Genomic DNA, 72,089 nt, shown 5'->3' with positions numbered 1-72,089 from the left:
GTCGATGGTTTATGTTTTAATAAATGGGTTAAAAAGCTCATTTGTATGACCCAATTGAAAGCTATGGGAAGTACTCAAGAAACACGACACCGTTGTGTATATGTGTGGGCTTAAGGTTATGAAAAAGGGTATTCATGACATTATGGTTTCATTGATTGCTGAAGATGTAAATTACAAAAATACCCACATATATTCGATATGTTTTCTTTGAATCTTCGAATAACCTTGCATTTTAAAAGCATGTCAAATGTTGTCAATAACATTTTCTTGGGGGTAATTTGAAAAGGTTTTTTAAGGTTATCTATTGATTACTACAGAACTATGAAGTTGTGAATTTCTTCTGCTTTGTTTGTTTTATTTAATTTTCCTTATCCAATGTATTGCAACATCATTTGTTTAGTGTGTGTACAATTCAGGAATCTTCTTTCTTCTTTTTAGCTTCAACATGACTCTAAAACTGAAGAATTTGGTCTTAATGTGTTGGTGATTTTAGTGTCACTATGTCATTTTAAGTAACTTGAACTAACATGTGAGCTAAAGGGATTCATAATTTGTACTCTAATATATGTACGGGATTGTGCGGAGTGCACGCATGTATAAGATCGAATTAGAAGCCGGTTTGACGACTAGTCGGGGGTCCGGGGGCAGCGGCCCAGGGTCCGGGGTTTCGAAAGGGGTAGCGCCCCTTTGGCGGGGTCCAGGGGCAGCGCCCCTAGCGGGGTCCAAGGGGCAGAGCCCCTGGGGAAAACATCACCGGATTTTACATATGGGAACATAGTGGAAAATTCAATTTCTTGAGGGTGGTTATGGTAAAACTAACGAAACTCGTTAGTTTTGGTAACCCTAAATCCTCATTAAATCCGGATTAACATTACTTGCTTCCAAAGCAACTAATGACGACCCAACCCTAATAAAACCCTAATATTGTTTATTATATAAATGACTTTTATTTTCAGAAGAGGGTTACGATCTTAAGCTCTCGTTTCATCATACTTTCACAGAATCCTCTAGCATATTAGCTTACGATTTCTCTGCCTAGAATCGTAAGTGTCCACTTGGATTATCCTAGGCTGAATTTATTGTAATCCAGGCATAAGGTAGAAATATCAGTTCGGAAAGTGATATCACGATCCATGTTGGTATCCAGATCTCCACCACAAACCCTAAATTTCCCTACATAATGTACGTCGTCTTCAACTTTTCTTTTTCAGCTTATTGGGAGATAGATCTTTAGCTGAACAGCTAGGTTATGGAACTTAGTAAGAAGTTCTTCATTTCAGAAATAACATAATACTTTGGTTTAAAACATTGAATGGCTGATTAAAGATTATTTAAGTAATTAAGACTGATTGAGCGTAATGTTTGTGTAGTATGCTCATAGAAACTGCATTTAACATTGGTGAAACTAAATTAAGTCATAATTCTTGAATTTTTTCAGCGGATATGATGTTACTGCACTTATAGTGTATATTGGCGGTGCAAGGTGCACAAATGTGGTCATCGCCCATGAGAAGGATTGTCACGAATGATGATAAGGATGTTATGACGATTTTACGCTTCTAATAAATATTCAATCTGTCTAAGCTCCACAATAGTCTGTGTCTACTCCGCCTCCTGGTATATTCCACCACTCACATCTGCTCCTTCAACCACCGCTAAAGATCCATTTCTGTATTGATAAATGATGATAATGATTGTCATCCGAAATTATGGGATACTAAAGCTAAAACTAACAAATCTAAAGCTGCTAAACAATTGCAAAGAGGAGAACAATTTAAGGAGATATCATTTCGCAGTTTATTTTCAAAACACGTGCCACGTGCCTACTAATGCTAATACCATAATTCTGTTAATATTATTTTAAATAATAAAATATATTTCTTAAGTACATTTTAAAACCTACAAGTTATATTGATCATTAAGTTATGATACCCGTCTTGTTTTAAAAATACTTCCTTTGTCTGAATGCTCAATATATAAATATGTGTGAATATAAATGTTATCAGGCTTGGTTTATGTCATTTTTTTACACTTACGTCTTCTAAAAGAAAATTTGTAAACATAAGATCACTAGGAATGGGCAACGCCCTTTGGCGTTATGATGAGTTGGCCATCAAAAAACGTCGGTATAACGGCTGGAACACCGCCCCCCTAAGCCGTTATACCGCGTTACGTTACGACGCATTGTGGTGATAACGTGTGCAAACGGGCATTTTTTCGATCCAAAATTAATTTTCAACGGCCACATCTTTGATTTTGAACTGTTGTAAAACGGTCAAAAACATAAAAAAAAAAGTTAATTTTTTCATTCTTTTTACCTCTTTTACACCTATATATATACATATACATCTAGCTTTGTTTTTTTATCTACAATTTTATATCAAACCTTTTAATTTCAAATTTTCAAAAAATTTCTCTTTTCATTACTATGGATCAAAACCCCAACACTCCTCCTCCAAACACAAATACACCACCGCCTCTCGGTTTTGCACAATACGAATTGTACGCGAACATCCTCAAAACTCAAGGCAACTTTTTCAATCCCGCCTCACCCCACCACAATTGCCTACAACCATTCCACAAAACGTTTTTCAACCCATTTGTTACAATGCAACAAAATACCACACAACCACCACCCACCCAACAAACGGTACCCGAGATGTAAGCGGGGGGAGTGAAAAAAAAAACAGCCCAAAAAGGGAGATCACGAAGGAAAGGGAAAGTGGTTGCGGTCGAGCAATCGGAAGACGAACCTCCAACATGGCGGACCGCAGATGAGGAATACGTGTTGGCGGTGGCTTGGAGCGGGACATCAAAAATCCAACTCAAGGAAACGATATGAGAAAAGTTGATTTTGGGGAAGCCGTGATCGGGAAATTTCGTACCATTTTGAAGAAGGATGAAAAGTACCGCTATCATGACATGTTGAGTAGCAAATGGACTCAAATAAGCAAGAAGTGCACAAAGTTCAATTCCGTATACAACAAAGTTTCCTTGCACAAGCAAAGTAATGCGACTGATTTTGACGTTTATAGAGTGGTGAGGGACCAATATCATGTCGAGATCGGTCACGTTTTTTAGCACGAAACGATTTGAGGGATTGTCAAGGAAGACCGAAAGTGGAATAAAACGGACACATTTATAGAACAACAATCGAAGAGGTCGCCCGGCTCTGGTTCGGTCGATGTTTCGGACGCATGCACGAACATCGACCTCAATGCAGACACGGATGAGATACCGGACAACTTTAACGAACTTGAAGAGATCTTCCCACCTCGACGAGCGATAGGCCGCAACAAAGCGAGGCGTGTTCAACGACACGCGGAGGAAGGCGAAAGTAGACGTCGAGAGCAGGCCGAAATGAAACAAAATTTTGACGATCACAACGAAATCGCTTGAAAAAGATATGAGTTGCAATAGGATCATTTCGAGTTCCTTCGTTGTGAAGCCGAGGAAGTTCACATTAAGAAAGATTTGACAATTCTTCAAACTAACGAGGAGAATTTGCCACCGAGACGGTTGGAGGTGCTTCGAAAAATGAAGGCGAAGATCGAGGAGAAATATTTAGATGAACATTAATGTTTTTTTTTGGTCAATTTTTTTCGGTCAATGGGTTTTTTCGTTGTAATGTCGTTTTTATTTTTTTTCTTTGTAATGTCCTTTTTTTCGTTATAATGTAGTTTTTAATTAGTATTTATTTTAATTATGTGTTATTTAATTTATATGTTTTTAAAAATTATTATGACATAAATTAAAATAATAAAACAAAATAGAAAAATGTAAATTAAAAACATCAAAAAATAAAAAAAAATTAAATAGAAAATGATAGGTGTTATTAAATGTTATTTGGTGTTGCCTATTTCCACCTTAGGTGTTATAACACAAAAAAAATGACTAGTATGATGAGATGGACACTTTAAATATGATAACATATAATAAAATGGTAGCCACACCCAAACAGCCTAAAAGAATGAAATAATTATATTTTGGTAACCTTTTTAAGTTTATCGGCACCCAAATATAGCCAATATACCCTACGGTACAAAACCAAATTTAAAATGGATAACATAAACATTTTCTATATCCAACCCAACATCAATAAAAGATTTATCAACAAAGCCCAAACCCAATAACGGCTGTTGACCAAAAAAAAAAAATAACAAAACAAAAATAACAAAAACAAAAATAACAAAAATTATCCCGTGTTTCACGAGGGTTTCACCTCCTAGTTATCAATATAATATATTTGTTTTGCTATATTAAATAAAGTATTAGATTTAAAACATAAACCAAAATATTAAATAAACCATAAAATCGATCAAATATTTCTTTGTCTATAGTTAAAATGTTTGAACATGTTAAATATAAACTTGAATCGTATTGTCAAATTAATTAAAATAATATTCAAAAATTATTTTTTTTAAAGTATATTTTTTAAAGTTATTTTACAAATTAATTAACAATCATAGCTAAAGAGTAACATAACATTATTTATATTTATATCTATCATCAAAATTAAAAGATAGTCACATATGTAAATTTTTAAATTAGTCGATCATAACATTTATTAAAAAATAACACTAAACTGAGGATCATATACAGATTTATTTGGATACAAATAGTGGGTAAATGCTATTGAATAATAGTTTTCAAAATATTTGAGATTATATATATATATATATATATATATATATATATATATGTATATATAAAATGTAAAAATTATTATGTTAATTTTAATATAAATAACATAATCATTTTAAAAAACATATATATTTTAATGTTATTTTTAACTTTCACAACAGACGGGCTTTCAGTTTATATATATATATATATATATATATATATATATATATATATATATATATATATATATATATATATATATATATATATAGAGGTAAGTTCAATTGAGAAAAAATAATAGGTTGAGAATGGGGGAATCATTCTCAGCCAATCATTTTTATATATGTAAAACACATTTAGATTAAGTCATTAAAGACACGCTGTTTTTCTGAATCGTTCATTCGTTCTTCATCAACATCATTTGTTATTCATTCATCTGGATCGTTCCTCTATTATTCATCAACATCATATCTTCTCCATCAACATCATCTGTTCTTCATCAATGTCATCTGTTCTTCATCAAAAAAACATCAACGTCACCTGTTCGTCATCAAAAAACATCGACATTTTATAAAACATCAATTCTTCATAAAAAATCTTCGTTATTTCATCAAAATGTTGTGATTCATCATTAAAAACATTTATTCATACTATTAAGTGTAACTCGTGATTCAATCTTGTCCAGTTTCGTTGATGTCAAGCAAAATCGATAAACATAATCCATATTTATCGATGTCACATCATTTTGCGATCACCAGTCATCGAAACTTCATCAATCGAACCTTCACTAATATCAAAAAACAGATAGCAATCGAAAGTGCATGAACATAACCATATATTTGAAGAATTTTTTTAATATCGCTTTTCAGGCTTGAAAAACTTCATTTTTCATAAAAAATTTCACAATTTTTGATCTAAACGTACTGATTATTGATCAATTTTGAGAGGATTTGATTTGTGTTGTAATTATTGGCTTCAATTGTTAATTTTTTACCATAATTATATAAGTTAATTTATTTGCACGCAAACTGTTCGATGAAATGCATAAACTAAATATATCACGTAATATTCACAAGTGAATATGCCTTTACACGAGAATCAATGTATGTCTTTTAAAAATACAGAGCAACTATGTAATTCATATGTGAATAGCATATAAAAATTATTTTCATATGCGAATACATGTAATATTCATAAATGATAATGTATTTTTTTTCGAAAAAAAATCATTGTTTTGAGGTCCTAAGCAAGTTTGTAATTCATATGTGAATAACGTATAAGAATTATATCCGCATGTGAACATATGTAATATTCACAAATGAATATATATGTAATAATAAAATGTGAATTTATATGTATTATTCACAAATGAATAAAACTGTCAATAAAACCGAGGACTACAAAATATATAAAATTAAAGATAAAAAAAGTATTTGATAAGAATATATATTTATTCACATACAACTAATCTTTTTAGGTTAATAAAATAATTATGTGAATAAATGATAACTTTTTTTTCGGAAAATTATAAAAATAGAAAAACGTCATTTTGAGGCCCTAAAAGTCCCGAATGGCCGAAAAACACCATACGTCACGGCGAAGCTGTGAGTTTTGTAAATCACACCATTTTACATCAAATATGCGAATTTCGTCCAATTCCGAGACTAAACTTCATTGCGGCAAATTGTTTTGATGATGTCACTAAATTTTCATTCCTACTAGTGATGACATCATCATCACATGCTATTTATTCATATATGAATAAAGTTTAGAAAATCATTACGACATATTTACTGATGATGTTACTAACTTCAATCCCACTAGTAAAAACATCATTGTAATCTGTTATTTTTATTTATGTGAATAAACTATACATGTTGATTTATTTATTTTGTGAATACAACCTTTATATATAAAAATAAATAATACACTATAAGAATTGGTTTGTGAATAGTTTTTTTGTATATTGTAACAATATTATTTTACATGTAAAATCAACATTATACTAAGACAAACAACATTATATTGGTTAATGAATATCATTTGCATTTGAATTTAACACGATCAAAATGAAGAATATATTAAATTGTATAACATTTACACGTGAATATAAAAACATATTGTCTTCGTCAATGATATCTTCTCAGTTACGTCAACCAATTGTCAACCACCGGGATATGAACCAACCATTGATTGAAATGTTATTCTTTTATTGAGTTATAACGATACCTGAAAAACATGTGAATACACATAAAAAATGTTAAAAATATACTTTTAGTTCATAATAATAGCGATTTATCACATTCTAATTATCACATTGGTATATTCACACATGAATGTATAATCATATGTGAATATTATATGATATATGTTGTTTATATTGTATATTTACATGTGATATTACATGGTATATTCACAAATGAATATTACATAGTATATTCAGAAATGAATATTATATGGTAGATTCACATGTGAATATTATATGGTATATTTACTTGTGAATATTACACATTCTAGTCATATCTAAATATTACAAGGTATATTCATTCATGAATATTACACAGTATATTCACATATGAATAATATATAGTATATACACTTGTGAATATGATACAGTATATTCATATTTAAATATTAAATGATGCATTCACTTGTGAATATTACATTTTATTTTCACTTGTAAGTATTAGATGATATATTCACTTATGAATATTAGATGGTATATTCATATGTGAATATTACGCAGTTTATTCACATATGAATATTACACAGGATATTAACATATGAATACTACAAGGTATATTCACATATATATATAATTTATATTTGTTATTCACATATGAATAACATATAAAATTGTATATTTGTTTTGTGTTTTAATAATCATATACTGATTAAGGTGCGAAAACATATTCATATGTGAATATAACGTGGTAATTTAGTTTATGCATTTCATCAAACAGTTGGAGTGCATACAAGTAAGCTTTTTTAAAAATGCTAAAAACATGATACTTTGACTATTTAAAACTTACAAAATAGTAGATTGATAGAGAATTACATGAAATTTTTCAAAAAAAAATGATTTGATGTTTTTGTAACCTTAATTTTGAAGTTTTGTTTGATGATCGATGTTGAATGAATGATATGAAGTGAAACTGTTGTTGATTATCGATGATGTTGATCTAATGACACTGGGAGTATAATTAATCGTAGATGTTGAAGATATGCTCGTATTGAAGCATAATTGAAGGTTGGATTGAAAGAACCAAAAACAATTTTTTTTTGTCTACTATTGAATGATGTTGATGAACGTGTTTTTGACGAAGATGGATGATTGATTAACACTGGATGATGTTGATTGAGATTTAATTGAAGAAATATGGATGATCGTTGAAGGTTGGAGAAGAAATTTAGATGATGAACGATCGAGTAGTAATGAATTTGAATTGTTATCAAATTCTCCACAGTTACGTATCTGTGATTGAAGGATATCATATCATATTTATAAGTTTGACACCGTGTATTTTATGTTAAGATGCTAATTAAATGATTGGCTGTGAATGATTCCCCCATTCTCAACCCTTTTTTTTTCTCAATTGAACCCTCCTCTCTCTCTCTCTGTATATATATATATATATATATATATATATATATATATATATATATATATATATATATATATATATATATCATACTATACTTATAAAGGAAACATTTTTCCTTTCACCACATCAATTTGAAACTCTCAACTTTTCATATTTCTCTATAATATACTTTGTAACTTAAATATGTTATTAACTATTAATATTATCATAAATGGAAGACTTCTTGAATTATCAATAACTTCAATATAGTGTTAAATGCATAGCCTAAATTAATATATCATACAAACTTAAAAATATAGTGTAAAAATTAAAACTTAAAGTAAAATATCAAAGAAAGTTTTTAAAAAAACTAAATGTATATTTTTTATAAGAGTTAAATGGAAAATATTAAATACAGTAAACATAAAATAACATAAATCTATAAGTAAAATTAACTAAAAGATCTCCAAAAACTATTTTTTATAATAACTGAAATTCAGTTAAGTTTTTTTAAAGTTAATTTATAATAATACTACGATAATAGTTAAAATAACATAAAGTTATAAATTAAATTATGTTACATCACAAACAATGATTGATAATTTAAATAATCATCATCATGAAATTAAAATGTCATCAATTTTTCTTTAAAGTTAATAAATCATTACATTAGTTAATTAAAATAGATAAGAAATATAACTAATTTTATACACACGTAAAGTGTGAGTAGATACCATTAAATGATTCGATTTTGGTAAGCATTATATTATCTATGGTTCAAATTAACTAAATGTCTAAATATAATAATAATTATTTTTTAGTTAATATAAATGACAAATATATTTTCAATGACATATGATTACTAAAAGGATAACTATATAATTTTATTACGCGCAACGCGTAGATATTCGCCTACTATATATATATATATATATATATATATATATATATATATATATAGAGAGAGAGAGAGAGAGAGAGAGAGAGAGAGAGAGAGAGAGAGAGAGAGAGAGAGAGATTTATTTTTGGTTTCGCTTGAAAATTAGGCAATAAAAAAGTAGTTTTTTTAGGACCATCAGACTTTATACTAGGATTCCCCTTTACTCCCACTTTATCTCCATATTTATGTACACATCCCCATAACTCCCAAACAACCTGCACACCGTAAAAAATGTATTCTCTAGCTCCCCCTTCGCTCTCATCCTCGGCAATCAGAACTCTGGATCAGGATAACCCCTATCATATTCAAGACTTTCAAGACCACTATGTTCAATCACTTTCCGACATTCGATCCATTTCTAATTCGCTTACAGGCAACCAGACTCATGACGTCGCTGCTCAACCTCCGTCGTTTCAAGCTTTCGCCCGTCACCAAGAAAACACACATAAACAGATCAACACTGCCACTTATGAATACAACCCCTATGACCAACCATTGTCTATTGGCTCAATAGAGAACTGGCGCAATACTTCCCAACCCACCGCTGACAGAGTTTATGAGGGTTATGGTTTGCCACCTTCAAAACCTCATATACGTCCGGCGTTGTTAACCGGGACTACCACCACTCATCAAAACGTTGCTCCACGACCGTATGGTCAAATGAGTGTGACCAGTAAAGGTATGAAAAATATTGTGCCGCCTGATTACTATATGCAACAAATGTACAAGTGACTATTGTAAACGTGCATGATAAAATAAATGTTATATATGGAGTGGTTTTGTTAATACGTATCCATCGTATATGTAGTTTATATGTATGAAAAAGTTATTTATGTTTGTGTATTTGTAACTATCTCAATAGTTATTTGTGTTATTATGTACTACCTAATAAACCTTCAGTTTTAATTATTATAAGTGAACTTTGTACCGTGATTAATTTAAAAAATAAATAAATAAATAAATAAATAAATAAAAAATTCCTATCATAGCTATACAAAGAAAACCAAAAAAGAGCCCTAGCAAGAAGTTAAGCTAAAATAATTACAAAAAGTTTAATGGGTTCTATAAGCAATTAATCCATGAGAAAGTATATTTACTATATCTATTCAAAAACCGCAAAAACAAGAAATATTGAATGGAATCAACGATATCACTTTGCCAAAGTTTTCCCGTATCAGATACTTGGTTTTTCACGAATCTTCAAATGAACCAAAAAGTAGTACATCCAATCGCATTAACTAAATTTTGTTTTCCCAAATTTAAAGATAATTATCTATTGAAAACTTTCATAAAAATTATGTATTTTTATTAAACTTTGGACTCATATAAATATATATTATATATATTTTTAATCCTTCGTGAGTTATGTTCTTCTCCGTAAGGGGTTCGAAACAATATATGTTGTGTCCAAAATGGAAAATGTATGAATGGGATAACGATGCTCGAAGATGAGTATTTGAAATTAAAGATAGCAAATAAAGTGAGTGAGAATGTGTCCCATATAGGAAAATAGAAAATGAGCAAGCTCTTAATGGTTTTATAAGCATAGACGTATAATAGGTTTACAAGTTTCTATGCATGTTTTTACTCTAACACCTATGCACGTGTAGGACGGTGCGAATCACGAATTTTGTATACAAATTACTACCACAAAAATGCTAAAAGGACCCGGTTAAATACTATAAAGAACCCGGTTTGCAACCGGGTCTTTTATGGGGCGAGTCCTATAAGTAAAATTGAATAGAGCCCGTTTTTAAAATCGGGACTTATTAAGCTAATACAACCCGGTTCCTTTATATAAAATCGGGTTCTTAGTCTGGAAAGACAATGTGTTCTATATGGCTATATAGCCCGGTTCACATGCATACAACCGGGTTCTATCATGCAAGTCACAGATAAATCTTGTTTGATCATATAGCCAAGTTTTTATTTATGCAACCGGGTCTGTTCAATGATTGTTTTATATTTTTTTTGTTAAATCTACAAACCCAATACCAAGACAGTTACTTTTACAATTGTTACATTTCAATTTTTGCACTTAATATACCTAAATAACGAAATCCTTTAATTAATTTTCAATGGATTTTTATATATTTACATCCACTAACACTAGGATCCAACCTTAACAAGATGTTCACGTATTGAAGGATTTTGACACCAATCTCATTGCCACACCCCACTTCCGACAATCATGGATTTGTTCATGTTGCACACTTGAATCACCCCAATATATACAAGCCGATCAAACTAGATGCGCACCTAAAGACTCATAGGCTTCTTGTTGATAAATGTCCATCAAGCTTATCGACACCTACCAAGAGAAAACAGAGCATATTTAAGCAAACTGTGAATGAAAATGGGCTTTTACACAAACAAAAAAATATTAAAAATACATACAATATTGCAACCCTTAGTCTCGTAGTCTTCGAACATGATCATCTTGGGCACATGTACATCACTCCCCAACTATTTATCATATTCAACATAATATCAGTAATCACTAAAGCAAAAGGACCAAACAGATTATTACAATTTTTCGACAATCATAATCAATGTTAGCAACCTCAATCTCCCACAACAAAAATAGGCACCATGAGGTGTATAATACTCCATGTCTACATCCACTTATGCAGCAAAAAATAGAAGTAGGATGTTATATCAATAGAAATGAAAACGAATGGAGAAAAAATGAAAACCAAAACAAACATTGGACATTACTTTCTACTGCATAGAAATTGGGAGAAGGATGCTATATTGAACAAATAAGCCAACAGATTAATCAAAAAAAAAAAAAACTAAACCAATATTGGACAGAAAATATAAGTAGGGTGCTAATAAGTAAACTGAAAAATAAAAGTTAAACCAAAAATACATTAAAAAGTAAGCCACAATAAATGGAAGTAGGAACCTACATTGGACATTCCTAGAAATGGAAGCCTGATAAAAGCCATACCAATATATCAATCTAATTCTTTCCTGAAAGGACCGATAAACAACCTTGTCAAATGATTGTATGCAAGAAACAATAGATATAGCCTATTTACTATGAACATTGTCCAAAAAACACTAATATTGTAAAGCGTAATAGAAAACATACCACAAAAAGTGGAAGTGGAATGCTACACTGGTCGGCGTTCTTTCACCATATGCTGGGAAAATATTGTCATGAGCTTGTTAAGATGGAAAATAAAAGTATGCAATCATGAGTAAAACAAAGTGTTTAATTAATCGTCTTCTAATATTGATACTTTTTCCTCCAAGACCATAGATGATGTTTCTCACAACGTTATTTCCATCAGACTCGGGACTCCTATGAATTAAAAAAGAAACAATTAATCAAAAATACATATAGGTTTTTCTTATAAGTTTTCAGTTGTTGAGATGTATTGTTCGTTCAACCATTTGACAACATTTTAGTTCATATCCACATCAAGAGACACCAATTCACAAGGGGTAGGCACCTGTAAACATGTAAACATATAGCATTTTCTATTTTTTTTTGTAATCCTTAATTATCGTTGCATTAATTAGGAAAACAAATCAAACTCAAATAAAGTATATTAAAGCAATTTGTATAAATGTAAGAATAAAAAACGAAACAAAATACCACTTCAGAAAAAAAAAAAAAAAAAGTGTTAAACTTAAGCCAGAAGGAGTGTGATAGAGGACAATCGGCAGTGGTTTTTCACTTTTTCTCCGGTGATGATCGTAAGGAAGAGAGAAGAAGGTGACTATGGCTTACTCGTTGTTTTTTCTGTAGGAGATCGAGAAATCAGTGGCGGACACATACTGTTTTAATAGGGGTGTCCCTTGTACTTCAAACGGGTGCACCTAATAGAAAAAACCAAAAAAAAAAAATTTACATTGCGTGCCGGAAATTGAGCAGTGGCCTGGGACCCCAAATGCCCCACTAAGTTCCGCCACTGCGAGAAATTAAGGTGTAAAAAGGGCAATGAGGAAAGGGCGCTATATTTCAATATATTTCACGAACATTGAGCGGGCTGTGGATTTGATGATGTCTCCTAATTGGTGCTTGAATTAATGTATTATTTTTTTCCTATAATCGAAATTCAGTTAATAAAAATATAACTTTTATGAATTGGTGCTTGAATTCTTTTCCTATAATCGAAATTCAATTAATAAACAGATAACTTTTATGAATCGGTGCTTGAATTAATTTAGTAGTTGTTTTTTTAGTATTAAGAAAAGAGAAAAGACTAAAAATGCTCCATGTTGTTTCTGAATTTTTTTTTATTCGTTAAAAAAAATCAATCATTTGGTCTAAAAAAGAATTTTTGTTTTGGTTTTGATTTATGTCAAACTCCAAAATGTTATTATACCTAACTAATTTATTATTTTTACTATGTTATAATCCATGTGAACTACAGTTACAAAATAAAATGAATTTTGATAATTAAAAATCATAATTATTAATCAGTTATTTTCAAAAAATTATTAAGCAACAGAGTTACGTGATTGACGATGATAACCAAAACAACCAGTGGCGGATCCCTTTGGGGCCAGGCATGGCCCCCTGTTTTTTTATCTGCTAATACTTGCTTAGTAATCTACAAATCTAAATTACCCATTAAATTATTCAAAAAAGAAAGGTTCCATACAAAATTGAATAGAAAAGAATACTTAAATAAAATAGTCTTAGGTAACGAATATGATAGATTTTATTGATGTGGTTAAACCTTTAAGCAAGAGGTTTTGTTAATTTGTTTAAAGCTCCATATCAAACATTCATCTTCCTTCTTGTTTCATATTATTATATTGTGATAATGTAACGTCAAATTTTCACAATCAAATATTTTAATTTTTATTTAGGTAAAACCCCACATTATAAAATATGTATTAGGAAAATTGTTTATTCCAAATCACATTTGTTGAAAATCAAAGTAATATAGTAACACAGAATCTTCATTGTTGTTGATGAATATGTACAACCACATCTTCTCTTTCCCATGATAACTGATGATACCTGAAAACAATAACAGTTAGGTAAGCACAAAGCTTAGTGAGTTCCCCCAAAATACCCCACGAAACGAACAAACAAGCATGCATATCGGATCCTCAGTCATCGGATTGGAATACCATCGGCCCATAGTCTCACGGCTAGAATGATTCATATGCCACCATATGTCGACATAAAAACAATCAAGGATCAAGTAGGCACATAATACATACAATTATCAATCATACAGCTAACTACTGCCTACTACACCCCTCACATCATACTGCTCCACTACCAACTAATCTCCATGGAATGCATAACCATAAGTAACTAGATGTGAGATAACCACCCAAACAAATGATCATACTCTAAAGCCACAACCAAACAAGGAATGAGCAAGAAATGTAACACCCCGAATCCTGGATGAGAAATTTAAGAGTTATAATGCACTTTGGAGAACCTACTCGACGAGTTGGTTGGTCCTGACTCGTCGTGTAGGGGTTGAGTTGGCCACGCGGGTTATGAAGCCTACTCGTCGATTCGAAGGGTTGGACTCGACGAGTTGAGTCTGTATTGAGAAAACCCTAATTTTAGGGATTGCACCCTATTTAAAGGCCCTTAAGCCCTCATTTTCGCCTCCCTGGCCATTTAGACACACTGAGAGAAACCCTAGACGAGTTGTAGTCGTTGTGTGTGTCACACCACCGAACCAGACGGCGGAAACGTCTGAGGGCTCGTGTGACTTAAATTGAAATATCATCACAATAAATATACATGAAACATAACATAAACATCACCATGCATTAATACATTACAACTGACCTTGTTCACATCAAGTACATGGTTTACATGACATATTCCAAAACATAAATTGTCTGATGATTAATATTTCACACAAAAGAAATTTCCTGAGACACACTTGGAGGTTCTTCAGTCTAACGATTTCCTGAGAATACAAGTTATTTTGAAAACGGTCAACATATATAATGTTGGTGAGTTCATAAGCATGTTTGATATAGAACTAGTTTGTATTGTTTGTAAAACCTAGAAAATTCGATATTTTCTGTAACAAAAACTATTTGCGAAAAAGATGTGATGATCCCATAAGTGCATATGTATGTGATTTCAAAACATGTAAAAGTGAATGTTCTTCATAATTGTTCATTGTATTATAGTTGTTGTATGTAGAAGTGAATAATGTTGTTTCCCCGGAAAACCCGATGTTTTCCAATTTAAATGGTATGATAGTTTTGTATTATTGTATGAATCACTTTGCATCGTCACCGTGAATGAATATGATTTCCCATGAATACTGAAATGGTAATGGATCTCTATGTGAGTCATTATAACCATGCATAATTATGACTAATTCGCCTGTCTTGGCATTTTTCCAAACGCCGGTTTTGATCAAGATTTTGTCACCCTAGACTGGCCGAGTCTAACTGTAGCGAACAGCTTAGGTGTGGGGGAGTCACCCCCGTATATATCTATACACAAACTCTCGCTCTCCCTCCAGGAGACTTTGATTATAACTACAGACTACGATCGACACTTATTGGTGTCATCCGTTATTTCTCACTAAATCCAAAGAAATTGAATAATATTGTTTTACAACCCGATTTATGTTTACTTGAATAAAGGTAAGCCTAACAGATGAAGAGAAGAGGACTACGGAGGCCCACTAACTTTGTATGTTATTACAGGCTGTCGAGTATGCTACGGACACGTTATAGCCCTTTAAGCATATTATAAAGGTTTAGGGTCTTATTAGCAATGCAAATGGACCATTAATGCCCAATAGCATATTAAAGCTGATAAATGCCCACTAGGTATGTAATTGGGTCACCGGAAGCCCAATAAACATGTTTGAATATATTGGGCCCAATAATCATGCTATTGGGCCACAAAGGCCCAATAGCACGAATAGAAGATATTTGAGCCCAACCATTGAATCATTTATAATTTATTGATCTTAAGTTCGTAATGTAGGTATTTGTTGTAAGTTCGATGTTTATTCGAAGTGTTAAAATACTTTGACGTTTGATCTATAACGAAGCTTTGGTTATACGTATATCTATATATTTTTAAAACCATGCGTTATAAACTTAATGTTTTTAACCCAATAATTTAGTATTTGTCTAGTTGGCCCAACAACATTTAGTTTGACCATTTCAGCCCCTTTATCTACAAAAATGGCACTTTTAGTGTCCTTTTATGAAAATTGACATTTTTGGTCCTTAAACCGTTTTTCTTGACATTTTAGACCCAAACTTTATTTAAATAATAATTTCAGCCCAAAACTATTGTATTTATCATTTCCAGCCTTTAGTTGTAAAAAGTTTACTCTTTTGGCTCACATTCCGTAAGTTTTACAATTTTTACCCCAAAATCAAAAACTTTGCCTTTTTAGTCCAATTTTTGCATTAAAGTCATTTTCAGCCCTTAAAATAGTTTTATTCACGTTTTAAACTCATAGTTTGTTAACTTTTCCATTTCAGCCCCTCAAATACTTTATTTTTTCGCAACTTTGGGCCCAAAACTCGTGAGGCCCAAATTTAAAGCCCATTAAGCTAAAATTTATGTTTTTGACCCCTAGACAAGTGTTATTTTCATAAAAGTTAGATTTCTATGTAAATAATACTATTTTGTCCTTATAAAACCGAAAATACCATATTTTACCCAAACTTTGATTATTTTTTCAAAAATGACACTTATAAGGATTTTGACTTTGTTTTCACTTCTTTAGCCTAAAGATCCTTAGATCTTTGAAGTAAGTTGTTTATTGTGTACATTGTTTATGTATTCTTCACACCTTAGCCATAGATTTCAAGATTTAGCAAATAATATCATATTTTCACAACATAAACCTAAGAAATCACATATAACAAGCATACACACATAGATCAACACATAGTACTTGTATTCTCCCCCAAAAACAAGTAAAAACAAAAACAAGGGGGTATGAACTCACCTTTGCTTGTTGTTCTCGGTTTTGAAGAAGAATAGAAGAAGATGAGGTAGTTCTCGGCCCTAGATGGTTCTAAGGAAGTATGATCATGAATTGAAGCCATATAAGAGAGTATTATTATCTTAAGAATAAAAATCAAGGCTTATGTATGATAACAACTTACGAAGGATGGTGATACTTGATGAAGAACTCATGGGATCACACACCATGATCACGAAAATAACAAAGAAAGAAGAGAGTTTTCTTTGATCTTGAAGGAGATTATGAGTGAGTTTGAAAATGAATTATTGGTGTGTGTTTGTGGAGCTCTCGGCCGAGAGTGATAAGAAGAGAGGGAGAAAGAGAGAAATGCATGGATACATGAGATTGTGTATGGTTATTTGTTGGGTAATTCCCTAATTAACCCATAAGAAAAAATGATGTGTCATAACTCTATCTTATTCATTCATTTCTCCTTTTTTTTAGCTAGGGCCGAGAATGGCCAAATGGGATGAAGGAAAATGATTTTTGGGCTCAAATCTTGGCTTTGATCGAATTTCCATAGGCCCAATATTATTTTTCGGCCCATTGGGCCTTTAGGGTAGCTCACGGCCCAATTTTTGTATAATAGAATGGATTTATGGCCCATTAGGGCTAATTAGATTTGATATGGCCCAACAAGGCCCATTAAAGGTAAACTAATTCATTTTAGGCCCATTATAGCCCAAAATGTTAAGTTTCATGCAAGTGGGTCTAATTAGAGCCCATTTAAGGGTCCTAAGCCTAAAATAGTTAAATTGGAGGCTTATTGGTCCATTAGGCCCAATAAGAAAATGCTAGTCCATAATAGACTTAAACCGGGATTTTTAGGGTTTCCAATCTGTAGTTGACTATTTGAAGTGTTTGTATAGAGTGTTTGATGGAATTTTGGTGTCATTGAATGAACATCATGCATGTTTTAAAATTTTTGGTTACAAATGTTATCATCATTATTGTTACAGAAGCATAGAATTCCTAGTTGTGACAGTGTGTGTGTGTGTGTGTGAGAGAGAGAGAGAGAGAGAGAGAGAAAGGCTAAATATCTTGTGTTCAAGTGGATTTTTAGAAGAGGGTTGAAGAGCAAGAAGGTTTGGAACGAGAAGAAACTTTGGATCCAGTGTTCTTTTGGTGCTAGCTTTGAATTGGAGGTAAAAAGCTATCTCCTTGATCATTCCTTTTGTTAGATCTCTTTATAGAGAGTTTTAGGGCTTTATCCCATCCATCTTTTGGTTTGGAGTAGTTGAGCTGGTCATGGAAGTTGAGACCACAGATCTGAGCTATATAAGTACCTATAAGCCCAAAGATTCGAGCTTTATCAAGATTTGGGCAAGTCTTCAAGCACCAAGACCTTTATGGAGCTTGTTTTGGCATCTTGAGCCCTACATGCCATGCATGAACGTAAAGGTTGCAGATTTACGTGATGATTCATCCTTAGGAGGCTAAATCCAGAGTATGAGACCTTATTTATGTCCAAAATTATCTGAATGAGGAAATGGACTGAATAGACTAGACGAGTTGGTGAGCCGACTCGACGAGTCGGTTAGGGTTTACGCGATGGTCTGGACGCCCGACAGACTCGACGAGTTGATGAGACAACTCGACGAGTTGAGAGGGTTTTGCCCGTCTTTGGATTCAGAGTGGACTCGACGTGTTGATGAGACAACTCGACGAATAGGTAGGGTTTTCCTGATCTTTTGGACGCTGCATGGAATCGACGAGTTGGCTGGCAACTCGGCGAGTACAGTCGGGTTTTTGTGATTTACTGAGTTCTGAGGGACTCGATGAGTTCATGAGCTGTACTCGGAGAGTTGAGTCAACATGGACTGTTGACTTGGGTGTGGTCTTCCATTGACTTTAGGGTTTTGGTCAACTGTGGATTTTGGAGGCCATGGAGGGGCGGAGATATGACCAACAACTCAAGTATGGGATGCATTGCTTTACTCTGCGAGGTGAGTCTTCTCACTCTACTTACCTTGAGTGGTAATTTTGTGTGACCGAAGGGTATTATGTGTTTATATTGAGTATTGTGATATATTGCATTATGTATTCGTGATTTATGTGGTATGTTGTTCTATGCTTCTATTGAGTTAGGATCGGAGGGTCCAACCCGAGTTGTGAGACCGGAGGGTCCTCACTGAGATCCCAGGACTAGAGGGTCCGACCCATGCTGTGGGACCGGAGGGTTTTCAGTGAGACACATGACCAGAGGGTCCTTATCGAGACATAGCCATGAGAGGCTAACTATTTGTGTGTGTGTGGTATTTTGGGGAACTCATTGAGTGACATGCTTACCGTGTTGTGTAATATGTGTTTCAGATACTTCTATAGATTTTGGGAAGGCGAATGCTCGATTGTACACACCTATTCGAGATTATGAATGAGGATTCTAGAATATTATCAGTTATTTCATTGAGTTGTGTTTTGATAAATGATACATTGTGGTTTTTGAGAAAATGTGATATTGAGTTTTAGGTGATTTAAAAATGAAAATTTTGTTTGAAAATTTACGGTGTTAAAAGAAAGCCTATATCAAGAATTCCCGTGCTATCCTACATGACTACATACAACCCCTAGGCACTCCACTAGACGATAATCAACCTACTGGTACTCTAACCAGCATACCACTATTGTTGCTGTTAGGGTGCAGAGTTCTCATTGGATGTGGCTTACCCTATTTGGATGTGTAATGAGTTTAGCCTTTCTTATAAATAGGAAGTGAGTGGCTCCCATTTTATATAAGAACCCATTTTGAGAGATTAGTCTAGTGAGAGAATTATTACATAACCCACTTTCTAATAGCTTACTAGATTAATGAGAGCTTAAATAAATTATTTACTCTTTGTGTTCTTCGTCGTTGATTGATTCACTTAATCTTTACATTTCCGCATTCTTCATCAGGACCGGGTCACACCATAGCCGATCTTACACCCACCCCGTCAATTTTTCCTTTAACCTCTAATTAGACATTTTTGTCACATGAAACTCTAATGTCCACTCTCCATTTAATCCGTCACATTTTCGTAAAAAAAATTTAACATCACAAAAATCACAACAAATTTAAACTTTTTAAAACAACCCAAAATCATAAAATGTTTACAAATCATTGTTTCCAAATTTTTTATCAATACCAAAGTATCCTAAAATCAATAATCCATAAATAGAGGATGTGTTCGGTCACGCCTTCGCCTTCCCACGATCATTAGAAGTACCCGAAACAATAAACTAAAACTGTAAGCCAAAGCTTAGTAAGTTTCCCCAAAGTACTACCACGTAAACATAACAAACAACAACATGCATAAGCGAGCCTTCAGCCTAACTAGACCGCCTCGTAAGCCTATAGCCTATGTGGACCGCTACTGAGCCTTCGGCATGACTGGACCGCCTTGTAGGGCCTACAACCTATCCGGACCGCTCGTCGGGCCTTCGGCTTGACTGGACTGTCTCGTAGGGCCTACAACCTATTTGGACACCCCTGGGTATCTTGGCCTTCAAAACAAAACATGACTGCCTCAACCTAACCACACATAACATGTCGACATATACGTAACAGATAAACATATAACCAAACAAACAGACAAATCTACAAATCACTACCGCATTCTACCATCCTATATACCAGGATACCGATCTCACAGATAATAACATACTACCATATAACAGGATATCTAATCCAATGGGTCGCCCTTGGTGCCTTCGACCAATGAGTACAATGAGGAAGACGCACCTCCCATTGGATATCCAATCCAATCAGCCACCATGATCATTGCCATATGTTGCCTCCGATTTCCCAACCAACTAAACTTCGACCTTTGCAACCTAGCAATCAAATTAAACTTGTCGACAACGAGACAATATGATGGAATCGATGTCATCACAAATTCCATGATTGGAGAACCCTAAATTGTGTAACGTCCTTTGTGATACAGATATGGGATTTTTAATAATTTTAAAATATTTTAAAGGATCACAGAATAGATGTTAAAACTAAAGATTTTGATAAATTTGATATTTTAAAAGCTTATGGACAATGCTTCAAAAACAGCTTTTTAGTTGAACTGGTCTAATGAGAGGGTTTTCGGTACGACTGTCGGTTCAACCGTTTAAACCACCGATCTACATCAGTGGTGTGCGTTGGTCTCTGAGTTGGGTATACTACGGATAACCTGATTGATTGAGCTATTCAATTTTATTTGGGCCAAATGAAATTTAATTATCCAAGTTCAATAAACCCGTTCAAACAATTTTTACTAGTTATATCGTATCGATTCAACATAGTTTTTACAGAAATCGTTCGGTTCAATCCGGTCTAGAACTTAGTATAAAACCAGTTGTTTTTGAACCGCTATCGTCTCATGTTCCCGGTCCAACCAGTTCAACCAACTAGTTTTAATCGGTTTTTAAAACACTACTTATGAAAGATAAACATGATATCTCGATTTTAAACTAGAAAAATATAATATTAAAATGTTTAAAAAGATATATACAAATTTTTTTATTTTATACAAAATGCTTAATTAATAAAAAAAATGAGAAAAAACAAAATTTAAAACAAAATCTAGAGACCTAAAACAAGAGTAATTTATTTTCTTTCCTTCTCAAATTTCCCTCCATTTTCTTTGTATATTCGTTCCCCCCACAAATCTCCCTCCAATTTCATGGCGTATTGATTCCCCATATAAATTAAAACGTATACAATCTTTCTATGTTTTTTTCTTTGCTTCCTGATATCACTTGACTGCCACTGCTGCCTTCACCCCCTCCTACTACCATTGGAGCATCGTGTAACGCCCGTAGATCCGGGCTAGTCAATTTAGAGACGATAAGCATCAAAAATGACTTTTTGATGGAAGATTATTTATAAGGATTAATCTTAACTAAGTTTTAGTATATGTTACAAGGATTCTGTACATATAAAGAACGTCGAAATCCGAGTTATAACGAAGAAGTTATGACCTGTCGAAGTTTCGCGACAAAACCAGTACGACACAGCGCGACGTAAATCGTGAATTTACGATAGAGCGATATTTGGATTTAGTGATCTAAACGAAAGTCGTAGAATACGTTAAACCGAGAGCGTACATGAAAAGAACGCCTAAATCTGACTTCGTATGAGGAAGTTATGATTTTTCGAAGTTTCAGCTTAGCAGTATGCAGCCTAGACCTGGCAATTTGATACACGACACGATTAACACGACACGAACACGATACGACTTTTTCGTGTATGTGTTTTAGAAATTTGTGTTTCGTGTTTATTCGTGTCTAACACGTATTTTAAATTTGTGTTTCGTGTCTTATACGTGTCAAACACGAATTTACTTGTTTAGACACGTATAAGACACGATACAAATTCGTGTTGACACGTGACACGTACAAACACGTATAAACATGTATATACACATATATACTTTAGGGTTAAATTTTATATTTATAATATATTAGGGACCAATCTCGTAAAAGTCAATAATTAGTTTATAGCCCTAGCTTAAAAAAAGCCATTAAAAACGTGTCTATTTGTGTTTTCGTGTAACACGACTGAAAAACATGTCTATTCGTGTCGTGTCACGTGTCACACGAATTTTTTACGTGTCATGTTCGTGTTTGATATCCCAAACACGTTTTATAATTCGTGTCGTGTTCGTGTTTAACAAATTCGTGTCGTGTAAATTCGTGTCTGACACGAATACACGACACGCAGACACGGATTGCCAGGTCTAATGCAGCCCGAAGTTCGATTTTTAGATCGAGTGATTTCTAGGCGATTTAATCTAAACGAGAATCGAAGATCTCGTCGATAGTAGTCCAACGGTAAAAAGACAGACAAAAACGGACTTCAGATGAAGGAGTTATGAATTTATAACAGAGTTTTCCTGTCCCGGCCTACTAAAAATAATATAATAATAATATAATAAAAATAAAATCAAAATTAGCCAACGGAGTCTAAACGAGAGTTGTAGAGCATAGTCTCACCTACGCGTCGATATAAAGAACGTCGAAAACGGAGCTCGTATGCGAAAGTTATGAATTTCTGAAGTTCGGGGCGCGAACCTCGATACTGTGTCAGAGTTCACGACGTGAACTCAGTGATTTGACCTTTCAGAGCCTGTCGGACGCAACCTGTGATGACGCACGCAGTGACAACTAAAGCTCACGATGTGACAACTTAAAACTCACGACGTGAGAGCTGAAAAATGACCCTATAAATAGAAATCGAGGGTCAGCCGATTTTGGTTGCTCTATCTCTTCTCTCTCACTCCCGATACTCTCTCTAGCCTTCTTGAAGTACCCCCGAAGCCCCGGTATCATCCCGAGACCCTAAGCGAGTCCCCAAGCTCCGAAGATCCAGAGAAGAAAAGAGTTTCCGAGCCGAAGCTCTGCCCGCGAGAGGCCCGGTGTGTGAAGATCTTCCAGTTTCACCGAAGAATACTACATTTAGAGCCGTAGTGCTGTCCGATCATCTTCTAATCAAGTGAGTGCATAGTTACTTTCATCTTACACATAGATATGAAGTATTTTATATACATTACGTGTTATGTGCGCAAATCTACTTGAGATCCGTGCTAGATGAAAGATTTAAACTTCATGTTTTTAAGATCTAAGTTGTATATATATTTTATACTTTGAGATCTATGTTGGATGAAAAATCTAACTTATTTCTTTACAGATCTGGACCTTTTTCTTCAGATCTAGGCTGTAGATGTATTTTGTTCACAGATCTGAACCTTTTTCTTCAGATCTAGGCTGTAGATGTATTTTGTTCACAGGTCTGAACCTTTTTCTTCAGATCTAGGCTGTGGATGTACTTTGTTTACAGATCCGAACCTTTTTCTTCAAATCTAGGTTGAAGATGTACTTTGTTCACAGGTCTGAACCTTTTTCTTCAGATCTAGGTTGTGGATGTACTTTGTTTACAGATCTGAACCTTTTTCTTCAGATCTAGGCTGTAGATGTATTTTGTTCACAGATCTGAACCTTTTTCTTCAGATCTAGGCTGTGGATGTACTTTGTTTACAGATTTGAACCTTTTTCTTCAGATCTAGGTTGTGGATGTACTTTGTTTACAGATCTTAACCTTTTTCTTCAGATCTAGGCGGTAGATGTATTTTGTTTTCAGATCTGAACCTTTTCTTCAAATCTAAAGCTATAGAGATATTTTATAGCTACAAAAATATTGGGTAGAACATGGGTAGATAAATGATGAGGTATAAAAGATGATATAGGTGAATATTGGTAGCTGCATCATAACATGTAGATGATTTTGAAACGCAATGTACTCTAAACATCCTAGCAGATGCGCCTATAGGATAATATCGGCAACGGCGCCTAATAGAGAATGTCACAATCCCGGCAGCTGCGCCTAGATGATAATATTGGCAGCCGCGCCTAAAAGATAACATTGACAGTTGCGCCTAACAGATGATATTGGCAGCTGCGCCTAGTCGAGAACAACACAATCCTGGCAGTTGCGCCTAAAGGATTATATTGGCAGCTTTGCCTAATAGATGACATTAGCAGTAATGGACTTCGCGCGTATTCCCCAGGATAAAACCTTAGGAGTGAATGAATGAAGGATAACTGATTCTTAGGGTAATCCTTAAGAATAAAGAAGATAATGGGGATGGGTAATCAGGTTGATTGCTTGATAATTAAACATAATAATTACATTATTGTGGGTTGAAAACCCTATGTACTCACCAGGTTTCCCAACCTGACTCACTCAGTTTATTTGTATCACAGGTGTCGATATAAAGTTGCACTACACTGAGAGATTAAAGAGATGTAGACCACTAGTGATAATGAATGTAAGTTCTATTTATGCTTATGTTTCTGTATTGACGATGACATCCCAAATGTTTAAAAATGAATGAAAATACATTTCTTCGGAAATGCTTTGATAACGTACTTATCATGTTTTTCTGGGAACAAATTCCGCAACATTTTATTAAAATAGGTACTCTGATTTTTATAAAGCATAAACAAAATCGGTCTTTTCTGGCCGTGAAAATGGGGATGTCACACATCGCCTTCAATGGAAACCTAGATCACTGCAAGGCAACGATGCACATCTGCTCTTCAATTAATCCGCCCCCTCGATAGGGTAGTTGTTTTCAGAGTCCATCATTCTATTCAAACATCGGCGCTATTTTTTAACTCCATCACCGTTGATTATAGGTACACAAATTCCCGTGTGGCCTATTAGTGGCTTGCTATAGGAATCCAAAGTTCCTAAGACATATAATCGTTTTTGATTGTTCATAATCTAGGATTCATGACTTTCTCTTCTGTTTATTTTGGAAATATAGTGTTCTCACACCTTTAAAGGGTTTTTTTATTTGATGACATCCCTTTATTCTCTGCAAGGTTATGCAAAATAACTTATTATTTCCGAGGTTTATTTTTATACAAGGCAAATATCCTCATGAAGAGAAGCGTGGCTTTAAAGATGGAGCTTCTAGTTGTTGGTGTATTAAGGTATGCTCAATCTTTTTAAGTTCAAAAGTAATTTCTGAGTTTATTTATACCTGTTTGGAGTGGAGGAGTATAACCTGAGTAAATAAATGTGGAAAAGTGCTAATCAATCATGCTTGTCCAACTGTTTTGCGTATTTTCCTCTGCCGCCAGCAATCAGGTCTACCTCACCCTCCGCCTTATGTCGTGTTGTTTGTTTTTTCTTCATCTTCTATTTACAGGTATCAATATGCGTTTTCTATATATCTTGATAGTATGTCAAAGCTTTGATTTACTTCTGGTTCTTATAAGCAACATATATAATCAATCTCAAAACCCTGAGTTATAAACTACCAATATATTGATGCTTCCATACACGACTAGAGTTTTTGAAGTTTGGATAATTGAAGCTGAGAAGAACATGAATTAGTTGGAAAATGAGGTGTTTTGTTTTAGATGGTTGAAGCATACTTGAACATGTGTTTTGGCAAAAGAAGTATGTATCCATATTGATTGTATATGGTCTCTGTTTGAGTCAAATTAAAGAATTACGTAGCTATATAATTTGTTTTAAATATGGCAGCAACGTTATCTATTCTTCTTTTCCTTTTTATGCTTTTCATCAGTATGCCATCAATAAAAGTCTTATTAGATACAAAATTTGTAAATTGATAAAGTTTATTTTACTTTCTAGTAAGTATTATCCAGTGAATATAATTGCTAAAAACTAAAAAAACAATCAAGCAGCACTAAACTCAATGTTGATGTTTAATTATAGCATCTTACTTTCTTTTATATAAAGGCACACTTTCCTTGTCAAATAAGAGATGTGGATTACATATATTTGCATGTTCTTCCCTTATTATTCTTTTATTCAAGAGTCAAGATACTCATTCTCACAATCACCACATGGTACCGTTGATGATTCCTTTTCTATGCTCCCATATCGTCTCTTAAGTCTTAACTATAAAATCTGTTGTCATATTTTGATTATTTTTTTATATAAATAATTTGGTTCCTTGATTAAATTTGTGGCTAACATACTAACATTGTCACATCCTATGGTAGTCTTATTAAAATTTGTGTACTTAATTTAATATGTATAAAGGATACAAAATGGTGTAAACATTTGAAAATATGGACAAATGACTTTTCCGAAAGAAAAGTTTGGCTCGAACCATGTCTAAATATGCAAACAAACTGTTAATATTGTAGTCCTGCCCCTAGCCGTCAAGATTGCAACTGAGAACTTGAATTGTTGTTGGAAGCATACATGGCTATGAAAACATTTGGTTTGGACCTTCTAATTTTTGTTGCTTACCAGCTTATGGGAGCTAACAATAGGTGGTGTTGGAACTTGGAAACAACTTTGTTGTGTTGGAAACTGTTAATGGTTTAGGTTAAATGGCAGTGTATTATTGTGTATTTTAAATGGGTTTATAGTTAGTTGCTTTATTGCAAATAATATATTTCAGAAGTTTTGGATATCCTGAATACTATTTGCACAAAACAATAATTAAAGAGTTTGTTGAAAAAATGAGAATGCGAGTTTCAATTTGTAATTACATAGAGATTATTAAATATGGCGGCATGTCACTACTACTATGATTTGGAAATAAACATGTTGAAAAATAGGTGTTGGAAGGAATAGAGTGTGGTTTTTGAAAAATTGGATCATTTAATCATCTTAGATATCGCTCCTTGTAACTCACATAACACATGTGTATTAGAAAAAAATGGGTTATATAGCTTTATAGCTAAAAGAACCGGTTATGTCAATATAATTCGGGTTTTTTAAATCTAGCATAAAGCCCGTTTGTTCACTTTAAACCGAGTTCACAGTTTTGGTCCTTATTATAACTTTTGTAATTGAAGCATTTAATGTTAGTATAATGAATAATTAATTTTGAATTAATGATTACAGTTACAAACATTAGTATGTAAAGAGACCTTTGCATCTCATTCTAAGACACGTGAAACATTCTCTCTTCTCCTTCTTCTCTGCATACAATTTTTTGGCGATTTTTTCCAGCAAGTGGTCAAGTCCGGTAGTAAAAACTACTTCGGTTGTTATACCTTGGGATCAGACGGCGAATCATGTCAAATACGAGCATAAGTTAGTCGACATGATTAATTACTAATTATTTATTTTGCAGATTTATTAAAGTAGAACCAACAATCTCAAAAAGATTTTTTTTTGTTAAATTGTTTCAATCTAGTTTGTTTTGTTTAAATCAGTTTTTCTTATTTTTTTTCATTTTTATTTCTATTATATCTTTTTTATGTAAGCAAATTATTATTTGTTTAAACAGTTTCGTTTATGGTTCTAATTATTCGTTTGAATAATCTTTTCAAAATGGTGGATGGTTCCTCAAACCATAATACTAACCCAGTTGCGAACCAACTATTGATTAATTCACATTCAACCCTTCTATTAATTAAACTGTTAATTAATTCCCAAATTGTTTTCCAATTAGTTTCTAATTAATTATTAAACAATAATAATTAATAAAGTAATCACTCCTATTATTTATTCTACTCAACTTTGAGTCTTGAGGGCAACCCAAGAGGACCCTGCTATTATTAGAAATATCACCAACTAGTTAATGACCTTGGACACACTTCCAACAGTCTCTCACTTGGACAAGTCATCAACTATATATGGTCTTATATCCATCTAACAATCAGCAGAGAGAATGCCATCCAATGCATCTGCCGAACTCTAATCTAATCAGTTTCAGCCCTCAGATAAGTGATCAACTATTCCTTCATCCTCATGATATCTGTATGAATTCGAGACATGTATAATGGTCAATATCAGAATTCAAAATTATGTTTCCCGATATAGATTTGTGACGACTACATTTGACTACTAAATCGAACACATCAATTCTAGTCAGCACCCGACCAGGTATTTTAGATGTCAGCACCAAATCATTGAGGGGCCCATAGATATCGCTTCTCCTATTAAGGCATAAGGGACGAATAAACTTTGACTACATAGTCTTTGTCTATTTCATCATGTCACACATGAATATACCAATTATAGCTACCAGTTACGGATAGCATTGGAGTATACCCATGCATAACAGAATCTTAGAGCAAAGCCCCACATGTATCTCGGTTTGAAGAACAGAAAATATTATCATCTTAGAATTACTCGTGACTTAATCCATGAAGTAATCTCTAAGTGCGGGTTGATCCAATACTTATATCACTATTAAGTACTCATAAGTGTTGACACAATCACTATGTCATGCTCAATCAAAATGGTCAATCCACCAACACTCATGACAGTCTTGAATCACTACTTACTTCCAAGAGTATGACCGACTGTGGAGATTTGAGTACTTAGTACTCGGGAAGTGGGTTCTAAACATACAAAAGTGAAACACAGTAATTAATAAATAGAAATGATAGCAATCCAGCACTTTATTAAGTCTCCACAAAATAAACATCAATTCTATTACAAATTCATACTGTAAAATGTTTCAAGGATTATCAAACTAAACAAATAAACAACTACACCATATCTTCAGCAAATCTAATGCCTATAGATCTAGTATGACCATCATGCTTGATCCTTGATAGTGGTTTAGTGAACGGATCGGCTGGATTCTCCTCTGACAATACTCTGCTCATACCAATATCTCCATCCTCGACTCGATGTCTTACATAGTGGAAATTTCTAAGTATATGTCTTGAGTTACCATGGTCTTTGGGTTCTTTAGTCAAAGCGACTGCACCCTCATTATCACAGAAGATTTCCAAGGGATCCTTGATGCTCGGAACGACACCAAGATCATCAATGAAATTCTTCAGCCATGTAGCTTCTTTTGCAGCTTCACTAGCTGCTATATAGTCTGACTCGCACGTAGAGTTCGCCACTGTCGACTGCTTGGAGCTCTTCCAAGTGACCTCTCCTCCATTGAGCAAGAATACCCATCCTGACTGCGAACATGAGTTGTCCCTATCAGTGTGGAAACTGGCATCTGTATAACCTGTAACTTTCAACTCATCTTTACCCCCATATACCAAGAACATATCCTTTGTTCTTCTTAGGTATTTCAGAATGTTCTTTACTGCCGTCCAATGACTTTCGCTTGGGTTGTCCTGAAAACGACTCACCATACTCAGAGAAAATGAGACGTCAGGACGAGTACATGTCATGGCATACATGATCGATCATATAGCAGAAGCATATGGGACTCGAATCATTCTTTCATGTTCATCACTAGAACTAGGACATTGATTCTTACTCAATTTCGTGCCATGTTGCATAGGTAGATATCCTTTCTTGGAGTCCTGCATCTTGAATTTCTTCAAGATCTTATCCAAGTATGTACTCTGGCTCATTCCTATTAGACGTTTTGATCTATCTCTATAGATTCTTATACCAAGTATGTATGCAGCTTCTCCTAGATCTTTCATAGCGAAACAACTCCCAAGCCACGTCTTAACACCTTGCAATGTCGGGATATCGTTTCCTATAAGGAGTATGTCATCCACATACAACACTAGGAAGACTACATTACTCCCACTAGCTTTGATATATACGCAGGACTCTCCTTCACTTCTTGAAAAACCAAACTCCTTGATCTTTTCATGAAAGCAAAGGTTCCAGCTGCGAGACGCTTCTTTTAGTCCATATATGGACCTTTCAAGCTTATACACTCTATTTGGATATTTTGGATCTATGAAACCCTCTGGTTGTGCCATGTACACTTCCTCTGTGAGTTTTCCATTAAGGAAAGCGGTTTTCACATCCATTTGCCATACTTCATAATCATGAAAATCTGCTGGGCAAGTAATATCCTAATAGACTTGATCTTGGCTACTGGTGAAGAAGTTTCCTCATAATCAATTCTTTGAGTCTGAGTGTAACCCTTTGCAACCAACCTAGCCTTGAACGTGTGCACATTCCCATCCATGCCTGTCTTCTTCTTGAAGATCCATTTGCACCCGACAATTTTAGTGCCAGGAGCAGGATCAACCAAATTCCAAACTTGGTTGTCATGCATAGAATGAATCTCGCTGTCCATGCTTTCCTTCCACTTAGCAGCCTCAGTGCCTTCCATCGCTTCCCTATAGTTGGATGGCTCATCCATATCAACCAGTGTACGATCACTGATCAATACGTCTCCTTCTGTGCTCACATGAAAACCATAGAACTCAGGAGGAGGACGAACTCTATTGGATCTGCGAAGGGGATGTGGAGATATATCATTTCGCTCAACAGGTTGCTCAGCCCCGAGTTGAGGTTCCTCAACGGGTTGTCGCTCCTCAGGTTGAGTGCTAGTGTCTACTAAAGCTTCTTCTTCATTTGTCTCTTGAAGCTCTTCAAGGTCTATGTGGCTCCCACTGTCCTCTTTGGAAATGAGATCCCTCTCAAGGAAGAATCCCATTCGAGCAACAAACACTTTGTTTTCCGAAGGCTTGTAGAACAAGTATCCAAATGACTTTTGTGGATAGCCAATGAAGTAACACTTCTCTGACCGGGGTTCGAGCTTGTCATTCGCCTCGCGACGAACAAAAGCTTCGCATCCCCAAACCTTAATATGTGCTAGAGAAGAACGTGTCCCACTCCACATTTCAGAGGGTGTTTTAGCAACCTTATTAGTAGGTACGAGGTTTAGGATATGGGCGGCTGCCTCTAAGGCATACCCCCAAAAAGATATCGGAAGTGTATCTCGACTCATCATAGATCGAACCATGTCCAACAAGGTTCGATTTCTCCTTTCAACCACACTATTCAACTGTGGTGTTTTGAGAGGAGACAATTGTGAAACTATTCCACAATTCTTAAGATGATCGTAGAATTCAAGACTTAAGTATTCTCCACCCCTATCGGATCGGAGCATCTTGATCTTTCTGCCCAATTGGTTCTCTACTTCGTTTTGAAACTCTTTGAACACCTCGAAAGTTTCTGACTTATGCTTGATTAGATAGATATATCCATATCTACTGAAATCATCGGTAAAAGTCACGAAGTATCTTTCTCCATGTCTTGTGGAAGATTTGAAGGGTCCACAAACATCTGTGTGGATGAGGTCCAACAAATCTTTGCCTCTTTCACAGTGGCCTGTGAATAGCGCTTTTGTCATCTTGCCAAGTAAGCAAGATTCGCATACATCATCCGATTTGAGGTCGAATGATTCCAAGATTCCATCATATTGGAGTTTGGCAATGCGTTTCTTGTTTATATGGCCAAGTCGACAATGCCACAAACATGATTTATCTAATTCACTATTAGATGAACCAAAATTCATAATTAGTTTATCAAAATCTCCACCACAAACAACACTTTCATACACACCTTTACAAGGACTAGCTTTAAAAATAAAATAACCATTCTTATAAACCAAAATGTCACCATTATCATTATCAAAAGAAAAACGAAAACCATCCTTATAAAGTGAATGAAAAGAAATAATGTTTCGTGCCATATCAGGCGAGTAGCAACAATTTAATAAACTAAGATAAACACCACCACTAAGCATGAGCTCATAGTTCCCAATCCTTGTAACAACTGACTTGTGCCTGTTTCCCATGATTATATTGAGCTCACCATGCTTCAACTTCTTACTTTGTCTTAGTCCCTGCATATCAGAGCAAATGTGAGTACTACACACTGTATGAAGAATCCAAGAACTAGAAATAGATGTGCTATGGAGTTCTATCATGAACATACCTGAGGTGTTAGCCACCTTGACTTTGCCCTTCTTAAGGTCCTCGAGGTATTTAGGGCAACTACGCTTCCAGTGTCCCTTTTCCTGACAGTAAAAACAAATGGCTTCACTTGGATCAGCAGAAGGTGCTATTTCAGCTTGAGCCATTTTCTTGGGAGCAGGTTCAGACTGTCCGACCTTACCCTTACCCTATCCTTTGGGTTGAGGCGCCCTTTTCCTTTTAGCAGAACTACGATCAACAGCCAATACTGGAGCAATAGGTTTAGAGTTGTTGGGTTTCTTCATGCTCGCTTCAGCAGTTTTGAGCATGCCATGCAACTCCATCAAGGTCTTGTCAAGTCCATTCATATTGAAGTTCATGATGAACTGCGAATATGAACTAGTAAGCGAGTTCAAAACCATGTCAATGGCCAACTCCTTAGGTAGCTCGACACCTAGATTCCCAAGTCTGTCTATGTACGACTTCATCTTTTGGACGTGCGTACACACAGAAGCTCCCTCTTGTAGTTTACATGCCATGAGGGACTTAACGATCTCGAATCGTTCTTGCCTATCTTGCTCTTGGAACATCTCCTTGAGTTGCTGGTTTATGTCAAATGCACCCCATGTTTCAAAGTTCTTCTAAAGACCAGAAGACATGGTTGCTAACATAAGGCAAGCCACTTTGGTAGATTCATCGTAATGCTTGTTGTAGGCAGTAACTTCTTCTGGGGTAGGGTTATCTCCAAGTATGGGAACATCTTCGTCGAGAACATACTCTTTCATGCTGTGCATTACATATTCCTGCATCATTTCCCTGTGCATTACAAATTCATTAAACTAAAGATTTGAAAGCTGGCACATAAGGATGAAAAGGTTTACATGTTTACCTGTCCAGCTGGCACCTAAGCATCCCCTGTTAGCTTAACTGCTTCTACATATTCATAAAACTAAAGATTTGAAAGCTCTTTCATGCTGCCTTCTTCTTTCCACCGACCAAATTTAAGCCTTAATTGAATCAGTTCTGAAGTGTAAAGCCCATGTGAACCAACGTACAATGCTAAAAAAGTATTTATAATTTAGTAAGATAAATTATAAAATAAGATAATGAATAAAATAAAATGGATACCATTTAATGGATCTTTATTTGTTGGAAGTTCAATTCGGTTAAATGTTGTGGATCCGGATAAAGGTTGACGATTTTTAGCATGGGTAAGTGTAATATTAATCAACTGGCCAAAATCTTTAAGCACCTGTAAAATATTTTATAGAAACTATATATTTTGACAAAAAGTCAAAAATACCGTTCTTGTTTTACCCTATTTTAGAATTTTAGTAATCTGACCTACATGGGTATCTTTCCTTTTCCAATTGACTTGGCAAGATCAAGCATAATGCTGTGAAGCATAATGTTGTCTGTGCTACGATTACCACAAACGTGTCCTTTTCTCAAGCTTAGCTGGCACACAGATCAAATCTTTAGGAGGGGTATTACTAGAAATCTTTTGTACTAAGCCACCAACTACAATCTTGACTGCAAAATGAAAATCTAACATGAATCCAATCGAGAGAATGATAATATTCCTAATAAGAAAATATAATGTTGATGGATTAGCAGTTGAAGAGTGAAAATAGACTATAAACCTGCTTACAAATGTGACAAAAGGTACACAAGATATAAGGTTTACTTCGAGTTTTGAAGTTTAATGGAGGCTTTTCTTTTCTTAGAAACTGGTTCTTCATCTTGCGACTGTTCTTCATCAGCTTCCAATTCATCAAGCAAATTTTCTGCATCAGGTGTTGCCCCGTCTTTCTTTTTTATACTAAAATAACAAAAAGTAATGCATAGTTGTTAAACATATGATTACATATTTACTGGAGGATGGTTAATATAAAACTAAAAATTTTAACTACCAGAAAAGTTCATTATCTTTCAAGATTTCAGTTGACTCGGTAGGTGGCAACATAAAGCCATCCATCTGCAAGGAAATAAACAACCAAGTAATGTGAAAATAAGATAGCAAACACTAAACTTTACTTACTTTACTCATCAACTCAGCACTTAACAGATTGAGTATTGATAGCAACCGGTGATTAGAAAGTACCAACCTGCAAAACTTAGCAATAAACTTAAGCAACAACTCATCAACACCCAAAAGGGCGATTTACACAAAATTAACATTTGGAAGAAGAATAACCCTTGTCTGACTAACGATTTAGAAAAAATTAGGGTTTTAGGACATAAATTACGGCATAAGAATAGAGAATAGAAAGATACAGATTGGAGAGGAGATTGTTTGGTGTTGTAATTTGAGGAGAAGCCAACTTTTGTTGATCCCATCCGATCGTTGTGGTTTGCTAAGAATCGAACGAAATGGTGGACGGTGGCCCGCTAATAGGTTGTAGCGACAACAAATGACGGTGTATCTGGTGGCGTGGTGGTAGATGTTCCAGTAAAATCTGTATTTGTTCTCTGGTTTTGGCCTCAAAAGCAGAGCAAACGCCTGAAAAATTGTTAACATCAGTTTCAATTCTACACAAGATTGACAAGAAATTATGAAAAATGTGATCGATTTTTGCATACCTAAATGGTTCCTAGGGAAAAAAGTGCGATTCCGATGTTGCGGTGAGTGTTGTATTCGATTCCGACGGAGTCGCTGCCGAGTTTCAGTCCGGTGGCCCATCCGACTACTCCGACGACATAGGCGGAAGCCTGGCAGGTGACGTGGATGTAGAACCAGGCTGGGTTAGCCGACTTGAAGACTTTCAGATATCTCGCAGCCATGGCTCCCATTGGCATCATTACTCCCCAACTTACAGCGTTCAACACTCTGTGAGTCTGTCAAATTGTTAAATGTCAAAACCAAATCCATAATTTAGATCTCGATCATCAACAAAAAAAAGAAGGAAAAAGTTTAATCGACTAAATATAAAAAACTTACGTTTCTCCTTCCTAATAGATTCTGAAGCGATTAGGAAGGAGACGCAAAGAAGAGGGTTCGATTTCTTTCTGATGGCGGTTGTTGTGTCTAGTGTTGTGTGTAGAGAAGATTAGGGTAGCATAGAAGGTAATACCGTGTATACGTATATCCGATGTGATTATGAGCTTAATATTATTGTACATCAGGTAATAGGTATTGTATCTCTTAATTTTCAAGAAACATGCAATATGTTTAATAATATAGTAAAGATAAAGATATTGTGTGAATGTATGGTCAAATGTGGACCAATCACCATTTAAGGCAAATTAATTATGTGTTATAAATTTTTTATAATTATTATTATTTATTTAATTAAAATACCTTAATTAAAATCCTACAATTATGGAAGTAAACTCAAAACACGTTCATTAGGTTTTTTAAAGATTTAATCGTCAAGTTTCTTTTTCTCTTTCCCCAATATCTCCATCATCTTGTAACTCTCTATTTGAGTTGTCATAGCCTGCCGAAAAGTAAGCAATAACTCAGATCAACCTTGTCGGAGTAGGTAATCGACTAGTGTGACCTCTTTCCCCGACCTCTCTTTATTATCTTCATCTTCTTAACACAACATGTTTGTTAGTTTTTCATCTGATTTTCATTGTTTACTCAAAAAAGTAGACCTCAATTAAGATCACGACGCAAAGTACTATGTTCTTGCGTTTCCTTTGTAAAGTGACGATTATTTGTTTATGTTGTTTAAGAAAAAATTAACAAGTTGTGGGTTTGGATTATTTGAGTAAATTAAGAAATATGAATATAGATTTTGTTGTAGGAAAACATGCGCTTGATTGAACAAAAAGGATTTGTTCATCTAATCATCTTATTATTGTTTTTTTTTTTTTTTTTTTTTTTTTTTTTTTTATGAATTAAATGATTTTTTTGGGAAATGAAGGACATTACAATCAGGTATAAATACTCGTGATCTTTTGATTAGAGTGGGAGTGCCAATTATCATAGATATTTATACCAAACTAATGGTAATGTGTTTTCTTTTTCTGTTCATACTATTGGTACTTTGAAGCTTTAGGGGAACTAATTCTAAGATCTTTTTTGTTTATCCTACTAATATGTGGTGTGGATAATTAAACATAATATTAACATTTGATTAATAATTAAAAGTTTAAGTTTTGATGTAAGATCATAACTTTTAATGTGCTTCTTAAACGATTGATCCAGTTGTGCGTTGATCCGTGATTCTTTGAAAGAAAATATGTGCATTGATCTCGATTCTTTGAAAGAAATTTTTTGCCCATGATGAACTTAGATTTTCGTATTTTTTACGCATGAATGACAGAAACCAATGTATAACAAAGGGTATTCTTTAATAACGACAAAATGAAATCAACTTACATTTTTAAGAATGAAAGGCTGAAAAAAAAAGATAACTGATTTGTTGAAGAATGTTGCAGGTATTAAAAAAAATAGAGCATGAAAAATCATCAAAAAGCAAAGATGAAGGAATGAGAAAATCATCAAAAAAACAAAGACAAATTCTTCAAGAATGACGACGGATTCTTTAAGAATGATGCCCGGATTCTTCAAGAATGATGATAGATTTTTCAAGATTGTATTATAAATTATAATTTTTTTGTATATTCTTTATTGACAAATTCTTAAAGAATATAGTATAGAAGTTTATGTATATTGTTTAAAATGTTGTATACAATCTTGTATTATGTTATAAAAATTGTTCTTTTTTATAGTATATATTCTTGATTGTATTGTAATATATTTTTCTTAAATAGTGAAATGTAATTTTCTTATATATATGAGGTGTAGTCTTTAAGAATGTTATATCTCAAAAAGTTCTATTCCTTAAGCCCAAAAGAATAAAAAAACTATTAAATAAAATAGTATTTTTTAAGAATGAAAGAATCAACATATATGTTAAATGAGGAAGTATTAAAAAAAATCAGATTTAATTTAAAAATATTGAATAAAATATGAGATATGAGTTGATTTTTATTAATTACTTTTATTTAGTTGCCTAAAATTTAGGTAATCCTCATTTCTCTCTCTTTATAAAATTTCACATTTACCTTTATAATTAATAATTGGAATTATATAGTAAATATAGTCCATGGGAATGGTGGAATTGAAATTAGGAATATATTTGTAGCACCATATTTGTCGTCACATTTGTCAGAATGTTTTTACTTTTTATGTTGTAGGATATTAGGCAGGTTAACGCATATTTTCTTTGTGGTTACATGATCTAGTTAAGAAAATACTAAAATTGAAATATCTTTATTTCGATGGTGAGTTTACCGGTATCCAATTTAAGAAAATAAATTCTGTAGTATCAGATTCCCCACTACCATTGTTAAGGTTCTTCCACAAAAATCACGAGAACCACAAGAATTACTAAAGAATGTGATTCCGACTTTGGACTGATTCCAATAATTTATAACATTTCCCTTCCACCTTCTCCCTTTTGCGCTAGTTAAGATGATGATGCCTATGAAATGAAGGTTCTGGCAGATCTAAACCTATGCATTGAACAGTATACTGCACTTGACTAATATTTCAAACGGAACCAAGTAAGTTTATTTTATGTTAGAGGTGAAATATTTCGTTTCGTGTGTTTCCATTCTTGTATGTTGGTTTTTGAAAACGTTATTGATGACTAAACAATATTTTATTTATTGATATGGATTTGTTTGTTTAATGAAAAGTGATAAATCAGTGATATTCTCTTTCTACGTGGCTGCCTAAACTCAACTTGAAACCTGAGACGAAACTAATGTTACATACACAAACATTACCCAAATCATATATATGTCTCAAGAACAATATTGTGTGTAATTGTTTTGTAAATAGACAAGTCTATTTTCAGAACAATATTGTGTGTAATTGTTTTTGTAGCATCTTCTTGGTATCTTTCTTAATCTCAAGTTCTCAACCTTATTTGTTTATTTAGCCAACAACCAAGTTACAAATATATGTTTAAGTCAAATTACTTTGACCAAAAAATCAAGCTTAAAATTAATCAAAGTTATCCAAATTAACTTCCTGATTGGTTTGGTGAAACTAATGTTCGTATTTAACGGGTTATCCGAAGATGTAAGAATTTTTATATATCTAGTTGGTATGATTTTCCAACACAGAAGTGAATATTATAGAAAATCAATACCGGTGCTATTGTTCAGGATCAGTGTTTTGCTTAGATTGTATTTCTTTTTGGTTTGTGGTAGGTCTAAGTCATATTGTTGTTTGTTTTGATATATATATATATATATATATATATATATATATATATATATATATATATATATATATATATATATATATATATATATGTGCTAGGTTATAATGTGGATGGACCATTATTATGCGTACGTGTGGACAATGCTATTCTACGAGAATTACTCAAAAAATCAGTTGTTTAGTAATGTGAATACGCTCAACCTTACAGAATACGACTCAATAAACATCATAACAACATTCTGACACAATGAGAATAATAAAAAAAGTCTATAATAACCTTATAGACGATTTAATTGGTGAGATTGCGTGATAATGACAATAGTTATGTAAGATTGGACGTATTCACATTATCAAACAACATATTTTCTTTATCATTCTCACATAATAGCTGAAAGACCCACACTTTCATATTTGACAATTGCTACTCCAAAGCATGCTAATTGCATATTCATAAAAACAATATTTTACATTGATAACTTGTTTACATAAGACTGGATACAAACCGACTATTAAAAAGTGTTATATATTACATAACTTTCCAGGATACAATAATTTATACATACATGAGTACAAAATACAATAGTTTCAAACTATTCAAAATCTTCCATCAGTATACGATTATACTGGTTACTTATCTCGTGCAATTTGTTAAACATTAAGAGGGGTAAGTGGTGACGCTTAGTGAGTTCAATAATAGATACAATATAACGTAATGTCATATATATACTTCAATATGGCAGAAGCAAAGAGGAACAAGGAACAACAAATGCATATGTAAATCATGTGACAAACTTTCCATATCAATCAATGATTTGATTCAAAGATATACAATCAATGAGACATAATAATTTCCATACTTGATATACATCAATAAAGCTTCGGCCCAAATGGCACAGAAGACATACACTTTCTGATTAATCATTTTGGTAGATTTCAGGTTTTCAGCCCTGTCTAACCTTCTACCAATGCTATAGAATAGAAATCATTCTCTTACGAGACATGCCCTACATGGCCAGAGGCTACATACTAGTACCACCGTGAATCTAAGTCCTTTCACTGATCACATGGTCAAAGGTATAGCTTTGCTATCATAAATAGCAGAAATAATAACAACGGAAAAGCAAATAGCACATATAACACATAACATACAATTGTTGCTATATATTGAAGTCACCGCGAATTAATCTGGGGTTAAAATAGTAATTTGTGCAGCACTTCGTTATAATAAATAGCTTTCTTCGTTGAAAACCGGGAGTTTTTATTGAAAACCGGGCCTTACGAGGGTTGAGCTTCAAACCGAAAAGATAAATTTCTTGGGGTCTTCGGGCACTTCGGAACGTATTTTAGGTGTTTGGTATGATCTCGGGGCTTCGGGGGATTAAAAGTTGCTTGAAATCGGGTATAGAGGTGAAAAGTATAAGAATTTCTAACCAAAACGAGGAGATCTCGCAACCCCCCCTCCCCCCCCCCTTTTATATGGTGCGAGACTGAAGAATAGCGGCTGAGAGGGCTCCACGCGGCAGCAGATGCGAGGCTCAGATCCGGAGGGGAGGCAGCTGGCGCGCTTCGGACAGACACGGAGATGACATGCGTCTGACCGAAGGCTGTACGTGCATCAGAAGACTATTGGGCCGCGTATCGGATGGGTCTCCGGTTTGGACACGCGTCACACATGCGAAATTCCTCGGATTTCGGATTTTTCTCGAATTTTGTGCCTCGAACTTCTAAAATCCATAACTTTCGCATACGAGCTCCGTTTTTGACGTTCTTTATATGAACGCGTAGGCGAGAATATACTCTACATTTTTCGTTTAGACTCCGTCAGCTAACTTTGAATTTGTTTTTAATATTATTAATTTTAACAGACCAGGACAGAAAAATCCGTTAAAAAATCATAACTTCTTCATCCGACGTCCGTTTTCGTCAGTCTTTTTACCGTTGTACTACTGTTGACGAGACCTTCGATTCTCATTTAGGTTGCGTCGGCTAAATATCGCTCGATCTTTATTTCGAGTTTTTAGCTGTCTACTACTATTCTGAAACTTAGAAAAATCATAACTTACTCATACGAAGTCAGATTTTGACGTTCTTTTTCTGAAAATTCTTGGTTTAACAAATACTACGACTTTCATTTAGATCACCAAGGCTAAAAAGTTGTTTATCAAAAACTCATTTTTTACGTCATTCGGCGCGGTGTTGGTTTTGTTGCGAATCTTCGATTGGTCATAACTTCTTCGTTATAACTCGGATTTCGATGAGGTTTTCGCCTAAATGGTTCTAACGAAATTATCTACAGCTTTTAATAATAAAATTTTACCTATTTCAAATTTATATTTTTGTTAAATTTCGATATTTGACTTATAATTGGAAATATCATAAGACTTCCAATATTTTCCGAGTGATTCTAAACATAGTTTTACTTCATTTCTAGTAAAAACTATCTGTTAGAACTCAATACTCAAATTCATACAATACTTCATTATATTTTTCACTTTTAAAAATACATAAAACGATAACTGAACGTGTATGTTACAAATACCTCCTCCTTTTGAGGATTTCGTCCCCGATATCACATCGATATAAATAACTGGGGATATTTTGCTCTTATCATATTCTTATATTTTTCCAAATTTAATTTGAGCCTCGATGGTGTTTCCACTTGACGTGCATCAACTCCAAGACATATGTACAAAACATATTTTTTTTACTGTTTGGATTGTTCTCTCTGTCCGACCATCTGTCTGGGGATGATAAGCTGTGTTGAGAGCAATTCAAGATCCCAATTCATGTTGCATACTCGCTCAAAAATGAGATGTGAATCGAGTATTATGATCAGAAATAATCTGTAGTGGTACACATCATTTACAGTTTTCTTCTCCTCTTTGAGATATCAACTGTATTAGGCCAGATAGATAGAATACCCCTTCGATATAAATTTACGAGTTTTTAAGAAAGAAATTATCTTTAATATTTTTTTTAAGTCTTTGTTCACTATAGACATAAATTGGATTCTTCCCTTTGATAGGGTTGTGTACTATCTTTTCGTAACACCAGAGTTCTGCGTGGTTCTTTAACAACCAATCAACTCACTTCACAGATTTATATTAATCGGACTCGATTCTTTATGACCAATAAGGTCTGAACGAAAATGATCTTCTTAGTCATCATCGAAACGAAGGTAATGACATACTCGAACGAAAACGGAATCGATTACTAGCTTCTTGGTAACCTTGTGACTTTCCCTGATCCAAGTGTGAGTCTTGTGCTTCCAGTAGTATAGGCCTCTACTACTATTCACACCTACTCATCCTCGTCCCAAGTATTGTCTCGCAGTTCCCAAGTCACCATTCATAAGTTTTCACAAAGAAACTTTTCACGCCTGAGTGTGTTCTTTAACAACCATTCCATGCCGAGAATAATATCAAAGTTGGGTAAGGAAATAGGAATCAGATTGGCAAGAAAATTATAGCCTTCAATTTCTATGACACAATCTCTATAGATTTTATCAGCAAATAATGATATACTTCCTATGATATCTACGTGAAATGGTTGCGCAAGTGCATAGCAAGCAATTTGAAAAGAATGTGCAAATTCATGAGACACAAAAGAATCAGAGGCACCAGAATCAAATAAGATGTGAGCAGGTTTAGAGTTGACAAGAAATGTACCCGTCACAACATTCGGGTCCTCGCGTGCCTCCTCTGTGGTAATCTGGAATGCACGGCCCTTAGCTTTTGGCACCTCCTCCTTTGGAGTAATCTTTGGTTGTTGAACGGAAGCTTGACTCCCCGCCATTTGACTAGTAAGAGTAGGGCAAAAACACTTCTTGTGGCCAGTAATACCACATGCATAGCAAGTAACATCCTTCCTTGGGCAAGCGGGCTTTATGTGACCCGCTTCTCCACATCCATAACAGACCACATATTCCTTTTCTATTTTGCATTGGCCCGGATGATTCTTTCCATAAACGCGGCATGATAGCGATTGAATAGAAGCATTGGCCCGGATGATTCTTTCCACAAACGCGGCATGATAGCGATTGAATAGAAAAAGATTGTAATCTATCGCGACCACGAACGGCGCTCTGAGATTGATCTCTTGTATTAGAATCAGATCGAACAGATAGAACTGATGAAATAGAGGAAACAGGAACAGATTGATCGATACGTGGATGCTTTGGAACAGAAAGAGTGGCACCACGTATCTCTAAGTCATGCTCACGCTTTCGAGCATATTCAACAGCTTTGTCAAAGGACAAAACATCCCGATTAGCTACGAAATCGCGGATTTCATACTGCAGTCCATCAAAGAAAAACTGAATTTTATCGTCTTCAGTTGGGATATACTTTGCGGCAAACCGTGCTCTTTGATTGAATTGAGTTTCATACTCATTCATGGTCATTCCTTCTTGCTTAAGCTCAAGAAACTCTTTCTCCAATCTTCTTCTCATATCTATAGGACAATACTTTTCTAGTAAGCGAGTTTTGAACATTCCCCAAGACAAATTCTACTGATCATACTCTTTAAGAGCTTCAAATGTTGCTTCCCATCAGACCAGGGCCTCTCCGGTGAACATTGCAGAAGCATAATTTGCCTTGTCCTCATTATCCACATGAGAAATACGAAATACTTTCTCTGTGTTCTGAATCCAAGTTAGAACAACAATAGGATTAATGGCACCTTAAAACTCCGTCGGACCACTACTCTTGAAGTCTTTGAACGAGGGACGCTTCACCTCTCCTTTTAAAGATTCTCCAGTGGCTTTCTCTTTGCCTTTATCATTATCTTTCTTGTGTTCTTCAAGAGTCTGTCGAATAATACCAGTAAGTTTACCCAAGAGTCGTTCCTCTAGAGGGGATACTGGAGTATTTACTTCACTAGGTTTAGGATCTCCACCCACTTCTGGTGTATGGCTACCTTCCTTTTAAGCCATTCTTCTGAAAATTTGGAGCAATATAGTATTTTTAGAATATTAGGATTTATTATTACCTAATACTTTAGTTAAGTATTTCCTATGGTTTGTATCCATATACTCCTAATGAATCCGTTCAAATATTGAACTTCTGACGATTTAAGTAAATACCAATCCGTGAAATATAGTTCACTTAAACCACCACTCTAATACCATGATTGAAAGACCCACACTTTCATATTTGACAAATGCTACTCCAAAACATGCTACTTGCATATTCATAAAAACAATATTTTACATTGATAACTTGTTCACATAAGACTGGATACAAACCTACTATTAAAAAGTGTTATATATTACATAACTTCCCAGGATACTATAATTTATACATACATGAGTACAAAATACAATAGTTTGAAACTATTCAAAATCTTCCATCAATATATGATTATACTGGTTACTTATCTCCTGCAATTTGTTAAACATTGGGAGGGCTAAGCGGTGATGCTTAGTGAGTTCAATAATAGATATAATATAACGTTATGCCATATATATAATTCAATATGGCTGAAGCAAAGAGGAACAAGGAACAACAAAGGCATATGTGAATCATGTGACAAGCTTTCCATATCAATCAATGATTTGAATCAAAGATATACAATCAATGAGACATAACAATTTCCATACTTGATATACATCAATAAAGCTTCGGCCCAAATGGCACAGAAGACATATACTTTTTGATTAATCAATTTGGTAGATTTCAGGTTTTCAGCCCTGTCTAACCTTCTGCCAATGCCATAGAATAAAAGTCATTCTCCTACGAGACATGCTCTACATGGCCAGAGGCTACATACCAATACCACCGTGAATCTAAGTCCTTTAACTGATCACATGGTCAAAAGTATAGCTTTGCTATCATAAATAGCAGAAATAATAAAAACGGAAAAGCACATAGCACATATAACACATAACATACAATTGTTCCTATATATTGAACTCACCGTGAATTAATCGGGGTTTAAAATAGTAATTTGTGCAGCACTTCGTTATAATAAATAGCTTTTCTCGTTGAAAATCGGGCCTTGCGAGGGTTGAGCTTCAAACCGAAAAGTTAAATTTCTCGGGGTCTTCGGGCACTTCGGAACGTATTTTAGGTGTTTGGTATGATCCCGGGGCTTCGGGGGATTAAAAGTTGCTTGAAATCGGGTTTAGAGGTGAAAAGTATAAGAACTTCTAACCAAAACTAGGAGATCTCGCAACTCCCACCCCCCCCCCCCCCCTTATATGGTGCGAGACTGAAGATCAGCGGCTGAGAGGGCTCCGCGCAGCAGCAGATGCGAGGCTCGGATCCAGAGGGGAGGCAGCTGGCGCACTTCGGAAAGGACAAGGAGATGGCACGCGTCGGACCGAAGGCTGTACACACGTTGGAAGACTATTGGGCCGCACGTCGGATTGGTCTCCGGTTCGGACACGCGTCACACATGCGAAATTCCTTGGATTTCGGAATTTTCTCGAATTTTGTGCCCCGAACTTCTAAAATCCATAACTTTCGCATACGAGCTCCATTTTTGACGTTCTTTATATGCACAGGTAGGCGAGAATACACGCTACATCTTTCGTTTAGACTCCGTTGGCTAATTTTGGAATATATTCTTCATCCGATGTCCGTTTTCGTCAGTCTTTTTACCGTTGTACTACTGTTGACGAGACATTCGATTCTCGTTTAGGTTGCGTCAGCTAAATATCGATCGATCTTTATTTCGAGTTTTTAATTGTCTACTCCTATTCTGAAACTTAGAAAAATCATAACTTACTCATACGAAGTCAGATTTTGACGTTATTTTTATGAAAATTCTCGGTTTAACAAATACTACGACTTTCATTTAGATCACCAAGGTTAAAAGGTAGTTTATCAAAAACTCACTTTTTACGTCATTCGGCGCCGTGCCGATTTTGTCGCGAATCTTCGATTGGTCATAACTTCTTCATTATAACTCGGATTTCGATGAGATTTTCGCCTAAATGTTTATATTGAAATTATCTACAACTTTCAATAATAAAATTTTACTTATTTCAAATTTTATATTTTCGTTAAATTTCGATATTTGACTTATAATTGGAAATCTCATAAGACTTCCAATATTTTCCTAGTGATTCTAAACATAGTTTTACTTCATTTCTAGTAAAAACTATATGTTAGAACTCAATACTCAAATTCATACAATACTTCATTATATTTTTCACTTTTAATAATGCATAACACGATAACTGAACATGTATGTTACAATAGCATTGTCCACACGTCCGCACAATAGATGTCATCCACATTTGAACCTAGCTCTCTCTCTCTCTCTCTATATATATATATATATATATATATATATATATATATATATATATATATATATATATATATATATATATATATATATATATATATATATATGTGTGTGTGTGTGTGTGTTTCATTCATATCATATTTTCGTGAGCTTTTATACGCCTCAGTGATCAAAACATTAAGATTATAAACCTTTCATCGGAAACAAAGAACAAGAGCTGAAAATAGTTTGTAGAAATTAAATCTATAAACATTAATTAAATCTTTGAATTCATAAGATCTGATTTTTTTTTCACAAAATTAAACAAGAAAAACTTTTATTAAAAATCAAAGGAATTAACTTTATAATCTACACATCTACTCTAATAAATGAAAATCTTTTTGGCACATCTCACACTCACATCAATTTGGCCACATGTCATTTTGTGGTTAATTTCAATTAAATTTTTTCCACATGACATTTTGTGGTTTTTCCATTTTAATAAATTCACAAAATATTAAATGTAATAATTGCAGTAATGATAATAATAAATACATATCAATCTCAATAATAGAATTTCCTTCTAATTTCAACATTTCTAAATGAAAACTTTATTAGTTTGATTTGTTTATATTATCTAAATTATTTGTTTAAATTTAAAAGAGAAAAAAAAACTTTAATTTTAATAATTCAATATTTTTCAAAATTTTCTTGTAAATTCAAACCTTTTCAAAATTTAGATTTTTTGTATTTAATTTTTTTTAAATGAACACATGTAATACATGGGTCTTACACTGTAACACCCATAAAAAAATCAAGCCAATTTTAAACTTTTAAAATGCATTCCAAATTCAATAGTTATTACAAAACAGGCTTCCAAAATATTTTATATCAGAGTATCCCAGAACAAAATCATCAAAACGAGGAGCGGTATTATCACGCCTTTGCATTTCCACGATCCCCTGATGTACCTGAAACAATAAACTGAAATTGTAAGCCCGAAAGGTTAGTGAGTTCCCCCAAAATACAAATACACATACAATCCACGTAACTATGTCAGCAATAACATAACAACTGAACAACATGTAATGGGTCCACAACTTTTCAGACTGGATTACCCCTCCCCCTGGGCCCACAATGTGAGTCTGGATTGCTTCCGGCCCACAGCTCACATCTGGCTTGCCATCGAGCCCACAATATGAGTCTCCCTTAGCCCGTAACTGGAATGCTCCCGGGTATATTGGTTTACCGCACGAAGCAGTCTCACCTCAACCCATCACACATAACATAACAACATATAACATAACCACTGATCGTGCAGATAATCATATAACAACACAGGTAGTCCTACAGATCTACCTAACTGGCATAACCACTAGCATGCAACACTAACTTCATACTCAACATACTAACACTGCTAGGATAACATATCCAATGGGCCGGCCTTGGTGCCTTAGACCCCTTAGGATAATGAGGATAACTCACATTGCAAATGTCGACTCGGTAGATAAAATCCAACTCTCGGATCACTGCCACAAACTCCACCACCTATTATCATAATATAACCATACTCGTAAGTTCTCAACCTTTCAAGGTACCCCATAAGTCGACTAGTCAACCCCTGGTCAAAGTCAAAGTCAACAGTCAAGGTCAACAGTCCATGTTGACCCTAACTCGTCGAGTATCCATAGTTACTCGCCGAGTTCCTTGAGATACTCGTCCACTCGCCGAGTCACCAGAGTGACTCGTCGAGTTCCTAAGGTTCACGATCGAAGCTCTAAGGCCACTCGTTGAGTTTTCCTTCTTGCAACTCGATAAGTTCACACGTATCTATCAATTGGGGAAACCTTAACCGACTCGCCGAGTTGTTCATCCAACTCGTCGAGTCTACGACAATGTTTATCGAACTAGCCGATTTGTTCATCCAACTCGTCGGGTTCATGCCCATCTTCATATGACTCGCCGAGTCGACTATGCGACTCGCCGACTCCCTTCAGTACTTTAACCATGCAGACACTTTTTAAGCCATGCCAAGGACCCAAATTGCAGATCCAACTTCCTTAGGCATGCTTATCATGTAAAGTTGCAAACTTTACATGCATGCAAGGCTTTAAGACCCTAAAATGACAAAACTAAGCTTGCAATGAGGTCACATCCTTGAGGGAAAGCTCCTACTAGGCAAAGCTGATGACTTTATGAATCTAGAAGCCAATGGGAGTTCAGATCTGAAGTTACCACTTCAGATATTGGCTTAAGCACGAGAAACCTTTCTTAAAAACTCATGCACAAGAGGGTTTAGGAGAAAATGAGCCAAGGAAAACGACCTAGTACCTTCAAGAGAGTGCTTGCTGATACAGATCTTGAATCTCACGAACTCTTGCTTCAAGTAGCTTGTTTTCCCAAGTGATTCCTTCACCAAAATCCTTCCTCCAAGCTTAACACTCCAAAGAACACACACACACACTCGAAGTAGGGTTAAAGAGAGGCAAAAGGCTGTAAAGGGGAGGATGGGGGAGGCCAATGATCCTTTAAATAGGGTGAAATGCCCCGAAATTTAGGGTTTCATCTGCCAGCTCCTATTCTTCGAGTCCCTTCTTGGACTCGGCGAGCAGGTCATTAAAACGTGTGGACCAACCCGCTACTACTCGACGAGTAGGGCGATCCACTCGTCGAGTAGACCCAAAGATTAAAAAGATTCCTATAAATCAATACCCGAGAATCGGGGCGTTACATACACCTAGAACACAATTAAAGAAAAAACAAATAACAATTTTAGGGTTTCTCTCGAAAGGCAATGAACACTCAAAACTCTAACTTTGGATATTTTTGGATTTAATAAAATGAATGAGTAACATGAGGATGAGCAAAAGTACGATTGTTACCGAACCAGTATTGAACAGAGTAAATCGGATCGGTACATGGACCTATTTAAATCAATAAATTAATTAAAATCAATTATGTATAAGGGACATATCTACTGAATCGCGACCTAATATAAATGAGATAGACAATCAATTGCTATAAAAAGGTAATATTTTGTTATTGGTTACCTTACCGGCGTTCCCAAACCCAAAATTGGCGTTCCAAAATCAATGTCATCCCAAAATCGACATTCCAAACGCCGTTCCAGTCTTCCTGAAATGCAAATCAAGGTTTGGTCTTTCCAATTTTTATATCGTTGAATATTATGATCTGGGTCGCGTTCTAAACACGTTCAGTAGGAAAAAATATTGCGATCCAGCAACGAGGATCGTGGCATATTCGATGATCTATGTTAATGTGGTAAGGTCATATTATGGGCGTGTTTGGCATGGAGTTTTTGGAATCGTTTGTGAGTTTCTAGCTTTGAACGCTTGACAAAACATACTACGTTAAACAAAATGCTTCGTTTGGCAGTACGAGCGTTTAGCTTTAAGTTTAAACAAAACGCTCCAAATCTAAAAGTTACTTCATATAGGGTTTAACAAAACGTTAATGAGCTTTTGAAATCAATTTCCATAATTACCCTTAAAAATATATTTATATATTTATTAATTTTAATCAATTGCCCTTTTATGTAATTTTATATATTCCAAAAACTTCAAACTATTTTTGTCAAACACTCATATAACAAATAAAAGGTACAGCTTCCTGCTACAGCTACCAACTACCTGCTTCCAACTCACAACTACTTTTGTCAAACACGCCCTATATATATATATATATATATATATATATATATATATATACACACACACACACACACACACACACACACACACACACACATATATATATATATATATATATATATATATATATATGTGTGTGTGTGTTTCATTTATATGTCAAAAAAGTTAGTTACCAATATATTTGGTAGCCAATATGTTTGGTTGGTCATACCGTACCAATTGAGTAAACTTTATAACGTTATGGTATTAAATTTTAAATACAACGGTAATAGTATACGAATCAATTCATATATATATATATATATATATATATATATATATATATATATATATATATATATATATATATATATGAAATTGTATTTTCATGTATTTACCGTTTACAATTTTAAAACCATGACATTAGACATTAGATGTGGTCAATAGAAATTATCACATTAAATGAAAGAACCGTAAACTTACTTAATAAAATTATTTAGTAACTAAAATAGTTACTTTAATAAATTATATATTACTAGCCGAGATAATTGTCGCATGTGGTTGCTAGTGTTTAACAATTACAATTGAAAATTAAAATAAAGTTTGTAATATATCATTACCAGTTGTACCTACAATAATTATTGGTAACTAAACAAATTGGTACGGTAGTGGTAGAAAAAACCATAAGATGATAAACCTTTGAATTAATAAGAATTGAAAAACCTTTTTATTCAAAAAATTAAACAAGACAAACTGTTAGTAAAAATCAAAGAAACCTTACAATCTACACAAATAGAATTAAAGAAAGAAAAATGAACAATTCTATGGTTTCTCTCAAAAGGCGATGAACATTGAAAACTCTAACTTTGTATATTTTTGGAATGAATAAATTGAATGATTAACATTAGGATGAACAAAAGTATAATGTTTACTGAACTGATACCGTACATTTTAAACCAGTACCGTACATAATAAATCGATTCAGTACACTATTCCCTCGAATCACCAAAATCAGTTCATGATAGTTTTGATTATGTAAAATTTTGTCAGGGGAAATTCGATATCTGTACCGGTTCCGATCCTCATATCTCTATCATGCCAACTCAGAATGATCATGTAAATTGTTACAAGCACACAGACTAATTTCTCAACATTCCCCCAAATTACACCCACACTCTCTAAAGTGTTAAATAACACTTTCTACACTTTAGATCAAGAGAAAAAAACAAAGAACCAAACACTTCAAGAGTACTTTGGTTTAGATGCTCTGATACCAAAGCCTTGAAATCTATTTATAAGCTTGAAGTCATCCCAAAATTTCATTTTTTAGCAATGTGGGATGCAAACCACTATTTTTTCCTTTAGCCAAAACTCAACAATGTCCACTATTCATTCCTTTAGCGAAAACTCAACACTTTAGATCAAGAGAAATACAACAACAATATAAAAAAGAACATCGTCTTCAACCCACAAGCATAATTCTAAAAAACAAAGAATTATCATACTCCACCACAAAAGAGTATCGCTAATATGAATAAACCATCTTATGAATTTCACTGCGACACATATTGCAAAACTTGGTAAACATGTATGGTGCAACGTCCCCACTTAACATATCCGGAAGTACATCAACTATCAACTTTAACTTCACCACATATCTTGCATATACGTCAATTCAATTCGCATGTATAAATCATGAACCAGCTAACAAAACTACCTCCACATTCAAGGTAGCATAGGTATACCATAGGGATGACATGACTAAAAGGAAATCATCATCGTTATTAACAACGAAAATACTGCTAGTTGTATTGGAGCCTTTTGTCGAATCTGCTGAAACTAGACAATTATTCTTGACATGTCCAGACTAACAATACTTCCAACATACCAGAATCTTCTATGACTTCTTCCCTTTCCCTTTCATGTACATCAAAATCATTCCTTCTAGTAACATTTGTATACTTCGTGGTCTCTTTCCCAAACATTCAAATAAAGTTTCATATGCTCATAGGAAGATGAAAAAGATAATAAGAGCCCTAATGCTTTGTCCTCATTTTCAACCTTCACTCCAATCTCCTCCAATTTTTATACGATGTTATTAAGAACACTTAGTTGATCTAGAATTTTTGTATCTCGATTCGTACAAAGAATATGAAATTTTTCCTTAAGATACAACCGATTCAAGATGCATTTACCTTGATACAATTCTTCAAGTTTCTCCCAAAGATCCTTTTATATTAATATCCTATGTATATTTGTAAGATCATTCTTTGCCAGAGACAAATGAATCTTACTTGATGCTCTGAAATCCAAATCTTCCCATTCGTCATCGGCTTTACTGGTTTTTCTTGAATCATCCCTATAAATAAGGGTTGTTTTCCTTTCAATGCATTGTGTAACCCAAAATGAATCAACACATCCTTGCCTTGAACTTGCCACAAACCAAAGTTGATTCTTCTATCATATTCCTCAACATTGAACCTTCCATGACTGTATTTTGATCTCGTATATGTATCTAAAAATAGTATAGTATACTAAAAGATATGTACCAAGCATATAAGTATGAAACCCTACAAAGGATTCACAAGAATGAGAGGTGGGTTGCAATAGACACTGTTAACTACCAAGTCTTTCCTAGTAAGAATCTTCACCGAATGTTATGTAGTCCCCACACGTCATGTACTCTATCATTCATATAATATCATAACATAATCCACATAACAACAAGTATGTGTATTCTCATCACTCGGTTTAAGTTCTGACGCATCTAGTGCTCGACCGAATTCCTCAAACTAAGACTTTAATACCAATTTGTAACGTCCCAAAAATACAAACAAATATTTTTTTTCATTTTTAAATAATATAAAACCATTTAATATCATTCCAAAATAAAGATAATCAAAACAAGAGTTTGAAGTTTCAATCAAATATCAGAGTATAATATCAAAAACAGATAGTTCAGAATTCTCCGGTGGCTGCAATGCAATCAGGTCAGGGTTTTTCCCTTCCTACTAGAAGTACTTGAAACATTAACTTAAATAAGCACAAAGCTTAATGATTTCCCTAAAATACCTCATACGAAACAAGTAACATGCCTAGACCAACAATAATGTTTCATTCAAGCAGGCCAAGCCCAATGAATCCAAACCATCATATAATTAGGCCCAACCCAACATCATAGAAACGAGCCCAATCCAATATCATACACACAAGAGTCATAGAGACAACATAATGAGAAGAGTAACCTTACTGATGAATCGAATAATTGCCACAACATGCACAAAAATTTAAAGTTGGCCTCACAAACCACCTAGGCAATAATTAAAAGGTCAAACCTCATCCTATGATCCAAAACCCTAAAGTTTGACCTAAATTAAAGCTTCAACCAAAATCGAAAAAGTCAATGCCTGGTCAATGAAGCGCACCACACTTACTACCAGACAATACAATCAAATCCTTAAGGCTAAAACAAATGTGAATCGTAAAACACAAAAAACGCACCACACATTGGAATGATGCACCGCGTCTAAGCCACTTTTACAAGACCAAATGACTTAATCCATTAAGTCAAGGCTCCAACTTGCAGATCTGTCTTTAATAGGGAATTAATGGATAAAGTTTCTAACTTTATCCATTAAAACATCCCCAAACAATCAAAATCTAAACTTTACATTCTAAAATGGCCTAAAACTCATAACACAACATACATGAATTTAAGAGAGAGTAAAAGGCTTCAACTTTCCTAGTCCAAGAGGTCCATAGAACAATCCTTAGGGCTAATAAGAAGTTGGGGTCATCTCAACTCCAATATCACCACCAAAGGGGGACAAAAAGTGTATTTAATGACATAAAATAAGATCTAGAGATTCGAAGATAAATATTAAAACATTATATTCATAATGGTCAAGAAAATGTGCAAGCTTGTCGGATCTAAGCTAGAGCCTCCCTTCCAAACACACCAAAGATTCTTTATCATTAAGCTTTAACCACAAAAGATGAGAAATAAGCATTCCAAGGTCACTAAGGCTAAAAAATGAAAGAAGTAGGATTAGGGGTTCTGAAAATCTCTTTAGAGGGTGATAGGGTCTAAAAACGAGCTAACCCTAGGGGCTAATGGTGCTTAAATCTCCACAAAAACCCTAAAAAGACAATCAACCCATGGGCCTAGGCGCATCGTGCCCAATGCGATAAATTTCGACTTTTAGTTTTTAGCAAAGAAGCAAAATGGAATAAGAAACCAAACATACCATTGATAAGGATGTTACAAACAAAAATAAACTAAATTAATCAAAACTCCACTACTAACCTTCAACTCAAACTTTCCAACCATCGATACATGTGACATTTTTCTATTTCCCATGATTAGATTGATCTCCCCATGCTTAAAATTCATGATTCCCTTTAGTCCTTGCAATACAGAGCATATGTGAATACCACACCGTGTATCAACAACCCATGAATTAGAAGTATTGGTATTATGAAGTTTGATCATATATGTACCTGAAGTGTCCTCAGTCACTGTCACCTTACTATCACTCTGTTCCTTCAAGTGATTAGTGCAACTTCTTTTCTAATGGAACTTTTCCTCGTTGTGAAAAGAAATGGCCTCACTTGGTTCATGGTTGGAAGTATTGTCAAAATCTTCCTTTCTCTTGAGCCCATGATTAAACGATTCAATTTTGCCTTTTTCCTTTTATTTAAAAAGAGAAAGTTCTTCCTACTCACCATTATTACCATATCCAATAGCTAAGGAATGAATGTAGGTTGAACTTGTAATCATGTCAGCTTCTACAACTTCCAACATGTATGATAGTTCCAATAGAGTCACGTCGAAATTTCTTCTATGAAAGCTGATTATGAACTAAAGATATAAATTTGGAAGCGAGTAAAGGACCAACTTGATGGCATGCTCCATCAGAAATTCGACACCCATTTTTCCCATTATGTCAATGTATGATTTTATCTTTTGAACATGCGTGCATACAAAAGTTCCTTCTTTTTTTTACATGACAGTAAGGCTTACGCAATATCAAACCCCTCTAGCCTCATGAGGATGGAAAGGATTGATGGGTTAGAGCTTGAATAAGATGGTAGAGGAGGTGGGATAGGAGTTTAATTGATGCCCGACATATTTAAGAGAGAGAGATAGTTTAGTTAGTTGATTCAATACTTAATACTTACCCAATGTTTTAAGGCTAGGATCCACATTTTATATTTGATTTATGAAGATGGATATTGTAATCATATCACAAATTTATTTTAGGTAGGTCATGCACATTACCAATTTCAATATCTTAAAAATACATAGATCTTTTGAGATTCATCAAAACTATTCAATGGTATGCTAATCTCGATTTTCACCTCATCTATTTATGACTAGGATACCGAGGTCTCACAAATAAGATGGTGAACCAACCATGTAAATATATGTGACCCCTTGATTATTTCATGGTTCTCTAATTGACGTGTCGGTTAACAACACAAGCTCCGCCAAAAAACCATAACCATAAGTGCCACATCATATTCTTCTTACGTCTTAATTGTGTCTGTTAGCCATACATGATCCATAAATATACAATAAGGAATAATGTGCGTTTTTCATGGGTTAGCAACTGTTCACATTTTCCTAATATTACTAAGATGAGAATTTTTGTTTATGGTACTTTTATATGTTATACTTTTTAACAAGACATCGTCCTATGAAACCCTTTCGGCTAACGACAATCAACCATGAATTGAAGTATTATGTGAAAAGGACACTCATTTAATGGTCATTTTATAAGCAGTTTTCTTGCCTTATAAGCTATCAAGAACAAATTCTAGAAGGCTTCTAGAGCCTCTCCAGAACCGTCCACTCCTTTGGGATTCTAAGATGTTTCTCTTGCTCAAATATTGAACAAATAAATTTTAGTCCCTGTACCTTTAAATAAATTCTGATTAATTCCAATTAATTTGAAATTAATTTTTAATAAATATTAACTAGTTTCTAATTAATTTATTAAGCTACGATAAATTAATAAACTATTTATCTCACTCTCGTAAATCCTTTTATAGCCTTTTTAACTCTTAAGGGCAACCTTAAAATGACTTTGCTATTATTCCCAAAGTTTTATCATTATTTATGACTTGGACACCTATTTCCAAGACTAAGACTAATAGAGATTCATTTCTATGGTTGTGGAAGATCAGACAAAGCTACAACCACAAAGGATAATACAAACCTCTAAAATCGAGACCTCCTCTAAAGGCGGAGCTATGATACCATTTGTACACTAAATAACCTCAAGGACCCCTAACAATCGTCTAAGTAGAAATAATAGAAACAATAATTGGGCATAAGAATAAATGTGGAAAACTACAAAAAAAAAAACCAATGGACTTCAGAGAGAAAGATCAACTATATGATAAATTGTTACAATCACATAGTCTGATCTCTCAAGTCTCCCTGAAATTGCACATACACTCTCGAAATTGTTAATTGACACTTTCTACACTCTAAAACAAGCGAAAAAAAAAGAACCAAACACTTCCAATGTATTTTGGGTCGGATGATTTGAGACAAAAGCCTTGCACACTATTTACAAGTTTGGAGTCCTCCCAAACTTTCTTCCATGTAGCAACGTAGGATGAAAAGCACAAAGTATTCCTTTAGCCAAAAATCAACAATTCGATTAGTATTGATTAAGTTCAAGTGGGTTAAGTTAAAATGCCTAAACATGGGCCGTTATTGCTGTTTTTCTTTCATCCAATTTTACATTATGTATAATTTTTAGTTATCCTTAAACTATCATATATTTCTCATTGGGAATCACCTTAATTGGAATTCCGTTGTTTAAGTTATAGTATTCGTTGTTATTGCTTTTTTTTTTAAACATTTTTAAGTTTATGGTGATTTTATCATCATCTTTCAACGGTCATAACACCCACATATGAACTTAGAATTAGTTATTTTTTTCCATATGCATATTCTTCATTTTGTTGGCTATAAGTTACGCTCCTAAATTTCCTTAATTCGATTAGTATTGGCTTAGTTACAAACCTTAATACATGACCTGCTGCTGCTCTTGAAAATTTGATACTTATGGGTAATGATGGACACCGTTACCTACAATGCGGACTAGGATTCAGTACACTAAATTCAAACAATTCGGTTTCAGTACCGTGCTCACTCCTAGATTAATATGTGTACTAACTGATCTTTAGATTCCTTACAAAATACCACTCCAACCTATACGATTTTCTAGCTTTAGCCCTTAGCTGCAAGTGACATCCCTTTCAACCCTACCACTTACCAGGCATGCCTTTAACTGTAATTATTACGATAACTATAGCAAGTTAAACAATGCTATTTAGAAACTTTTTCCACTGTTAAGATTGATATGTGACACATTGATTTTCTTTTAAACTTCCGACCTTCATCTTATCATTGAAAAGGGTCTATTAAGTGCAAGTTTTCAGAGAAGTTTTTTGTTGATACAAGCTCAAAGCTTTAGGAAAAACATTAGTTTTTTGAGATAACGTAATGTTAAAAATATTGCTCCATTAGCAAGGTTTTCTTTTACAAAATGAATATCCATGATCAGAGGCATGAAAATAGAATATTTATCATCATAAAACACCTTAAAAAAGGCTTAAAAAATTTACTCCCAAATCAACAATTTTACAAACAACAAAATTTCACATGCAATAATAACAAGACCGTTATATATTCTGACTCAGTTTAGGACCTATAAAATATGTATTGTCTTTTCTTTTTTATGGAATTAAGGAATCCCCCAAGAAAAGAGAAATTAAAGTCAAATATCTCTTAGAATAAGTGCATTTTCCCTGACCAACATGCGCATACGTAATTAAGCCGAAAGAATTTGATCTACTAATGTTAACTTCATTTCCTAAAGATAGATATAGATAGCTCATGATTATAAAAGCTACTTTTACACTTTACACATTGCAACAATTCATGAACTGATTTACTTTTTGTAATGTAAAAGAAATATATGGTCTAGCTATTGTTAAGTAAATTAACTTGCACATAAGTAAGTTTTTGATACCCAGTGATATGAAGGCATTACATTATTTGTTGAATCAATACCTTGGTTGCTAATTACCAAATTCATATCGATTTTGTGTCTTGGTATGTTTATAGCGTAACATATTGAACTCATGAAATATATTTATGTAGAGACATATATACGATCGGTACTAGTTTCTAAAATTTAAAGATTAAAAAAATACTTCAACAAACACAGAGAAATTTGATCTTAGGAAATACATTTACTTTATTAATTTCATTTAACACAACTATTGGCGTACAAGATATTTGTTGGAATCATGATGTTTAAAATATTTTTGAAACAATAAAATGTAGTAGAACATAATCTAAACTTAATTTCTAAAATCAGTTGATCCAAGTGAGTAAAAAAGAATTAATAAAGCACAACTATATGGGGTTCTCAGTCATATGTATCGATTATGAAGTAGTTGATATAGAAATCAATGTTTATGAGAAACAATTCTAAGGCTATTGACAAGTAGTTGATATAGAAATCAATGTTTATGAGAAACAACTCTAAGGCTATTGACACGAGAACCTTGAACACACCAAAAGTTCCTACTTCATGGTCAAACAACCTCCACACCACCTTTCCTTGTTCCAAAAGTTAATGAAGAATGAGCGGGGTGGAGGAGTTGGTGGTGTTGAATGAGAGAAGGAAGGGAATATGGTATAAATCGTAATCTCAGAATCCTTTCCATATAATAAGATTCCAAGGTACTACGCTTTTATCCCCTTAAGACATTTTTATCTAATTAATTCATTAAGGCCACTTTAAATACTAGAATTAAATTAACTTGCCCATTTTCTGTCTTAGACATTATTAGACTTACTTTAGACTTATTTAACCGAACTGAAAAGAAATAAACCTTTTACATACTATATATATATATATATATATATATATATATATATATATATATATATATATATATATATAATATATATATATATATATATATATATATATATATATATATATATATATATATATATATCAAGGTTGTAAAAATCGCTTGACGGTAGCTCGACGGTCGACTGATGTTAAGGGATTAATTGGTCTTGGCGGGGATTAATCGATGACTAATCGGGGACCATAGATTATTAATAAAATATTAAAATTAATTAAATATTAATATATCTTAAGAAAAACAAGTACTTCAAAATTAGAAAATAAGAAAAATTATAATTTGGAAATACGAAAATATGAACATTTTGGTATAATATTTGAAAATTTGAAAATTTTGGAGTAAAAAAAAAGTTGGTAGTTTGAATTTTTTTTAAATTTTTTTTTGATCTTTTTTGACTTTTTTTTTTGACTTTTTTTGACTTTTTTGACTTTTGTTGACCGATTAATCCCGCCAAGGCCGATTAATCCCGCCAAACCCGATTAATCCTAAATTACCGATTAATGCCCTAATCCTCAACGGTTGGAGAACGCCAAGCGATTAATCCACGATTAATCGCCGATTAATCCCGATTTCTGCAACCATGATATATATATATATATATATATATATATATATATATATATATATATATATATATATATATATATATATATATATATATATATATAGAGAGAGAGAGAGCTAGGTTCAAATGTGGATTAACATCTATTGTGCGGACGTATGGACAATGCTATTCTGTGAGAATGACAAAGAAAATATATTATTTGATAATATGAATACGTTCAATCTTACATAACTATTGTCATTATTACGTATTTTCACTAATTAAATCATCTATAAGGTTATTATAGACTTTTTTATTATTCTCAATATGTCTGAATGTTGTCAGGATGTTTATTAAGTCGTATTCTCTAAGAATGAAATTGAGTGAAAAACGATGTATGAGAGCAAAAATGAATAAGAATTAGTGAGAAATGATGGAAATGACAATAATTGTGCGAGGTCGAACGTATTCACATTAATAAACAACTTATTTTTTAGTAATTCTCATAGAATAAATATTTTTAAAACTACACTTATATGGTAAATATTTAAAAAAAAACATTATTTTGGTAAAAAAACTCGCAATTGAGATAAGGTACATGGTTTAAATTATGAATTGTCCAAAATAACATTAATGTTCCATAATTGGATTCATTCATCTTAATATATTTATTAAATACAGGTAATTTTCAAGCGCTTACACAATTAATCAACCAATAAAAACACAATTAGACACTAACTTGTACAACATCCTTTGTTGTCTAATTTGAATTATTTAATATCACTTCATCAACTTCAAAAAACGCATTGAAACACATATATAGCCATTAAAACTTATAATATGATTTTTATTGAATTTAACATAGAATTGGTTTTACTTTCGCAGATATTGTATTAGTTATGGAAAAATTGCAACACTTGGAAATACCTTTCAAAGATATACAGCTAGCCACCAAAAACTTTGATAATGGAAATTTCATTGCCAAGGGTGGATTTGGGAGTGTTTACAAGGGCAAACTCCAATCATCTGATGGTGTCATTGATGTCGCTGTGAAACGATTAGATCATGATTCAGAACAAGGGAAACATGAATTTATGATGGAAGTTACAACTCTTTCTTGTTATAGACACAAAAACCTTGTCTGCCTAGTTGGGTTTTGTGACGTGGGCAGGGAACAAATACTTGTTTATGAACATGAGAGCAGGGGAAGCCTTGACAACTATATAGATAATCCATATGAACTCTCCTGGATGAAGCGTCTGAAAATAAGCATTGGCGCTGCTCGTGGCATTAATTATCTTCATGATGAAGTTGGAAGACAACATAGAATCATTCATAGGGACATAAAGAGTGCAAATATTCTACTCAGTAAGGACTGGGATGCGAAGGTAGCTGATTTTGGATTATGTAAAATTAGTCCTGCAAATATAAAACACACTTTTCTTGTAACAAATGCTGTTGGTACATTCGGCTATCTGGATCCTGTGTATTACAATACGCAAGTTCTAACAAAAGAGTCTGACGTTTACTCATTTGGGGTCGTGCTATTTGAAATCTTGTGTGGAAGACCCGCATTTCTACATGGATTAGAGTTTCTAGCTCCACTGGCTGAACGTAAGTATAGAGAGGAAAAATTAGATGATATAATTATCCCTAATTTGAGGAATCAAATGAATCCAAATTCTCTTAGCATATTCGCAACCACTGCATATCAATGCTTGAAGCCAGATAGAAGAGAACGTCCAAGAATGGCTCAGATCATTGAAAAACTCGTGGACGCATATGAAATTCAAGTAAGTTTACATATACAGGATACTTTATGTTTTACATTGTTTGGAATATTTTTTATACAATGTATAATTTATAGTTCACTTTTTACATTTAGTTTACACTGAATTAGCTGTCTCTATTTATGTTCTTTTTTGCAAGGCTTCTCTCAAAGCAACAGAATTTGTTCGAGTTGGACTATGGGGAACTAAATCAAGTGGAGGTTCCCAAAATACTTGGGAGTTTATACTTCAAAAAGATCATAAATTAAAGATGATTACTATTGATCATGGTGTTCTAATTTACTCTCTCATGTTCACTACTGTATCCAATGGTATTTTGTATTCTTCCAAAAAGGCTGGTGGTTGGAATGGTGGAAAAACAGTTTCTAAGGTCTTATCAAGCCCACACATACAAATATATTTGATCACTTGTGTGTTTATATTTATAAATTTATTAAGATTAAGATTTAAAAGCACTAATTCTTTTAACAATATGACAATCGCTTGGCTAGGTTGTGTTTGAAGATGATGAGAAATTAATTGGCATCTATGGGACAGTTGGGGTACTATCAACAGGGAAATATGCTGGATACACAGTAATTGCGTCACTATCATTTCTTTCGAACAAGAAGACTCATGGTCCGTTTGGTCGAGAAACAAGTAATCGTTTCACTGTACCATGGGTGAAAGGAAGTTTTGGTGGATTTTATGGCCTTGCAGGCTACTATATTAATGCAATCGGTGTCTACATCAAGGCTTCATATGACCTAATTGCAGGGGTTGGAATTTGGGGAAGTAAAGAGCCTGGAAGTCGTACTAACCATTGGTCATTCCAGCTTGAGAGAAATCATCATTTGAAGAAGATAACCATTGATCATGGGGATCTTATATACTCTCTCAGGTTCACTACCGAATTTAGGGGTGAAGAGATAACTTCTAACAAGTCTGGTGGTTGGAATGGTGGAGACATAGTCTCTGAGGTACATACTCAAATGGTGGAGACATATGTCTAGAATTTTGTTATATTTGTTATAATATTTTAAAACTGATGTTTTCCTTTTTAGTTGACTTGTACTTTTCCTTTTTTATTTTTCTATTATGGCTCAGCTTACATTTGCTTGGGACGAGGAAATTACTGCTATCAATGGAACAGTTGGTGTCTCAAGGGGAACCTATGCTGGTTATACGATAATATCATCACTCACATTCATCACCAACAAAAAAACCTATGGACCTTATGGTAGTGTAAGAGGGACCCCTTTCACTTTACCATGGGACAAAGATTCATTTGCTGGATTTTTTGGCCGTTGTGGCTATTATATTGATGCCATCGGTGTATATTTGAAAGCTACTATATAACTAACCAGGTCATTCTAAGGGTGAAGAGTAAAAGTCTTTTGTTGCTATGAAACGTTGGGACCTTCACACCTTTTGTTACTATGAAATATTGACATGCTTTCATATTGTCTTTGTCATGTAGAAACCTTGGTAGTTTTTTTTGTTACTAGTCTATAGATACATGCAATGTTTTGGCTTTACCATGTCGGTTCATATACAAAGTAATTTCTGCCACCTTCAACAGTTATTTCCTTGAACCATGGATTATACTTGACAACTTTGTTTGGGAGGTTGTTTAAGGAAGTTTTTAGGCAATATTTTTTTTCATAAATCATGCGTTACTTTTTTATCCAGATCCTATCATTTCATGGCAAAACAATACTATACATACACTCAAAAAGTTATGACCCCTAAATTTTTATCTTACAAATTTCAGAAAGTAGACAAACAAAAGCTATGATAATAGAAGCTTTTATAACAATTAACATTAAGTGTCACTAATTTGCGACATCTTTCTTGCATTAGACAAGCTATACATAGTTGATTATCATCAATAGTCTATGTTTTATAATATACTTTCACTTGTTCATGTTAGATCTATATAATAAAAAATTATTCTAAAATGATGTTTACCAATAACATCTTATTCTAGAGGGTCACACCTTTAGCAATTAGTTACCTATTGAATATTTATTAAAAATTTGATTATTAGTAAATATATCCAACTCTTGTATTTAGTTGATGAATTATTATTCGACGAAAATAATATTTTTAGAGAGTAAGTAGTTATTTAATAATATGATATGATTTAATATGTTATGTAGAAGTTTTTAGTCCTGTACAAGTACATTTATAAAATATATATTGTAACATCTGAATCCCGAGGTACATTTATTATTTAAAATTTGGATACTTGGAGCCGCCACAACGTCGTGGAAGCACCACTACGACGTGGCAAGGCAATTTTGGATGCGGATCTCATTTAATCTTCTATGATGTGGCAGTATATGGCCATGGCAGAGCCGCCACCTGATGACTTAAACCCTAATTTTCTGAGTTGCACCTTATTTAAAGGGACCATGAAGTTAGGGTTTGTTCACCCTCAGCCTCCATCACCTCTTAAACCTCTGAAGAAAACCCTAACCCCTTTCCTTGTTGTTGAAGCTTAGTCTGGTACTCTTAGAAGATCTTGAAGGATGAAGGAAGAAGAAGTAAGTCTAGATCTAGCAAACAAGTTTCCATTTCCTTCTTCTTGCGCAGTTTAGGACATTTTTTAGTGCTCAAGACTCAACCTTTATGTTGTTAGGTTGCTAGATCTTCAGTTTTGTCCCATATTGTTCTTGTCCTTGTTAGCTGGGGTGGTGGGATTCCATAAAGGTTGCAACTTTATGAATCTCTCAGACATTTGGAGTGATTGATGGTTTGGATCTGAAGTATGGTTGGATTTTGGAGTCATGCATGAGATTTTTGGTCATAACCCTCATTTTGACATAATATGAGTTCAAAGCATGCATTGGACATGCATGTTTATAAAGCACCAACTTTTAGGTTAGTTTTGATGTTGAAAACTCTTCTGGAGTTGATGTACTAAGGACTTTAGTGATTAAGTGCTTGATGGTTAAGTCCATGTCATATTTTTCTTTTTAGGACCTAGGGTTTGAGATCTTGATCTCTAGGAGGGTCCTAAGGGATAAAGTTGAAAACTTAATTCATCCAGATCATGGGAAGGAAACGACTTAACCCATTAAGCTTTTAGGAACCCATTTCCCACGGCGTGGCCTTAGGTTGCCACAATATGGCGACTAGGGGAATCGGCGTTTGTTTTTTCGTTTTGTGGGCCATTGCGTGGTCATGGGTTGCCACGGCGTGACAATCGACTGAAGTTAACTTTGACTGTTAACTTTTGACTTAAGTTGACTTTTGGTCAAACCCCTAGTTTTGGAAGGTGGGCCAAGGGTTTACCTTGTGTGACTATATATGTGGTTTATAGCATCTGTATTTTCGGTAGTGAGAGCTGTAGCAATTGATTATCATCTGTGAGGCGAGTCTTCTCATTCTACTATATCATACTAGGCGCCGATATGCTGTTATGCCTGCATCATATGTATGCATGATATTTATATGGGGTGAAATAGACCCATATGGTTGACAATTACCGACAAAGTCAATATGGACTTGGGGTTGAAATAGATCTAGGGTGGAATAGACCCGTTCGATTGAAACACACCAATTGAGTCGGTACGGACTCAGGGGTGAAATAGACCCGTTATAATTTTGTGCTAATATGTATGTATGGTATGCGGTATTTTGGGGAACTCACTAAGTTTTGTGCTTATGGTTTTGATGTTTGAAAATTTTCAGTTACTTTCAGTTCCAAAGGGAAGGGCTTGGTATGATCGCATCGCATGCCCCAAATTTTTATTCCGCATTGTCATTTGAGTTATCTTTGATGTTTTGATTATATATTACCATATTCTGATTATCTTTCTTTTTAAATGAATGGATATCGGTTTTTGGATTACCTAAAAATGAAAATTTTACATTTTATTTTTGGGACGTTACATATGTAAACTAATGTACATGTGGAAAATAAGATTGACAATACAAAAAATATGTAGTTTCATGGCACCCAAAAAATGCCACAAAAGGTATTTGAGAGAATCTGTGACGAATATAATAAGTCTCACTAGAAACGCTCCCACTAAAACCCTTTAATGACACATGTTGTTTTTGTCACGACAGTCTTTAGGCTTTTTGTGGCACTTTATTTTTTGTCGCTGTCGAAGAAAAAAAATTATGGCATATACTTTGTGCTATTTTATGCTCATTTGAATCAAAATTCAATGATGCTTTGAGGTACGCATTTTAAGAATTTAGGTCCCGTTTGATAGTTTCTGTCTGGGAAAGTGATGTCTGGGAAAGTTTTCTGACTGGGAAAGAAACCATGATGTTTGATTCTACATCTGATTGACTGTGCTGAATGATGAAAAAAAAGTAATAATTCAATAAAAAATAAATTTAAAAAAAGTTATTTAAAAAAAATTAATAATCCAATAAAGAAAGAAAGAGACTGAGTTTGGTATATAATTGTCTTTCCAGCCCATTCAGCCAGAAAGATATGATTTTGGGGCTTTATGGGAAAGACATATCTTACCGGGAAAGACCCATTCTTTTGTGCAAATCAAACTGTCTTTCCGGTCCATTCAGCAAGAAAGATCTGTTTGGACCTGGAAAGATGCGTATTAAACGGGGCCTTAGTGGCACTTTTTATTTTTCTTAAATTGTCACACCCTACTAATACGGAAACATGAGGTGCAACAATACAAAGGGTCTGACAGAAATAATGAAGATAATTACCAAATATAAACCATGTAAATCAAATTAGGAAAGAAAATTCTAAATCTGGGATCTGACAGGCCAACTCGTCGAGTTAGGGCAATGCACTCGTCGAGTTAGGTCAACTCATCGAGTTCCAAGATGAACTCGTCAAGTTCCATGAACAGAATGACGATTATGTTACGTTATCCTTTAAACAATTCACAATTTCATCACATTTAACTAAAAAGCAATCCTAGGCTCTGATACCACTGATGAGTTTTCAGCATAACTACAGATCCTATGTGTTCATGCAACCCTATAATTTTGGATCTAGGTTTTCACCAGTTGAACATGCAAACTTGAATACAGAAGAGGAACCCTAATATGCATCTATAAAAAACGAAATTAACCTAATACTAAGGTTTAGATACATACCTCAATTGTTATGTAGTAATAACAATTAATCCTTGTAGATCTTTAACTCTTGAGAGCAAGTGCCTCAAATGTGACACCTCTAATGGTTTACAAACACTCTTTGCAAGAGGATGAGAAGAGGGAGGAGGGAATTGCACCAAAATTTCAGCTCTCCTTGGGTTAGGAACAAGTGGCCGAAAATCCAAGGGGTTAGGCTCCTTTTATACTTGAGGTTACTTAGCCCCAAAGCTAGGGTTTTCAGGTGGAAACCCTAATTTCCTGCTTAAGGCCTAAGCAGCCCATGGACCCCTCATGTAGAAGCCTTGGACGAAAACTTATAGATCCTCCCTATAATTTTCGTCTACTCATATATATGTAGTCCAAGAGCCCTATTTTACAACTATCAATTAATTGCAAAACAACCCCTGTACTTTTAATTACTTTCTTTAATCCCAAAGTTAATTCCAAATTAATTTCTGATTAAATATTAATTAAATAACATGATTTCTAATTAATATATCATTCTCATAATATATTAATAAATAATCTATATCAATTTATTACTCCAAATAATAAATTCAACTTCTCTCCAAAACTCATCATGTCAAGTTGCAAGAGTGAAGGCAACCCAAAAGGACTGTGCTTTTATCAATTCAAGCATCTACCAATTATAGTTGTGGGCTTAGACACCTAATCCAATAGTCTCCCACTTGGATAAGTCTAATAATGATAACTGCAAGTACAACTTCAAAAATTGACCAGCACATTGTAGCTCTCAAAAGCTGCTATCGAACTATGTCCTAGTCAGTTACGTGTCCCAAGATTAGGGATCAAATTTTTCTCCATTCTACAAGATATTATATGAACATGATACATGTATTATAATCATTCCTTATGTCCAAGATTTATTTCCCGATTTCTGATTTATGACGACTGATATCAGACTACTAATTGAACACATAAATTCAGTCCAGGCTTAGCCAAGCGCTTTAGATGTCATCATCAAATCATCGAGGGGCCCACATATACCGCTTTTTCATGTTTAGGGTAAAAGGAACGGATAAAATTCGACTTATATGGTTGCACTATTTACTCATCAAATCACACACAACAATACGTTTTATAACATCAAGTTACTGATGTGTTTACATATTATCAATGCACAATTGACTCGCAAACAACAAATCATATATCTTCGTTTCAAGAATATAAGATATTATCATCTCAAAATTACTCGTGATAAAATCCATGAAGTAATTCTTCGAGCATGGGTTAATCCAATACTTTAATCCCTATTTCAAAAGTACTCATGAATACTGTAGCAAACCATTGCTCTGTCTAATCTCCATAGACAATCTACAATTCAATTCATGCCAGTCTTAATTCGGTACTTACTTCCAAAAGTATGATCGACTCTGGATGTTTGAATAATCCAGTTATTCGGGAAGTAAAACATGATAAGTAAAACACAATAATAACCTAATTAACTATGGTCTCAAAACTATTGAATATAAATAAAACACTTATTATTTAATCACCATACTAATTAGACTATATTAATTGTATAATTTTTGATTAATCAACTACACACTTGAATCAAACATTAGTCATGCCATGTTCTAAACATGCATACTATGTTTCTCTATGTGGTCCTTCCTTTGTGAACATATCAATTGGATATAATTTCAGTAATGCTCATTTCATAATTCTAAATCCTTATTGTAAGTGTAAGAATTTCCAAAATTCTTGTCACCACTAAATGTGTTAGAATCTAACCTTTCATGCAATGATCCTTTTGTGATGATATGGCCTGGAAGTCACAAAGAATTTGCCAACGATGTCACAAAATTGCTCCATTGAAACTTTCTTATTTAAACAGTTTCATGGTTACGAAGTCTCAAATTCAAGATACAATTCTTGACTACCTTCCTTGAATCAAAGTTTCTAACTCACATATAGATTTCAATCATCAACTCCCATTATGGAAACATTTCCATATTCCCATATGACTATCAATTATGATCAAGAATTATCCCAATCAGAAACATATCAATATGGTCCGTCCAAATATTACTATACTTCCAACTGTCCACAAGCAACTAATCTTCAACGAACCTCAAATTGTCCTTGACAATTGTTTAACAACTTTTGTCACATCTTGTTCTAGTCCTTTTTCTCTCTCAATGCCATATGCATGTGAAAAATCAGAACAAGTGAATACTATAGCATATGTAAATAATCCTATATTTGAAGCATGTGGGATTCGATACATAATGTCTTACATAAAAACATGATACTAGATTTGTCTCTTGCTATAATGTTTCCATATATTGACTTTCGTATGTTGAATCACTTTAATACGATATTCATATATGATCACGAATGAGTTCCATTAAAATCCTTCAATCTAAACTTTTAGATTTGAAATGAAGTATAAGTGTCCTCTCCCTTAAGTCTTAATAATAGTGAAACAACTTCCAAACTCTGCAACTTGCAACTTGAAAACTTTGTTTCCTATAAATAGCATTGCCAACTTTCAATACTTAGCTCAACAATTATGCTCCCACTAGCATAACAATTATGCTCTTGCTAGCTTAACAATTATGATCGCACTAGCTTTGACATGTATCCAGAAACTAACTGGACTTCCAGAAATCAATATGGCTGACTTTCTTACTAAAGTGCAAAATTCTGATACGTGATGCTTTGATAAGTCGACTTCTCAAGCTCATACACCTTCATTAGACAACGTATGTGTGTGTTTAAACCCTTTCGGAACTTATAGCGAAAAGTCCTTAATGTTCAAACTATTTCTTGCCATATCTCACAATTTGAACTATGAAAATGGATGTCGTAATCATATACGAATTTTTAGAACGAAATTATCACAACTTCTAACGTAATGATATTAATCAGATTTACAATCTACTAACGAAAATGTTTCCTCATAATCATTTTCATGAATTAGAGCGAAACCTTTTGCCACTTAGATTTTATGGTGTATGTGTTCCCATCTATGTGAATTTATCTTTTCCATCCTACAATCATAAGATAAGGTTGAGGACAAACCAAAATCAAATTTGTTTTCAACTTTACTTATTCTTAATTTCTTGCCTTTTGGCACCACAACGGCCTAACGTGTCTTCCGTGTTGATTAACCAGCTCACTTCCATTGACCAATGTACTGGAATTGACCAACGTGCTCTGCCTTATTGCAGTCAAATGAGAACAATAGAACTCAGATGCATAGTCAACTCAACGAGAAGCTGCACAGAAACAAGAATGTGCCAACTTAACACGATAGGTTATCAACCTCAAGTCATGTGCTAGTGATAATTAACAGTTTTATTCTTGATTGACTCCTAAAATTATTCAAGACCATTAAGACTCCCAATTACTTCTTGACATATAAGTTTCTTTGTTAAGGAACATTCCTCGACAAACAAGACCAATCAATCAAAGGGTAGTGTGGGTTCTTATCAAGAAAGCACTTCATTTAATTGGTACTAGTTTATCTTTGTTTCAACCAAAACATCACAACTACCAATTTCAAATGTGCTAGAGCAAGGAAAACATTTCTACTCCACATTTCCTGAGGTGTTATAAACCTACTTAGTTTGAGATGGGATTCGAAGTTACTAGATTGTGACTCGAAAACTTGATTTAGAAACAAAGTGTGTTTCGTCTCTTGAATAAACTATTTCATCAATTATCGATTCCTCTTCTTAGTCAAAACAATTTCACTAAGATGTCCTTAGAGGATCAGTTGTGACATAGTTCCATAATCATTAAGATGATCATAAAACATGATACTAAAGTACTCTCCTCTTTTTTCAGATTGGAGAAACTTTTATCTTTCTGCCTAATAAATTCCTCTTATTCATTATATTACTCTTTGAAACTTTTCAAAGTGTTAGGATTATGCTTAATCTTATAAACACAACCATATTTACTGAACTGTCCCTAAATTATTACGAATAGACTTATCGTCCTTTGTGGTGGATCTGACGAGTCCACATTAATGTGTACTAGATCCTTTAGTCCTTCACTTGACTCACATAAACATGTGATCAAGGAATTAGTCTCAATCTTCGAATGATCAAGATTCTGATACATCAAACAATCAAATTGTATGACTCCAAGTTTCTATCCAATTAAAAATTGGGTGATGAGAATTCCTTTTTCAATTGGTTAATTATGACATTTCCACAAATGACGCAATTAAGAATCAAATCCATATTTAACATTGCTAATAATAGAAATATAACCACCAATTTTTCATAAATGCCATTGCAAGGATATATAAAGTAGATAAATAAAAAAAATCACTTTATTGAAAAAAATTGGTGAAATTTGTCCTTACAATGCAAACATATGGAAACTATGTTTCTACATATTTCCTAAGCAATCTATTAATCTTTCCTAAGTCCTAAGTAACAGCTTCTAAAATCTGATCATCGAACCATGTGACCAAAATCCATGTGTCATGATCAGATTCAGCTTACTCTTCTTAAGCTTCCTTCTTCCTCTTAGATCCTGTAAAACATTAAAATGCAACTATCACATCATGTATTAAGAATCTATGAATAGGGACTTAACAAAACAGAGTTAGATAGTGGATGTACCTGAAGTAGAGTCATTCAACTTGACTTTACTATCTTTGCGATCTTTTAGGTAATCAGGGCAGCTTCGCATCCAACGTTCCTTCAATTTGCAATAGAAACATATGGACTCTTCAGGAATGGCACATCAAAATATCTCATAATTAGCCTTTGTCTTTATCATATGGTCAAACGGTTTGACTTTGGCCGATCCTTTTCCATTGGGAAGAGAAACCTTTTATAGACTACCAATGTTGCCATTGTCAATGTCCATGGAAACTTGGGAGACAGATCCTTCAAACACATTTTCTTGATTTGTGCTCTTAGGCATTTCTACCTCAGCACCAATCATCATATATGTCAGATGATTAGGGTTACGTCGTTGTCAGTCATATAATAGTCCTTAACAAACTGACTATATGATTCAGGAAGCGAGTGAAGAAACAAGCCAACACCCAGCTCCTTTGGGAAAACGACACCCAACATTCGCAATATGTCAATGTGTGACTATATTTTAAGAACATGTGCACACACAAAATTTCCATCTAGGTGTTTACATGCCAACAGGGCTTGAGTAACCTTGATCAACTTGTGGAAGACCCCGTACCTTGCACACACAAAATGCGGGTCGGGGAGAATCACTGGAGGAGGTGGAGGAAGAGTTGGAGAAGCATGATTTCCAATTCCACCATTTGAAGAAGGGAACATTCTTTCACCTTGATCAACTTGTGGAAGACCATCTTCAGAAGGAAAACCATTTCCAAAAAGATCAGGAAGACCATTGTAGTCTGGACTCGACATCTATTAAGGGAAAAAAGAAAAATTCAAGTTAGTTGATTTATTTAATCCTTAATTATTAACCCAAAATTTAAATTAAGGATAAGATCCATATTTTCGATTCAAATTCTAAAGAGGGATGTCGTAATCAAATTCGAATATATTTTAGGTAGGTAAGCATTTACCAGTTTCAATCTAATGAAAGTCCTAGATCTTTTAACAGTCATTGAACTATTTAATGGCATGTTTAATCTCGATTATGCTCTCACTTTTTGACTGGGGTGCCGAGGATCACAATCGAGATGCGAATAACAATGCAAATTAACTTGGTACTCCTGACGTTATTTATCATCTAAAATTAACGTGTCGGTTAACCACACGCGCTCCATTAACTCAACGATAATTTACGAGACACCATTTCCAACAATATTAGTCACATATTAGTGTGTCGGTTAACAACACACGCTCCACTAACGACCAATAAGGTGCAATGTGCGATTTCATGGGTTAGCATCAAATTCACTTTTTTCCTAAAGTAACTAAGAATGAGATTTTAGAAAAAGTTTAGTTACTTTATGTAATTATAATTTTAATGAGGGTTTATTTGTCCTATCGAACCCGTTCGGCTAACGACCCTCCACCATACAAGAGAGCGGTGAGTAAGAATGGATACCCAATGGCGGTCATTTTATAGCCGCTTTCTTAAACTCTCCTTATAGTATGAATTCGTGAATGAGGCGTACTAGCGATTCTACTGACTCATCTTTTACATATAGTAAATAGTAAACTTTTAATCTTACATATAGTATAGGGTGTATTTAAAACATTTTAAAATACTATGGGTTAAATCTTTTAATAAATTAAACATTTAATTTAATTAAATCTAAACCACATATGGATTTATTAATTACCATTAATAAAATCCATGAGGATATATTTTAGGGTTTACATTTTAGATTTCCAAAATTAAACTTTTAATTTTAAATTTCAAATAACCCAAAATATTAATTATTAAATCCAATTAATAATGATCTAGAACCCAATTATGGATATATATTAATTATCCTTTAATTAAACAATTAATTAA

The 72,089-nt window shown here is 34.0% G+C and overlaps 1 protein-coding gene, 1 long non-coding RNA gene and 1 pseudogene across 3 annotated transcripts; 1 reads left to right on the top strand and 2 right to left on the bottom strand.

Annotated features, from left to right (window-relative positions):
• Nucleotides 1-29,060: 29,060 nt before the first annotated feature.
• On the bottom strand, nt 29,061-29,669 carry LOC145126798 (secreted RxLR effector protein 161 pseudogene; annotated as a pseudogene).
• Nucleotides 29,670-33,608: 3,939 nt separating this feature from the next.
• LOC145108430 (uncharacterized) lies at nt 33,609-34,208 on the bottom strand. 2 transcript variants are annotated; one of them, XR_013708270.1, is made up of 3 exons: nt 34,121-34,208; nt 33,895-34,029; nt 33,609-33,665 (listed from the first exon to the last, which is right to left on the bottom strand). It is a non-coding gene; the product is annotated as an uncharacterized LOC145108430 (long non-coding RNA). The 2 variants fall into 2 exon arrangements; XR_013708265.1 differs by lacking the exon at nt 33,609-33,665 and adding an exon at nt 33,668-33,740 and having other exon boundaries at nt 34,121-34,202.
• A 3,410-nt stretch (nt 34,209-37,618) lies between these two features.
• Nucleotides 37,619-62,092, top strand: LOC145164099 (putative receptor-like protein kinase At5g39000). The gene is made up of 5 exons (XM_079082826.1): nt 37,619-37,727; nt 59,671-60,578; nt 60,715-60,945; nt 61,067-61,534; nt 61,662-62,092. The coding sequence occupies exons 2-5, from the start codon at nt 59,685-59,687 to the stop codon at nt 61,911-61,913; spliced, it is 1,845 nt and encodes a 614-aa protein (XP_078938952.1). The 5' UTR covers nt 37,619-37,727; nt 59,671-59,684; the 3' UTR covers nt 61,914-62,092.
• Nucleotides 62,093-72,089: the final 9,997 nt, after the last annotated feature.

The sequence above is a fragment of the Lactuca virosa genome, chromosome 1, assembly GCF_052849685.1.
Source record: "Lactuca virosa cultivar CGN04683 chromosome 1, Lactuca_virosa_CGN04683_v6, whole genome shotgun sequence".
Classification (NCBI taxonomy): domain Eukaryota; kingdom Viridiplantae; phylum Streptophyta; class Magnoliopsida; order Asterales; family Asteraceae; genus Lactuca; species Lactuca virosa.
This window is presented reverse-complemented; position numbering and strand designations above follow the sequence as displayed.

What these genes read in the sequence shown, in the direction of transcription:
- LOC145164099 (XM_079082826.1), top strand. Translation starts at nt 59,685, where the DNA reads ATGGAAAAATTGCAACACTTGGAAATACCTTTCAAAGATATACAGCTA. An exon ending in TGGACGCATATGAAATTCAA is followed by an intron (nt 60,579 to 60,714) that starts GTAAGTTTACAT and finishes CTTTTTTGCAAG; the next exon opens with GCTTCTCTCAAAGCAACAGA. An exon ending in GTGGAGACATAGTCTCTGAG is followed by an intron (nt 61,535 to 61,661) that starts GTACATACTCAA and finishes ATTATGGCTCAG; the next exon opens with CTTACATTTGCTTGGGACGA.